Source organism: Lathyrus oleraceus, chromosome 5, assembly GCF_024323335.1.
Source record: "Lathyrus oleraceus cultivar Zhongwan6 chromosome 5, CAAS_Psat_ZW6_1.0, whole genome shotgun sequence".
NCBI classification, from domain to species: domain Eukaryota; kingdom Viridiplantae; phylum Streptophyta; class Magnoliopsida; order Fabales; family Fabaceae; genus Lathyrus; species Lathyrus oleraceus.
The window spans coordinates 302,293,477-302,365,565 of NC_066583.1; the positions used below are offsets into that span (position 1 = coordinate 302,293,477).

The following is a 72,089-nucleotide window of genomic DNA, read 5'->3' on the forward strand; positions in this document are numbered from 1 at the left end:
AGGATCAATTTTCACTAGTTGAAAAGTTAAGGAGTTTGCTAAAGAAATGAGTTCAAGCTATTGACATCTAAACCTTATTATGCTCAGACAAATGGTCAAGTCGAAGCAGCAAATAAGGTAGTTATTGGATTGATTAAGAAACACGTGGGGAAGAAGCCAAGGAATTGGCATAAGACATTGGGTCAGATTTTATGGGCATGTCGAATCTCCCCTAAAAAGGCTACCAATACTATGCCTTTTCGACTGACGTATGGTCACGATGCAGTATTACCAGTCGAAATCTATCTTCAATCAACTAGAGTCCAAAGGCAAAATGAGATTCCATCTGAATCCTATTGGAACATGATGTTGGACGAGTTAGTTGACTTATACGAAGAAAGGTTAAAAGTCTTCGAGCTATTTAAGAGGCATAAAAAGAAAGTATAGAAATCTTACAATAAAAAGGTTAAACTTTAAACTTTTTTGCCTGAAGACTTAGTTTGGAAAGTAATCCTACCCATCGATAGAAAGGATAGAGCATTGGGTAAGTGGTCCCCTAAGTGGGAAGACCTTTTTCAAGTTATTCAAGTCTTTTATAATGGCGCCTAAGAGATCAAAGAATTAAATGAAGAGCGAAGAGTCCTAAGAGTAAATGGGAAATATTTGAAACAATATAGGTCGTTGCTTCAGGAAGTAAAAATAATGACAGAATAATTCACACGCAACAATCGAAGCCAAAATGGAAAGTAGAAATGAATAATGCAAAGATGTCTAAGTCATTATGTAAATGCCACGAATGGCTTAAATTCATTACATGAAAAACAAAAATCCTTCGAAGTCAAAGTTCAACAATTACAACAAAACTAAAAGGGAAGAAAAGCATTCATTTTATGGTACTTCAACTTTTGAAGTCTCAAGCGTCGTTCATAAACAGATTTGTTTGAAATAAGGCTATAAATTTCCTTTTCTAGTTTCTGAGCCCTTTCAACATGATGCATGCCAACTTGGATTTCCTTGGCCAATTCGTCTTGATCATGTTTTATGAGTTCATCTTTGTGCTATTTGGCTTTGGTAATTTTGGCTTGTAATTCTTTTATCTATTGCTCCCAAGCCTGAATGTTTTTGTCATAAGCTTCGACCTCCTTTTTGTTCTTCTCAGAGCCCTTCTCCAATTCTGCCACTTTTGCAATAGATTCAGCGGTGGCGTCCCATTCCGCTGCTTGGGTCTCTAGTTTGTCGTGGATTTTGTTCGAAGCTTCCCTTATACGATTAAGTTCAGCAACAACTTGATCGATCATCAATCCCAGATCCATGATTATGTCTGCAACTTCTAGGGAAGCATTCAAGATGTCAGCTTGTTTCAGAAGATCTTTGATCCCAAAGCAGGTAGTGGTGTCGTTCTCCAAGAGTTGGAGAAGATCAACATCGAAGGAATTTTCTTTGATTTTCAGGAGCAATTCATCACCAGATTTGATGGTAGATTGGCCACCTGACACTGTCGAAGTACTAGGGCTTTTCTCAATTGAACTACCCCTTGCAATGATAATGGCCTTCAGGTATTTCACTGGTTTGCTCTTTTTCAGCGCCTCAAGTTCTTCTGAAGATAGGGCATCAGTATTTTCGGTCGAAGGAACTGTAGTCCTTTTGGCACCATCAGAAGTTATTTTGGTCATGGGTATGTCTTTGATTTGCTCGTTCTTTGGTTCATGATCCTGTTTCTCATCCTCGTCCTCAATAGGCTCTATGAGAAGGTAGGACATAGACTGATCCTCTTCTTCTTTGTCATCTAGACTATCAGTGTTTGGATTTGTAATTTTTGGAGAGCCATCATCAGATATGTCTTCGACGATGTCGTCAGCATCCTGCATCTCCTTATCCACTTCCCCCTCAACAGGGGCATTTTTCTCTTCTTCGTCCTCATGCTCTGAATAGTTGGTATGACCCTTTTGCATTTCCTCAATAGGATTGTCCACTTCTGTAGATTATTTTGTCGAATCTTTGAGAGATGTGGGATGATAAGAGGGAGTGTTGGTGGGGTGATAAGAGGGAGTGTTGGTATGATGATAAGAAGGATCACTGTTGCTTACTAGGATTATTTGTTTGATGATTTGTTGCTTCGTGCTATCTGCAATCCCCTGGAAAAGACAAATCAAACATGGATGAGTCGAAAACCAAGAGACGAATTTAATAACTTGAGAAATGAAGGTAAAGTTTTTGTTTAGCTTAGGACCTTCAGCCCCAGGGCTGGAATTGTCGCTTTCAAGTTGTTTTGGAGTCCTTTTTTATTGTGGCTCAGGGTCAACGGAAGGTACCCTTGGGGTAGAAGTTTTCTTTGTTGGGACCTTCGTAGCCTTTATTTTTGGGTGAGAGAAAGCACCAGAGGTATTTATTTGCTTCTTTTTCTTCTTCAATGGTTTTGTGGTATTCGGTGAGAGATCACCATCTTCTGAATCGGTTATTTGAACTTGGGGTTCCTTTTGCTTTCGTTTTTTGGGCTTTGGTAGTGGCTTTTGAATTGAATGTAAGAAAAGACGTTTCAAAATAATAAAAAGACATGAAGGCAATACATAAAATAAATAATAACAATATTGAAGTATACCTTTGTTATTGTTGTTTTGTTGGTATTTCCTTCATCTTTCTCTTTGATGACATCTTTGTTCGTGGAAATAGCTTTCTTGGCAGATATTTTTACAACTAAAATAAAACCAAGATGATTATCACAAATAAGATAAAATTAAGGAATTGAGAAATGAAGTCGAAAAACCTCCCATTCCGCACCTTCGTATATTGGAGACTCTATGCGAACATGTTACATGCCAATATGAAGATGACCTTTGAAACTGTCCAAAGTATGCTTAGTCAGAACCACCCACTGGGCACGTTTTTGTGATTCTTGTCGAGCAATTTTTACAAATTATCCATAAATGAACAAGTCTAGAAGCGGAGGGCTAAAAGCCACATATAACTCAGCACTGGGAAGTCGAGGAAATTTTGGGGGATGCATGTTAAAAGCTAGTTCGTACTTTTGTTCAAGTTTAACAAATGAAGGCAGTTTCAAATCCTCCATTTTCTTTGAAAAATTCTCTTTTAGACTAATTGTTGCTTCATTGATGGTTCGACTAAGATCATCAGGTCTGTAGGTGGTTTCAAAGAACTTTTGGAATGCTTAGATTTCTTTGACATGAGTTGAAATACCTTTCTTGGATTTGTCATGTACAAAGTGTCGCATCTCGAAAAATACGATTCCTCGCGATGGTCGCGGAAAAAATTACGTTCGAACAGAGTGGCCACCGAACTTTATTTATCCCAATGAAGGGATAGGAAAATATCGATAAAACCTTTAGGAAATGGAATAATGGTCGTCGCAACCATATTCGGGTTCGGGAGTTGATTACACAAGGGGAAGGTATTATCACCCCTCACGTCCGTTGTACTCAATGGGAACCTTTTAGTTCTAATTTGAGATTGAATGTTAGTTAATGTTGTTTGTTATCTTCAGGTTAAAAAATATTGAAAATAGAAATGGATGAGAACCTCAGAAAGGGAAAGGGGAGGTTTTTTATTAGTGTGCTCGCGAAGATACAACAATCTCCTGCCTACGTATCCTTATGGTATAATAAGGAAATCAGAGCATTCGTAGTTCGGGGAACTACGGTTGGTTGGTGTCTTTTAGTGAACGTCTATTTTAAATCGCGTTCTAATGGCTAAACGTTGGCTTGTCTACTCTCGACGGAGGCTTAAGCATTGGTTTATTGTGCGCATTAGAAAGGATTGGATGGTGTTCTGTTTTGAAAAGAGTTTTAGTCATACAGAAGTGACAAGTTGGATTAATATGTTGAATGTTTTGATTGGTTGAGATTTTTGGTTGGAAGATGATTACTCGGATACTCGAGTAAGATAACTCGTATCCTAACAGTCGGGAAAGGGAATAGAAGACTCTAGACCACTTTCTTTTTCATCCTTAATTATAGAAAGGATTTGATAATAGCTAAGGTGTTTTGAACGGATGACGAATACTCGGATAATCGAGTAAGACAACTCGTATCCTAATAATCGAGAAAGGGAATAGAAGACTCTAGACCGCTTTCTGTTTCATCTGAATATTTATGAAGATAAGATTGTATATGGTTGACGTATTTTATAATAAACGACAGGTACTTGAATGACTGAGTAAGATAACTCATATCCAAGCATTTGAGAAGAAGAGTTGAAAGCTCAAAACCATCTCCTTTTTCGTATAGTTTGTTAAGAAAATGATTTGGTTAAGTTGTATGTTTGCCGAGAAATGACAATTGTTCGACTGACCGAGTAAGAGAACTCGTATTCGACCAATTGAGGAGTGAAGTTGAAAACTCAAAGTCAAATCCCTTTTCATTTAGCTTACTGTGAAAATATTTTGATTTAATCGGGGTTTGGAGGTTTGTAGAGGAACGACAATTATTTGACTAACCAAGTAAGAGAACTTGTATTCAAATAGTCGGGGAGAAAAATTGAAGACTTAAAGTCATCTCCCTTTTTATTTCTTAATGTAAAAGAATTTGATATATTTGTCCTTAAATGGATTAGAAATGATGATTATTTGATTAATCGAGTAAAAGAGTTCGTGTTTAAATAATCGAGGAGAGGAATTGAAAACTCAAAACCATTTCCTCTTTTATTCCTAAATGAAATAACGTTTAACTGTGACCAGGTATTTTAATTCTTAATAAAGAATACTCGATGTCGGATCGAGGTTTTAAATTTGTATTTTTGTGAATGAATTGAATTTATTTAGTGAATAGTTCATCTAATCGATTAATTAAAACCAAATAGGTCTCATTGTAAGAAGGCCCAAGAGTAAGCCATGTGAGATTGATGGCGATGCTTTTACAAGCGATCGACTTACAAAGGGTGTTTTGAAAAATGGGCTCGACTTTGAATCGAGAAATATGTGATTTATTTTTGAAATTGGTTCGAATGATTTTAAATCGGTGAAAACGACATAATCTTGTCACAATTGTAACACCCCATACATACGCATTCAAGGCTTGGTATAAATAAGTAAATAATAATGCACACACATTCCACAAAAATAAGTAATTATTTGAATTATAAATGATAGTAGTAATAATATAATTAATCAATTATATAATTAATGGACTATTTGATTAAATAATAAGTAATTAAAAATAATAATAATATAACCAAATAATTGAATATTTACCATTAAGTATTAATAATAATAATAAGACCAATATATAATTATATAATTTTGAAAGAAAGTAAATAATAAAATATTGTTTTTTTTATAACCATAATATTCTAATGTATATATTTTATATGTATATACATAAAAGATAATAAAGAAAATAAGTGAACAAATTAAAAAAATAAAAGAAAATGGGCTGATGGTGGTGGAAGCCCAAATCTGGGCGTTTTGCCTTAAACAGAGGGGGTGTGAAGAGCCAAAAATGGTCTTTGGGCCAAAACTGAAGGCCCAAAACAAAATCAGTAAGGCCCTTAAGGCCTGGTCAACTATTGACCTCCTATGGAGGCTCTTGACCGTCAGATTCACTGATCTGACCTGGTCAAATAGATGAGTGGAAGCTGATTGCAATGCACGGTAAGGAAACATGGGGGTGCTCACACATGATCGCCTGGTTGACCAAAGTCAACCCAGGCATGGCCTCTCCACACGGCGCCACTTGACACCCATGCATCTACCTCTCAGCACCATTTAAAAACAAAATAGAGAGAGAAATCCTCATTCTCTTACTTTCTTTCTCTCTCTTCACCCACGCTCTGTAACTCTCGCTTCTCTTTTCCGTCTTCAACACGGTCAGCACCTGCCGGAGAAGACGGCGGCGACCGGCCAACCGTGGCGGCGCCACCTTCTTCTCCGGCGAACCCCACCTTAAAACCAAAATCTTTGAACACAAACCCTACTTGTTATTTCAAAAATCTCTCTCAAATGGCCGGATCGAGGCCTCCCTCAAAAAGGAGATTCAAATCTCCGTTCGTTTCTCAATGTTAAGCAAGCGTAGCAACCACTAATGGGTTCGACACGACGCGGTAAGAAAGCTTTCAAGAAAAACCCTAACCCTAATTTTAATTTAAAACCAACAATTACTTATGATTTTGAGAAATTAAAGGAAAGGTTTTGTGTTTTATTTACAGTAAGATGTGAATTTCAAGCAAAGAAAGGAAAGAAGAGGCTACTTGGTTTGCGTTGCCGGCGATGATAAGCTCTTCCACCGTGCTTCAAATAAGTCTATTTCTTCCTCTTAATGCTCTTCGTCTCCCTCTATTTCTTTGCCTTTGGATGTTTATGTTGTTCTTTTGAGTGTTATGTGTTTACTGTTAAAAATATTTTTTTTGATTTCTTCTCTTTTAATTCCAAAAAATCGCCCCCTACTGTTAATGTGTTCTGGGTACTTATATGATGAATTTTAGGTCTTAAGATAACTTTGTTAAGTTATCTCTTCCAGATTTTATGGGATGATTGTTCTGTGGATTTAAGGTTGTTTGGATTAGTGTTCATTATGGCCTCTTGTGCAAAGCTTTAATCTGGCATTTTATTAATTATCTTTCAGTTTTCCATAAGCGCTTATTTGATAAGCCTTTTTAATCTCTGAGTTGGTTTTGCAGGTTTGTAAAAAGGTGAAGAGACGTTGATTGAAAGGGAAGTTTTGCGCCTGCTTTGGAGGTGGGAATTGGGGGCGCTATGAGTTTCAAATGGGGTTTTTGGCAATGTCTTTGAAGAGTTTGTACTCAACCTGCTGGATTTACAGCAGTTTCTACTTTTTTAAATTTCTTCTGATGTACTTAGAATTCTTTGGATAATGTATAAGTGGATTATGTGTTGGCTTTTGGATTAATCATGTAAAATTTCGGAATTATCATATGAACTTTTGGATTATTATGTGAATTTTTGGATTATTATGTGAATTTTTGGATTATTTGTAACATTTTTAGACTTTAAAATTTAATTGTGCAATTAATCTCTTTTTTTAAACACTTAAACTTTGTCTTAATTATTTTACTTGTGTTAAACAAAAATTCTTAAACTTTAACTCAAACTGAAAATGGATTGGGCCATATTAATCAAATTGGACTTTCAACTTGGCCACCTTTAGCACATTACTATTAACCAAAATAAAATGTGACAAAAGGTCTAAAATAAAACATGCCACAAATATTGCAATATCAACCTTAATCACAAAACAAACACATACACATACATATGGTGACTTGATCTAAACCAACACACACATACTTAAAAAAGATGCAAATTTAGTTTAAGGTTTTTATGAATGGTTTAGAGATTTGGAATATATATTTGAGATGTGCAAATGAGATTAATGACAAGTGATCATAAAAATAATCATGTCTCTTAATACTTACTGATAATCAAATGGACTTTGGATCAGTGATGTAAAAAGATTTGAACCACACTTTGCAATATTAATTATGGACATGTCTATGTGAATGGGCCTTTTGAAACAAAGAGATCTCATGGATAAACCAAAATGGGCCTTGTTAACCAAAAATGCACATACCATCCCATGCTTCAGTAATAGCAGTAAGAGACAAATGCAACAGATGTCTTCTTAAGGATCTCAACAGATGAAAATGTCATTGAAGATTTGATGTCACCAAGGGCTGAGAAACCCTAAGATAGAAGTTATGCCTTAAGATAGAGTTCATGCCTTATGACATCTGGTAGTGAATGCCGGTGAAAGATTTTTCCTTACCCGGACAAAATTGGGGTATGACAGCTGCCCCTATTTAATTACCTCAAACCAGAAAGTAAGAATGACAGTAATCTTCGTGCATTCGCGGTGGGAGATAATTAAAAATAAAAAGATCCAAATTTTGTCCTCGATAACGCAAAGAAGAAAATACAGGAAGAAAATGCAATGAGAAATAGTAAGAGAAATTATCCTAAAGGTAAAATGAAACAGCCAAGACTTTCTGGGAGTCATCAGAACAATATCTTGGACGTCATAGTCAAAATATGTTAGTAATGGAATGATATCCCTAGCTAGATCTCAAGATTTTTCCAGGATGCTAGCATAGTATAAACAAAATCTGGCATGAGACTCTTCATTTTGATGAAGCAGCATCTCTAACAGTAAAAGTGAGATTCTCTGTATCGAGTCGAAACAACATCTTATCTGATAGAATTAAGATATTCCAACAAGGGAAAAATACCTTAATCGAATATAAGACTCTCTCCGAGGATATTAGAGCAGTATCTCTAAAAAAATAAAATGAGACTCTTCATATTGATGAAGCAGCATCCCAAACAGTAAAAATGAGATTCTCTGTATCGAGTCGAAACAACATCTTATATGATAGAATTAAGATAATCCAGCGAGGGAAAAATACCTTAATTGAATATGAAACTTTCCGAGGATATTAGAGCAGTATCTCTAAAAAAATGAAATGAGACTCTTCATATTGATGAAGCAGCATCCCAAACAGTAAAAAATGAGATTCTCTGTATCGGGTCGAAACAACATCTTATATGATAGAATTAAGATATTCCAACAAGGGAAAAATACCTTAATTGAATCTAAGACTCTATGAGGATATTAGAGCAGTATCTCTAAAAAAATATCTGAAATGAGACTCTTCATATTGATGAAGCAACATCTCAAATAGTAGAAATGAGATTCTCTGTAGCGAGTCAGAACATCATCTTATATGATAGAATTAAGATATTCCCGCAAGGGAAAAATACCTTAATTGAATCTAAGACTCTCTGAGGATATTAGAGCAGTATCTCTAAAAAAATATCTGAAATGAGACTCTTCATATCGATGAAGCAGCAACTCAAATAGTAAAAATGAGATTCTCTGTATCGGGTCGAAACAACATCTTATATGATAAAATTAAGATATTCCAGCAAGGGAAAAATACTTTAATTGAATCTAAGACTCTCCGAGGATATTAGAGCAGTATCTCTAAAAAAATCTGAAATGAGACTCTTCATATTGATGAAGCATCATCTCAAACAGTAGAAATGAGATTCTCTGTATCGAGTCGGAACAGCATCTTATATGATAGAATTAAGATATTTCCACAAGGGAAAAAATACCTTAATTGAATCTAAGACTCTCCGAGGATATTAGAGAAGTATCTCTAAAAAAACTCTGAAATGAGACTCTTCGTATTTGTTAATTCCTTAGGATTGACATTAATTTTAGAAAACAAATAATGTAATCATCTCTGCTGTTTTAATATGTTGGGTTGAAGAAATTCAACATCTGGACCAACATGTCATGTACGATGTCACGACATCAGGTCTGTGACATCGCACATGTGTAGAGAACTGAATTAATTAATTCAGTATATATTCTGGGATCAGCAAGGATATCTGGTGAATATCCTAACTCCCATGTGGAGGTCTTGAAGACTCAATCAGAAGATATATAGGCTCAAAATATGGAGATATATATGGAGAGATTCTAGGATTAAAGACCTTGTTTGTAGCAGAATTTTTCTGCTGAAGTTGTAACAGCAAAGAACAAGTCTGCTGCGATTTCTGAAGGCCCAAATCCAGTTGGGTGATTAGGTTATAAATAGCTGATTGTAATCTAGTCTTTGTAAGCCTCCTAGAATGAAAATTTAGGGGTGTGTGTAAGGTAAACCTCCCAACCTGTGGGATGGTTACCATGTGTTTCTCAGTGGTAAAAGCTGAGAGTAATTGTAACTCAAAGCCTGTAGGCAAGAGTGATTTTGTTCTTGAATGAAGTTGTGAAGCAAGTTCAAGGTGTGTTAACATTACATTGTATTTGTAGTGATAGGAATGGAAACTGGAGGTTTCTATCTAGGAGTTCCTAGGTATAGATTGCATTGGGTAGGGATTAAGTGAAGAGTTGTAAACGGGTGAGTTTAACTCTGAATTAATACTGCTAATAGTGGATCTTCTTCCTGGCTTGGTAGCCCCCAGATGTAGGTCATGTTGGACTGAACTGGGTTAACAATTTCCTGTGTTTGTTTTCCTTCTGCATGTGTTTATTACTGCCATAACTCAGCAGGTATTCCAGTCAGCTTATCAAGATGATAACTGACCTGGCATATAGCCTTCTGTTTGAATGTCAATCAGAAAGTTGTAACATTCATCAGGGACTGTGCATACTGAATGATAAGTAGGTTAACTTTAGTTCAGTATTTATTTAAGTCTGTTCTTTTCAAGGATAACAGACCTGGCTGAAGGATCATAGTGAAGCTGTCAAACTGGATGTTTTGACAGTTGATTCTGAAGGTTGATACTGAAGTAGAGACTAGTTAGTCTTTTACAGTATTGCAAACTTAGCACAACACGTTTCCAGGAACATAACAGACTCAGCATATGTTCTGGATGTCGAACTGAATGTTGTGAAATTCATTCCCAACAGGAGGTGCTAAAGTGTAGGATGATTGGTTTTTCTGGTTCAGTATTTTTCTCAGGCTATTCTTCAGGGATTCAATAGCGTAGAGAAAAACCAGGAAACCAACTACTAACCTACAATTAATGAACCTAACAAATAGCCTAGTTGTTAGCAATCTAATAAGTGAAAATTAGATTAACGTGTTCAACCTTTAATCCAGGAAAAACAAGTAAAAGATATACACACTGGAACAATGTAACAGATGATGTCCACAAACAACAGTAAGACATCATGCTGATAACTGTGGAAGAAAACAACAGAAGTGAGTGCTAGGTTTGATTTCTGTTGAGTCTTTCTTCCTGATGCATAGAACCAGGTGTTCATACATTCTAGGGTGACATAGAATGAGATGTCGTGACATCTGTGAACCTGTGCATATTAGTACAGTGGTGAATAACTATCTTGCTGTATTAGTTACAATGTTAGATCAGATGTCATGACGTGGAGTATAACATCTGAATTCTGACTACACCAGAATTTCAATATTGATGAAGCAACATCTCAAACAGTAGAAATGAGATTCTCTATATCGAGTCGGAACAACATCTTATATGATAGAATTAAGATATTCCCGCAAGGGAAAAATACCTTAATTGAATCTAAGACTCTCCGAGGATATTAGAGCAGTATCTCTAAAAAAATCTAAAATGAGACTCTTCATATTGATGAAGCAGCATCCCAAACAGTAAAAATGAGATTCTCTGTATTGGGTAGAAACAACATCTTATATGATAGAATTAAGATATTACAGCAAGGGAAAAATACCTTAATCGAATCTAAGACTCTTCGAGGATACTTAGAGCGGTATCTCAAACAGATAAGTGAGATTCTTCAGATAAATGAAGCAGTATTTCAAACAAACAAATGAGATTCTTCAGATAAATGAAGCAGTATCTCAAATATTCATCTGTTGGGGGAAATTTTTAAGAAAAGACTCCTTTCGAGGGAGATTTACTAGAAATGCTCTGCGGGGGAAAAGCTCATGAGAGGCTTTTTAGGGTAACCTTTGCTTGGGGAGCAATGATAGTAAAGATGCTGGGGATATCGTTATTAATCATAAAGTTGAAAAATGGCTTATTGGAAAATGATTCCACGAGCACATGCATGGTAATAACTTTATTTGGAAATGAGGAATGTCTAAGATATACATGAATGACCTTGGATCCTGATATTTTATATTTTATTTTTGTATGATGTTCCACTTTAGGTGGGAATTCCATGTATGGGATGGTGCATGGGATGTATGCAAGTATGTAATTTGCTGGGGATATTTGGCTGTGCATGTAGGAATGCGAATGATTTTTATCTTATTGAAATTCCCATTTTGTGGGAGTATTATGCATGAGTATGTTGATGACTGGTACGACTATGTTTTTTTTTAATTTTCTGTTTGGTAGGAAAACCATTTATGAATGATTTATATGATGTATGTTAGAATGCAAATGGGTAATTGGATATGCCCCGGTTAAGACGTTTTTTGCTTTGGGGTATGATGCCAATAGTGTGGACTTTTGTTATTGGGGTGACCAATGAAGATCAAGCTTTGATGCCACTACTAGGTGATTTTGGGAATATATTTGGGTTGCTCCAAGTTACTGAAGGGTTCATACTTCTCAACACGCGATACCCCATCCATGATTTATTAATGTTTCTGTTGGAAATGTGATGGAGCCTTGCCCCGGTTTGGCTATACCATGAGTACATTTATGAGAGGCGCAAATTAGTGGTTGAAAGGAACATTGGTGTCGGCAAATAGTCCTACACCTCTATAAGAGCGAAGTTGGAGACTAAGGGATTTGTCCATTTACTGTTTCAAAAGCAATTTTATCACTTTGTTCAAACATGTGTTTTATTTTCTCCAAGATTTTAAGAGTGATGTTTATAAAAAATAAAGGTGTTTTGCAAACAAACAGATAAAATACAAAAATGATTTGGGCACAACTTTTGTTGAGAAAATTTCTCTTTTATTGATTTGACCCTTAAATGGGCGATTGTACATAAAGATGCAATTCCTTAATGAGGTAATTGTTGTGCATAGAAACAAAATGGAAATGAAAATAAAGTTCTTATTGAGTTTCCACACTGCTATGATCCTTATGTCTTTGATAATCCGAGCACTTTGCTTTTGAAAAGTGAGGTAGATTGATTATTTGTCTTCGAGGGGTATGTCAGATGTCTGTAAATACAGCTTTTTGCCTTGGAATTAATCCCTAACTTTTGCTTGGACCGCCCTTTCGGGTTCTCGATCCACCGGGATACCCTTTTTTGCCTGAATCGCCCTTTCAGGTTTTCAGCTCAGCTGGTCAATTCTTTTATTTTTATCCCTAATTTTTGCATGGATCTCCCTTTCGGGTTTTCAATCCACCGGGATAGCCATTTTTGCCTAAATCGCCCTTTCAGGTTTTCAATTTAGCGGCTTTTATTATTCCACTTTTTAGGCGAAGTAATTTTTAACAGCACCAGTATTGGTGGGAAGCGGCAACTCGTCACCGTCCATAGTTGCTAGGATCATAGCGCCTCCGATAAAGGCTCTAAACACCACAAACGGGCCTTCATAATTTGGTGTCCATTTCCCTTTGGAGTCCTTATGTATGGGCAAGATTTTCTTTAGCACCAGATCTCCTTCTTGAAACACCCTGGGACGAACTTTCTTGTCGAATGCCTTCTTAAGACGCCTCTGATAGAGTTGACCGTGACCCAACTCCTTCAAGTGTTTCTCCTCAATAAGGTTGAGCTCGTTGTACCTTGATTGAACCCATTCCGCCTCTTCTAGCTTAGCCTCCATCAAGACTCTCATCGAGGGGATCTCCACTTCTATAGGGAGAACTGCTTCTATACCGTATACCAAGGAATAAGGGGTTGCCCCTATTGAAGTTCGTACTGACGTGCGATAGCCATGTAACGCAAAAGGTAACATCTCATGCCAATCCTTGTACGTGACAACCATCTTCTGGATGATTTTCTTGATATTTTTATTTGCAGCTTCAACAGCCCCATTCATCTTAGGTCGATAGGGTGACGAGTTGTGATGCTCGACCTTGAACGTTGCGCATAACTCATCCATGGTCTTGTTGTTGAGATTGGACCCATTATCGATGATAATTTTGTTGGGGATCCCATATCGACATATGATGTTATTTTTTAAGAAACGGGCGACTACGTGCTTTGTGACATTCGCATAAGATGCGACTTCCACCCATTTGGTAAAGTAATCTATGGCCACCAAGATAAATCTGTGTCCATTTGATGCTTTGGGTTCTATCATTCCAATCATGTCGATGCCCCACATAGAGAAAGGCCAAGGTGATGCTATGACATTCAGCGGGGTAGGTGGCACATGTATTTTGTCAGCATAGATTTGGCATTTGTAGCATACTCTGGTGTAATGGTAACAGTCGGCTTCCATCGTCAGCCAGTAGTAACTTGCCCTTAGGATTTTCTTTGCCATGGCATGCCCATTGGCGTGCATAATGAAAGACCCTTCGTGTATGTCCTTCATAAGATGATCAACTTCGTGGTTGTCCACACACCGAAACAAAACCATATCGTAGTTTTGCTTGTACAATACCTCTCCATTCAAGAGGAACTTTGATGCCAACCTCCGGAGGGTCCTTTTGTCAAGGCTGGAAGCCTCTGCCGAATATTCCCGCTTCTCCAGATACTATTTGATATCAAAGAACCAAGGTTTACCATCTGGTTCCTCTACTATCGTCAGGCAATGAGCAGGTTCGTCAAAACGCCTAATTTCAATGTGAGGCTGATGGTTGGGCCATATTAATTTGTACATGGAAGCCAAAGTTGCTAAGGCATCTTCCATCTGATTCTCTTGTCGAGGAATATGAGAGAAAGTGATTTCATCGAATTTTGGGAGTAGCTTCAGCGTGTAATCCCGGTATGGAATTAGGTTAGCATGTCTTGTTTCCCAATCACCTCTAATCTGATGTATGACTAGAGCGGAGTCTCCGAATACTTCTAGTACCTTGATCTTCAACTCAATAGCTTCTTCCAACCCTAATATGCATGCTTCATACTCGGCCATGTTATTTGTGCAGGTAAAACAGAGCTTTGCGGTGAATGGTAGATGGAAATTCTTGGGAGACATCAACACTGCCCCAATTCCATGGCCTATTGCATTTGAGGCGCCATCGAACATGAGGGTCCAGCCTGCATTTGGCTCAAGACTTTCCTCTAATTCAGAGTCCTCAACATCCTTAACCGCCATGATGTTCTAATCTGGGAAGTCGAACTTCAAAGATTGGTAATCCTCCAGTGGTTGGTGAGCAAGATGGTCTGCTAATATGCTTCCTTTGATTGCCTTTTGCACAAAATATTGGATATCTTATTCTGACAATATCTGCCACCGGGCAATTCTACCAGCGAGAGCTGGTTTCTTGAATATGTACTTGATGGGATCCATTTTAGATACCAACCAAGTCGTGTGAGTTAGCATGTACTGCCTGAGACGCTTAGCGGCCCATGCGAGTGCACAATAAGTCTTCTCGAGTAGTGAATATCTGGTCTCGCATTCATTAAACTTTTTGCTCAGATAATATATGGCATGCTTTTTTCTACCAGTCTCATCTTGTTGTCCTAATACAAAACCCATGGATTCGTCGAGCACGGTTAAATACATGATGAGAGGTCTCCCTTCTACAGGGGGCATCAGAATCAGTGGCTCTTGCAAGTACTCTTTGATTTTGTCGAAGGCTATTTGGCAGTCATCGTTCCACTCCACGCCTTGATTCTTCCTCAGAAGCTTGAATATTGGTTTACATGTTGCAGTAAGGCGAGAGATAAACCTGGCGATGTAATTTAGTCTCCCGAAGAAACCACGAACCTCCTTTTCAGTCCTCGATGCAGGCATGTTTTGAATGGCTCGAACCTTGTCAGGATCTACTTCAATTCCTTTTTGGCTTACAATAAAGCCTAAAAGCTCCCCAGATCGAACCCCAAATGTGCATTTGTTAGGATTAAGTCTCAACCTAAACTTCCTCAAACGAGCAAATAGTTTCCCTAGGTTAGTGATGTGTTCTTCTTCTGTCTGGGATTTGGCAATCATGTCGTCGACATACACCTCAATCTCTTCATGAATCATGTCGTGAAAGAGAGTCACCATGGCACGTTGATATGTTGCCCCAACGTTCTTTAATCCAAACGGCATTACTTTGTAACAAAAGGTGCCCCAAGGGGTAATGAATGTGGTCTTCTCCATATCCTCGGGATCCATTTTAATTTGGTTGTATCCAGAGAAACCATCCATAAAGGAGAACACGGAGAACTGAGTTGTGTTATCCACCAATACATCAATGTGAGGTAATGGGAAATCGTCTTTGGGACTGGCTCTGTTTAAGTCTCGGTAGTCTACGCACATGCGGACTTTTCCATCTTTCTTCGGTACCGGTACAATGTTGGTAACCCATTGTGGGTACTTGGCAACTTCCAGGAAACCAGCATCAAACTGCTTTCTCACCTCTTCTCTGATCTTGAGAGCCATATCTGGTCGAGTTCTTCTTAGCTTTTGTTTGATGGCAGAGAATTCTTCTTTGAGGGGAAGCTTATGGGTCACGATATCAGTATCTAATCCGGGCATGTCTTGGTATGACCAAGCAAACACGTCGTGATATTCGTGGAGGAGCTCTATCAATCTTGTCTTCACTGTATCTTGAAGTGCGGCGCCTACCCTCACTTCTCTCTTATCTTCTTTTGTTCCCAGATTGATAACTTCAACGTCTTCTTGGTGTGGTTGAATGACCTTCTCTTCTTGTCTGAGTAATCTGGCCAACTCTTCAGGGAGTTCGCAATCTTCCCCTACTTCGTCTTCAGCTTGGTAGATTGGACAATCAAAATCATATTGGACCTTAGTAGTGTCGTTATCAATGGTCTCGGTGGTATTTCTGCATGTTATAATTTATGCAGTTTATTTAGAAAGTGCGTGCATAAAAATGGATGCCATTTTTGTTAAAATAAAAAACGAAAGGAAAGGAACAAAAATTTGGATGCAAAACGTCATTCATTAATGATAAAAACTCTTGAAAAAGATAAAGGAGACCCTACAACACGCCACTGTGCCTTGGGCAGAGCACAGGGTTTTGTCTAAAATAATAAAATTACTTTTGAAATATTTGGGGAGCTTCCACATCCTTCCAGTTTGTCATTTCTTCATTAGGTGCGGCTTGTCGCATCCAGCTAGACACCCCCTCTTCGCGATCTTCTTCACTGATCATCACCACCTGTTTGCCAAAGATGTGGCCAACAATAGTGAACGTTTTCTTTACAGAAGGAATCTGTTCTTTGTCATGTTGGTTACCGGCTTTATTTGATGACGGGTTATACCTTAGGCCAAACTTGTTTCGTTTCTCTTTCACTTCCACCACTTTGCCCCAGTCTTGAGTATTTTCACTTTCCATAACAGCCTTAGCTCCTTGCCACGAGGCCATGGATGGTCCTGATTTCGGGGTCTCCAATGTCTGTTGGATGGCCATCATATATACCACTTCTAAGGATTGGAATGGTGTCTCAGTGATCTCGCCATCCACCTCGATATATCGGAAAGATGTCAAGTGGCTAACCAAGATATCTTCCTCTCCTCCAATCACAATCATCTTGTCATTTGTAATGAATTTTAGCTTTTGATGCAGAGTGGAGGTGACAGCGCATGCGGAATGAATCCATGGTCTCCCAAGTAGGCAACTATAACCGGGATGTATGTCCATGACCTGGAACGTGATATTAAAAATAGTTGGACCTATCTTGGTCGGTAAGTCAATCTCTCCTATCACTGCTCGCCTTGAGCCATCAAATGCCTTTACGATTAGGGTGCTGGGCTTCATACTTATCCCTTCCATTGGAAGCTTTATCAAAGTTATCTTCGGCATGACATTCAGTGAGGAACCTGTGTCTACTAACACCCTTAATAGTATAGTGTCTATGCATTTCAAAGAGATATGTAGGGATTTGTTATGGTTCTTTCCCTCGATCGGCAGTTCATCATCATTAAAACCCAAAAAGTTCCCAGTGGTCACACAAGCTATCACATCGTCAAACTGTTCTATCGTTATGTATTTCGTGATGTGAGCGGCGCTCAATACTTTCAACAACGAGTTCCTGTGTGCTTCTGAGTTGAGCAATAGAGATAACATGGAGATTTTTGAAGGTGTTTGATTCAGTTGGTCCACCACTTTATAATCACTCTTCTTGATTATCCACAGAAATTCCTCAGCCTCTTCACGAGTGACTGCAGCTTTAGGAGACAGGTGCATGTCTTGCATTTCTTGATTAGGGACCGGGATATGGATAACGGCTTCCTTCCCTTTGGCTTTTGCAGAAGTATCAGCAGTTCTTGGCACGAACACTCGGCCACTACGTGTCATTCTTGCCGACCCCACAATTGAAGTGACATTTGGTTCGTTGATCATCAAAGGTTGGTCTTCCTGCCCATGCTTAAAAGCTATGGGCTGATATATCCACGAGACTGCCTTCTCATCTTCATATGCGAACGGTGCTGGAAACTCTATCACCAATGGGATTATAGGTATTTCCACTTTAACCTCATCATAAGGGATGTCCACCACGGCTATCTCTTCCTGGCGCTTGCTCTTGACACGGTAATTTATCTGTAACTCGCCTCGATCCAGCATTTGTTGTATAAAATTCCTTAACTCTTTATTGTTCTCTTCAGCAACTAGCTCCTCCAGGATTAGACCATTCTTCAGCAATTGTGCTCCTGTCCTAGTGATAGGGGTTTGAATCTCTTCAACCTTACGGATCAATTTGCCTTGACCACTCTCCTCAATGGCATGACGGAAGCATCCTTATGTGTTGGCATAGGATTGGTGTTCACGTTCGGGCGTCTCGGAGTGAAAGAGACGGCCTTTGCTTTGATCAAGTCTTGTACTCGATTTTGAAATGCGAAACAATTCTCCAAGGTATGACCAGGTGCTCCCATGTGAAACTCTCAATGGGCGTTAGCATCATATCCGGGTGGATATGGAAAAACAACTGGCTTTAACTCCCTCAATGTCAGGAGGCCTTCCTTTTGCAGATACGGGAATATCTGGCTATAAGATACTGGTAGAGGGTCGAGTTGCCTTCTTGGAGGCCTTGGCTTAAATTGTCTTGGTGGTGCAGTATTTTGCTGATGATGATGTTGTTGATGTTGTGGTTGATACACTTGTTGTTGTTGCATTGGCTGTTGATACGGTATGGGTACCACAGCAGTGACTTGGCCATATGAAGCTTGTTGCTTCCCTTTATAGCCTCTGGATATAACGTTTGTCTCACCTTCTCTTTTCTTCGGGAAGCCTCCAGAATACTTTTTTGGTGCGCTAGGGGCTGCCACAGCTCCTGGAATTTTTCCATCCCTTAACCCTTTCTCTATGCGATCTCCAATTGTGACTAGATGTGCAAAGTCGGACGCTACACTACTCACCAATCTATTAAAGAATGGGTCCTTCAAGGTGTCTACAAATATTCCAGTCATTTCCTTTTCAGACAATGGTGGCTCTACCTGAGCAGCCAACTCTCTCCATCGCTGGGCGTATTCTTTAAATGACTCACTTTCTTTCATAGCCATCCCTTGCAACTGCATTCGGTCGGGTGCCATATCTAAGTTATATTTGTACTGATGGAGAAATGCGTCAGCCAAATCCTCCCAGCTTTGAATCCGCCCCTGTTCTAAGCTCATGTACCATCTCAGAGATGCTCCACTTAGACTGTCTTGGAAACAGTGTACAAGTAGTTTGTCGTTTTCGGTATGAGCAGCCATTTTCCTGAAGTACATTACCAGGTGACTTCTTGGACAAGCCTGTCCTTTGTATTTCTCGAAATCAGGAGTTTTAAATTTAGCCGGGATGACTAAATTTGATACCAAACGCATGTTCATGGCAGAGACACCGAAGATATTGTTTCCTTCTATGGCTTTGATCTTCTTTTCCAGGGTACGAAGCCTATCTGCAGCAGGATCTGGAAGTATCTTAGGCCTCGGTTGATCAGGCACATAAAAAGCATCGTACTGGTCATCTCCAATTTTGGATCCATGGTGAGTAGACGTATCAGAAGGCTCTGCATGATCCCCATCTCCTTTGCCTCCTACCGGTATCTGAACCAATCTCTTCTTGGTGGGGACGAAACCCTCGTCTTGGGGGTTCAAACCTGGTGTGCTATCATTCCTTTTTGCCCTAGCTTCTTCTTCCTCAATCCTCTCTCTTTGAGCAATTGCGAGCATTGTCTCCAACAGTTGATCCATTTTCTCTTGGATCGTATTGATGTCTGTTCTCATGGTAATTTGGTTAGCCTTAACTTGCTCTAACGTCATCTTGTAGTTGCTTCGTGTCTCGTATCGGTTTTGATTAGTCAGTGTGGCTGGATAAAGGGTAAAAAGGTTGGGTAAGTTTTTTGAATTTTATGAAGCGTGATGCATAATGAAGATGCGAATGTCATGCATATTTTATTTTCAGGGAATCGTTCGAGTTTCATTAGTTGTTAGTAATTCGAAGAAACAAGAAATACTTAGAATAGAAATAATGGAGTAATTCTTAAACGTCATTCATTCAAGTACATAACATAGGGGTCCAAAAAGGCCATAGTTCAAAATACATTTGTTTAAAGGAACAAAATATAAGATATAAGAAAATTAAACTGCAGGCTTTCTGCTTGAAGCTCTTCTAATTCCTCCTTGAATCTCTTCAGCAACCCTCTATAGAGTAGAATGAAACTGATTATGCCTGGAGGAGTGCTATCTTCCTTCAATTCTTCGACTGCGTCTCTTAACTTCCATGGTAATTCTTTAGCTGCCCAATTACAAAACCCCACTAGCCCATCGAGCTTTGCACGGAACTTATCCCTATCTCCTTGCAAGAAGTCTATGGTCTTCTTAAAGGATTCATAATCTTCAATCACATAGTCTCGCTCCTTCAACCATATGGAGTTGTCTTGGTGTAATGACTCTAGCTTGTTCTTTCAATAGCTAGCAGACTCTTTTGCATCTCTTACTTCTCGACACTTCTCCTCCCATATCATGGGTGAAACCCTAAAAGCTTCGGTGGCTATATTCTTGAGTCGGTGTTCCTGATCTACTTCAGCCTTTGCATGACAAACAGAATCGGTGAGTTCTTTAATCTGAGCCCCAAGTGTATCTCTTATCGTCTTGTTTTCCTTCGTGGCTAGATGCCACCAACGTTCATTGTCTTGACATTCTTTCTGAGTTCGTCGTAGTTGACCCTTAAGAGTATCTAAACAATGGTCAGCTTGTTCTAATCCCACTTTGATCTTTTTCCTCTTATGCTCCTCCTTGTTAAACTTTTCCATATGTGCTTGAAATTGTGAATCCTTTCTCTCAAGCTCCCATTTCATGGTGTTTTTCTCATTAATGGTTTACTGGAGTTTTATCTACAACTCTTCATTCTCTTTTTCTAGCTTTGCCATGGTGGTCTTGAGTCCCTCCACTTCTTCAATAGGGACATGGGTGAGCTTAGGTTCAGGAAGAGGTATAGGTGCCCGAATGACGAATGGCATTTTGATCATCTCCACCCTTTCCTTTACCCACTGAAAATATGGTTCTTTTGTAATCACATTTGCTCTCCCTAAATCAACTTTCCCTTTTCGATTGACATTCTTCCAAGCCTCTTTGATTCGTTGGAACAAGCTAGGATTCTCAATCCCAAAGTCAAGTAACAAGAAAGATTCCAAAGACCTCGCCTCTGGAGGGCCTTCCATTAGGTAGCCGAGTTGTCTGGGTGATAAAATCGGGTTAGCATTCACACATCCTTGAGTTTCAATAAGTGGTAGATTAGGGAAGTCCCCACAGCTGAATATGATGTCCATGTTGATGTATTCTTTGGAATACCAAGAAAGATCTTCAGATCGGAGTGATCCCAATCTCTGAGGCCAACTAACATCTGTCTGTTCAACCCAAGCACCTGTCTTCAGAAGATGTTCTAGAAACCACTGATTTAATAAAGGAGCACAACAAGCAATCATTCCCTTCTTCTTAATGTACCTATGGCTTATGTAATAGTAAACATCAGCTAACAAGGTAGGTACTGGGTTTCCAGTAAGGAAAACACAAATAGCAGCCATGTCTACAAAACCATCCATATTCGGGAACAGGACGGCGCCATAGATGGTCAATGCAATAGTAGAGTAACAAGCATCCCAACTTTTTGCTTTTAGTAGGGTATGAGCTCCCTCCAAGAGAAAACTTAGCGAAAATCCTTTGGTATTCCCTTTAGTCTCTAGGTTAGCCTCTGCTTCCTTTTCATCCATGTGAAGCGTGCTAGAAATGATCTCAAGGGGCAAAGATTCATCTATCCCTTCAAATTGTGGTTTGCTCTTCATAGGAATCCTAACAAGATGCTCGAATTCTTCCAATGTTGGTGCTAGCTGGAAGTCTTGGAATGTGAAGCATCTTAAAGGTAGGTCATAGAATTGGGCCAAAGTGATTAAAGCTATATAGTCTACTCGTTGGTTGAGGATGCTGAGCAGATTGCCATAATTCTTCCCAAAGTTGATTCTGTATACTGGGTGCATCTGAGAGACCAAATCACGTAAGCTCCTTAGATCGGGATCTTTGAACTTGAAAGAGTAAATGTTTCTTTTGCTTGATTTCATGTTTCTTGAATTCCTGCAACTCATGATACTCAGATTCCTTGGAAATAAAATAATATGAATGTTATGTTATGAATGATGTTATGCGTGCCACAGGTAGGTCAATATACAGGTCGTGAGAGCGGGTATCCTTGGTTACTAAACAAAACCCTTTTGAGAGGATGCTAAAGTTAAGAGGTACCCGAAGTCATCAATCACTATTTAGGAAAGTTATTGTCATGACGAAAACTCATCTGCAAATAACATCCCAAACTGAGTCTCGTTTGGGTGAGGCCTTCGTACGGTCCCAAAGAGGAAGACTCCTAGTGGGTCCATACTACACAACTCTCGACTCCAAGGTTCTAATAAGGTTCTCAGAGTCATAGATCGAGGTTGGAAGTACTACTGTAAGGTAGTAATACGCCCAAGGGATCTCATCTGATTGGGGCTTTCGTTTTAACCCAATAAGTCTGGGACTTTTCAGGTAGATACTACATAACCATCAGATATAATGGGTTAAAAGGTCCCTAGAGCCATTGGTCCAACTTGAGAATACCATCGTCATGACGAAAACTCGTCGGGCAATAATATCTCAAGAGAATCTCCTCTAGGCGGGGTCTTCGTATCTTCCCAACAATGAAGACTCCTTGTGGGCGCCCACTATGAAACCACCAACTTAATCTTATGGTTTTTCTCAGACTCGGGTGGAGAGCCTATCTCACAAAGTATCACCAACCAGAGAACCCCAATAATACATTGCCAATAAAAACTCCAACAGATGACATCAAAATAATAACAGAATAAATAGCAAACAAGTAAACAAAATTAACACACAATACATCAACTAAACTAAATTAGGCTTCACTCTCTTTTGCTTGGAGCTAGTCCCCAACAGAGTCGCCATCTGTCGCATCTCGAAAAATATGATTCCTCACGATGGTCGCGGAAAAAATTACGTTCGAACAGAGTGGCCGCCGAACTTTATTTATCCCAATGAAGGGATAGGAAAATATCGATAAAACCTTTAGGAAATGGAATAATGGTCGTCGCAACCATATTCGAGTTCGGGAGTTGATTGCGCAAGGGGAAGGTATTAGCACCCCTCACGTCCGTTGTACTCAACGGGAACCTTTTAGTTCTAATTTGAGATTGAATGTTAGTTAATATTGTTTTTTATCTTCGGGTTATAAAATATTGAAAATAGAAATGGATAAGAACCTCAGAAAGGGAAAGGGGAGGTTTTTAATTAGTGTGCTCGCGAAGATACAACAATCTCCTGCCTACGTATCCTTATGGTATAATAAGGAAATTAGAGCATTCGTAGTTCGGGGAACTACGGTTGGTTGGTGTCTTTTAGTGAACGTCTGTTTTAAATCGCGTTCTAATGGCTAAACGTTGGCTTGTCTACTCTCGGCGGAGGCTTAACCATTGGTTTGTTGTGCGCATTAGAAAGGATTAAATGGTGTTCTTTTTTGAAAAGAGTTTTGGTCATTCGGAAGTGACAAGTTGGATTAATATGTTGGATGTTTTGATTGGTTGAGATTTTTGGTTGGATGACTATTACTCGGATACTCGAGTAAGACAACTCGTATCCTAACAGTCGGGAAAGGGGATAGAAGACTCTAGACCACTTTCTTTTTCATCCTTAATTATAGAAAGGATTTGATAATATCTAAGGTGTTTTGAACGGATGACGAATACTCGGATAATCGAGTAAGACAACTCGTATCCTAATAATCGATAAAGGGAATAGAAGACTCTAGACGACTTTCTGTTTCATCATAATATTTATGAAGATAAGATTGTATATGGTTGACGTATTTTATAATGAACGACAGGTAGTTGAATGACTGAGTAAGACAACTCATATCCAAGCATTTGAGAAGAAGAGTTGCAAGCTCAAAACCATCTCCTTTTTTCGTATAGTTTTTCAATAAAATGATTTGGTTAAGTTTATGTTTGCGGTGAAATGACAATTGTTCGACTGACCGAGTAAGAGAACTCGTATTCGACCAACTGAGGAGTAAAGTTGAAAACTCAAAGTCAACTCCCTTTTCATTTAGCATACTGTGAAAATATTTTGATTTAATTGGGGTTTGGAGGTTTGTAGAGGAACGATAATTATTTGACTAACCAAGTAAGAGAACTTGTATTCAAATAGCCGGGGAGAAAAATTGAAGACTTAAAGTCATCTCCCTTTTTATTTCTTAATGTAAAAGAATTTGATATATTTGTCCTTAAATGGATTAGAAATGATGATTATTCGATTAATCGAGTAAAAGAGTTCGTGTTTAAATAATCGAGGAGAGGAGTTGAAAACTCAAAACCATTTCCTCTTTTATTCCTAAATGAAATAACGTTTAACTGTGACCAGGTATTTTAATTCTTAATAAAGAATACTCGATGTCGGGTCGAGGTTTTAAATTTGTATTTTTGTGAATGAATTGAATTTATTTAGTGAATAGTTCATCTAATCGATTAATTAAAACCAAATAGGTCTCATTGTAAGAAGGCCCAAGAGTAAGCCATGTGAGGTTGATGACGATGCTTTTACAAGCGATCGACTTACAAAGGGTGTTTTGAAAAATGGGCTCGACTTTGAATCGAGAAATATGTGATTTATTTTTGAAATTGGTTCGAATGATTTTAAATCGGTGAAAACGACCTAATCTTGTCACAATTGTAACACCCCATACATATGCATTCAAGGCTTGGTATAAATAAGTAAATAATAATGCACACACATTCCACAAAAATAAGTAATTATTTGGATTATAAATGATAGTAGTAATAATATAATTAATCAATTAAATAATTAATGGACTATCTGATTAAATAATAAGTAATAAAAAAAAATAATGATATAACCAAATAATTGAATATTTACCATTAAGTATTAATAATAATAATAACAATATATAATTATATAATTTTGAAAGAAAGTAAATAATAAAATATTTATTTTTTGATAGCCATAATATTCTAATGTATATATTTTATATGTATATACATAAAAGATAATAAAGAAAATAAGTGAACAAATTAAAAAAAAATAAAAGAAAATGGGTTGATGGTGGTGGAAGCCCAAATCTGGGCGTTTTGCCTGAAACAGAGGGGGTGTGAAGAGCCAAAAATGGTCTTTGGGCCCAAACTGAAGGCTCAAAACGAAATCAGTAAGGCCCTTAAGGCCTGGTCAACTGTTGACCTCCTATGGAGGCTCTTGACCGTCAGATCCACTGATCTGACCTGGTCAAATAGACGAGTGGAAGCTGATTGCAATGCATGGTAAGGAAACATGGGGGTGCTCACACTAGATCGCCTGGTTGACCAAAGTCAACCCAGGCGTGGCCTCTCCACACGACGCCACTTGGCACCCATGCATCTACGTCTCAGCACCATTTAAAACCAAAATAGAGAGAGAAATCCTCATTCTCTTACTTTCTTTCTCTCTGTTCACCCACGTTCTACAACTCTCTCTTCTCTTTTCCGTCTTCATCACAACCAGCACCTGCCGGAGAAGACGGCGGCGACCGGCCAACCGTGGCGGCACCACCTTCTTCTTCGGCGACCCCCACCCTAAAACCTAAATCTCTGAACACAAACCCAACTTGTTTTTTGCTTTTGAACCCAAATCCGGCCTTATTTTTTCAAAAATCTCTCTCAAATGGCCGGATCGAGGCCTCCCTCAAAACGGAGATTCAAATCTCCGTTCGTTTCTCAATGTTAAGCAAGCGTAGCAACCACTAATGGGTTCGACACGGCGCGGTAAGAAAGCTTTCATGAAAAATCCTAACCCTAATTTTAATTTAAAACCAACAGTTACTTATGATTTTGAGAAATTAAAAGAAAGGTTTTGTGTTTTATTTACCGTAAGATGTGAATTTCAAGCGAAGAAAGGAAAGAAGAGGCTACTTGGTTTGCGTTGCCGACGATGATAAGCTCTTCCACCATGCTTTAGATAAGTCTATTTCTTCCTCTTAATGCTTTCCGTCTCCCTCTATTTCTTTGCCTTTGGATGTTGTTTTTGTTCTTTTGAGTGTTATGTGTTTACTGTTAAATTTTTTTTATTTTTATTTCTTCTCTTTTGATTCCAAAAAATCGTCCCCTACTATTAATGTGTGTTGGGTACTTATATGATGAATTTTAGGTCTTAAGATAACTTTGTTAAGTTATCTCTTCCAGATTTTATGGGATGATTGTTCTGTGGATTTAAGGTTGTTTGGATTAGTGTTCATTATGACCTCTTGTGCAAAGCTTTAATCTGGCGTTTTATTAATTATCTTTCAGTTTTCTATAAGCGCTTATTAGATAAGCCTTTTTAATCTCTGAGTTGGTTCTGCAGCTTTATAAAAAGGTGAAGAGATGTTGATTGAAAGGGAAGTTTTGCGCCTGCTTTGGAGGTTGGAATTGGAGGCGCTGTGAGTTTCAAAAGGGGTTTTTGGCAATGTCTTTGAAGAGTTTGTACTCAACCTGCTGGATATACAACAGTTTCTATTTTTTCAAATTTCTTCTGATGTACTTAGAATTATTTGGATAATGTATAAGTGGATTATGTGTTGGCTTTTGGATTAATCATGTAAATTTTCGGAATTATTATATGAACTTTTGGATTATTATGTGAATTTTTGGATTATTATGTGAATTTTTGGATTATTTGTAACATTTTTAGAATTTAAAATTTAATTGTGCAATTAATCTCTTTTTTAAACACTTAAACTTTGTCTTAATTATTTTACTTGTGTTAAACAAAAATTCTTAAACTTTAACTCAAACTGAAAATGGATTGGGCCATATTAATCAAATTGGACTTTCAACTTGGCCACCTTTAGCACATTACTATTAACCAAAATAAAATGTGACAAAAGGTCTAAAATAAAACATGCCACAAATATTGCAATATCAACCTTAATCACAAAACCAACACATACATATACATATGGTGACTTGATCTAAACCAACACACGCATACCTAAAAAAGATGCAAATTTAGTTTAAGGTTTTTATGAATGGTTTAGAGATTTGGCATATATATTTGAGATGTGCAAATGAGCTTAATGACAAGTGATCATAAAAATAATCATGTCTCTTAATACTTACTGATAATCAAATGGACTTTGGATCAGTGATGTAAAAAGATTTGAACCATACTTTGCAATATTAATTATGGACATGTCTATGTGAATGGGCCTTTTGAAACAAAGAGATCTCATGGATAAACCAAAATGGGCCTTGTTAACCAAAAATGCACATACCATCCCATGCTTCAGTAATAGCAGTAAGAGACAAATGGAGCAGATGTCTTCTTAAGGATCTCAACAGATGAAAATGTCATTGAAGATTTGATGTCACCAAGGGATGAAAAACCCTAAGATAGAACTTATGCCTTAAGATAGACTTCATGCCTTATGACATCTGGTAGTGAATGCTGGTGAAAGATTTTTCCTTACCCGAACAAAATTGGGGTATGACACAAAGGTGAAAGCTTTGGTTAGATGTTGAGTAAAAGAGGGAACATCGAAGACTTCTTCAGCATAATAATTTCTCCACCAAGTATCAAACTCTTGGGTACAAAGAAAATATGGTTTGAATGCAACGAGAGTGAATTGTGTTCTGCCGGAGTATCGGGTTGTTGATTTGTCACTTTAGAATTTTGTGTGTATCATATTATAGAGGATGAAAGATTTATTTTTGTCAAAGAGTGGTTTTGGCATGATTTAAATAAGTCCAAACTATCGAGAAACAAGATTAGGATGATAGCTCAGGAGGGTAAACTAGTTCCTCGATTGCCTGAGCCTATTTAGCAGTAGCATGAGGGTAAGAAATGCCTTCCATATGGAACAGGATTCTGCTTCTTAATCTTTCGATGGAGCATGGAATTTTCTTGTGAACCACTCAGGGCCATGCATCCTGTGGGCGAAGGGAGCCATGGATGGGGTGAAGTTATAGCATTTGGCGAACATCATCACATATCCAATGAAGGTTTGTTGTAGATTCATTCCTTCATCACTAGGAGTTAGCAAAGCGAGGCACGTTCCTTCGACCCTCCTAATTTTAATCTCTTCAGCCTCTTCAAAGGTAGCATTCAACCATAGTTGTAGTAACCAGAAAGTAGCGAGTTTCCTTTGGGTTGAATATTATTGAAAGTTGTGACACCTTCCCCTAGGGACTCATAAAGGCTAGCCAAAATCATTTCACTGACACAAAGGTTATGTCCAACATGAAGTTGGTTCGCCATAGTCAAGAATTTCTTCGTTACTTGTAGGGATTTTGAACAGAAGACGCAACGAGACAACCAAAGAGCAATGAAAGAAATATGTTCCTGATCGGAAACTTCGACAGAACTCTTGTCATAATAGTACACTATATAGGTGGTAAAGACAACTTTAGTGGTGTCGAAAAAGATGGTGTCCTCAGCCATAACGTTTGGGTCGTAAGTTCCCCCAATCGGTTTGAGCCCAGTAATGAAAGTGTAGCGGTAAATTCATGATCGTCAAGCTATGGATAAGCTAGAGATCAAATAACAAGAGTTGCCACCGCGCTTTTATTCTTTCCAAGGGAAAAGGGAAAAAGTACGAACAAAACCCAAAAGTAAGAAGTTTTCAAATCACAACTAGTAAAATGTCAGAGATTACAGGTAAGGGGGTTGGTTACACAGAGGGAAGGTGTTAGCACCCAAAGTGTCCTACCTAGGGAGCCCTTTTTGTGTGCATATGTATTTGGTACAAAAATGATGTTTACAAACAAATAGAATGGGGGGATGAGAAAAGAATTCATTAATTATATTTTTTATGTTTGACAAGACCTTCGGACTTGTGCCTACGTACCAACATAAAAATGAGGCACTACAACAAACAAGACCTTAGACAGCGCTTTTTTTAGCCTTAGACAGCGCTTTAAAGCGCTGTCTAAACCTCCGCTGCTAAAGGTTTAGACAGCGCTTTTTTAAATCTTAAAAGCGCTGTCTAAGCCCCCCCCCCCCCATTAGACAGCGCTTTGGCCAAAAGCGCTTTATAAGACCCTCTTATTTTAAATTTTTTAGGTATACCTTAGACAGCGCTTTTGAAAAGCGCTGTCTAAGCCCCACCCCCTTAGACAGCGCTTTGGCCAAAAGCGCTTTCTAAGACCCTCCTATTTTAATTTTTTTAGGTATACCTTAGACAGCGCTTTTCAAAAAGCGCTGTCTAAGCCCCCCCCCCCCCCCCCCCCCCTTAGACAGCGCTTTTGCCTAAAGCGCTTTCTAATCCCCCCCTTAGACAACGCTTTTTACAAAAGCGCTGTCTAAGGTATACGAAAATTTTTGAAGCTTTTGTTTTAAACCACATTTTTTCCAGGTTTATAAACCAGAATTTCTACCTGTTTTCAACCAGATTTTGACAGACAATTATCACATTTTATATATGCCATTTTGGCCTTTTTTCTACCAATTTTTGGCTAACAAATATATATATATACCAATTCAAACCAATTTTTCCTTAAATGTATCAAAATATATACAAATTTATGTACACATTTACAAGTCATAACATATACTACAAATGTACACATTAATTACACAAATTTATGAACAAACATTGAGCTTTATCATGAATTGACACCACTCCTCTTTGATTTCGTCCACTTGATCCTTTGTATAAAATGCACACTTGAATTCATCAAAGCATTAGAGTGATTTAGAAGCATGTCACCAAATGCCCAATAAACTGCTGCTGCTGATGGAAGGGTCAGTGTCAGAACATAAAGGGTAGCCATTAAATATATGGCTTTGAACTTTTGTGGCTTCCACATAGCGTGCATGATTTCCCTGTACCAATCAATACTATTTATTAGCATTAATTAATTTCCTTCATTTTCTAAGACTATAGCTACCATGAATAATGGTTCTCATGAAAATAAATATCACTATTTAGTGTGAAAAGGTGGATGCATGTATCTACGAGGGTATGAGGGTCTTCCTCATGATAAAAGGCATAAAAGCATAAAAGCATGATAGAACCATTTGAAAGAAAGAACCTTGGCTTTCTAGCTAAATGCTAAAAGAAAACTCATGGATTCTCTAGAAAAGAGACACTTTTTGCCTCCCACGCCTAACAAGGGTACTTTGGGGTTAAAAAGTTACTATATTTTTCAGTAAATATTTTGTCACTGTTTTTTCCATCATATGCGAAATAGAATTACAATTTATATTCAAAAAGAAAGTGAGAGAATTAAAATGAAGTACATATGTAATGTGATTAGATCCATGTTCAGATTATGTCTATAGAAGTTAAGGTGGAGTCACAATCAAAATGACTTTTAAGTCCAAATTGTTATTTTGATATTGTTCTAATAGTACTATCTTAATTAATGACTTAGTTAATTACTAACTAATCAATTAACCTCTACCAACTATAGTACTACTCTGAGGGGTGAAAACGTAAAGGACACGAATCTAAATAAATGTCTGAGATTGTCTTACACAGTAACGGCATGGCCCCCAAATGTGTAGAGAATGTTTGTGGCCCCAGTAAAATATAGCACCATTTTATTTGGACCCGAGTGCTTAACTCCTTCCATCTAAATAATAACAACAACATATAATCCAAAACCTTGTCATTAGTTAATTAACATTGCTAATGTTACTCTTAAAATATTGTACATAATTAAGATTCTGATAATTATATATGAATTAATTAATTACCTGACCGTGAAGGATTGCAGCAATTGTTAGATACCAAGCAGTGTAAGTGGTCATAACAAGACCCAAAAAGGACCAGATTCTGTAGTTGTGAAATGAGGGAATAAAGACAGTGGTTGCACAACATGCTCCGAATATGTATGTCCAAGTCCTCTTGTCCAGATTATCATTTATGTAATATATATTGCTGAAATAAACAGACAACATTACTTAATCCATTAAGATAATATTCATATTCATTACTTAAACCCAATGAATCACATAGATGCATGTGATGTGTTGTTTACTTGCTTCAACAAGTAATTTAATTTCCATAACACCGACCTTAGAATAAAAGTCTATCAAATGCTGAAATTGTGTAAGTCTTAGGTAAGTTATTATCAATGTCTACGTATCAGTGTTAGTGTCGTGTCTCGTGTATGTAGCAAATAATAATAAAAAGTAAGGATAGATACCTTGCACAAGCTATAAGTTGGATAACAGATCCAAACAGAAGAAATATGCAGTTAAAGGCCAAGCCGACGTTTCTCCAGTGTTTCCCTACTAAAAAAAGAGAAAATCAACACATAAGCTTAATTTCATAGATACAGAAAAGTATTCCCTACTAAAAAATTTTAATATCACTGATAACAACATGTGTTCTTCTATAGATATCAGATTATGGCCTCCTTGAAGGTTGTAATGTAATTCATCATATCTTTTGCTCTATAAGAGAAAAAAACTTCACAAGTTGTATAATGAGTTTAACATCTTAGTCCAGCGTCGCCACTGTATGTTCAATCAACGTTTCTTCAACTTAGTCATGTATTAGATCTAGGATGTTTATTCAACTTCGTAGCTTATAAGCAACGTTAAAAATGCCAAGTGTTGGCTGGTTGCATACAATTTTGCTATGCGTTGACAGAACATGTGAAGTATAACAATAGGGAGGGAGAACATTAAGAGGTTAGTGACATATTATCTGCGTTCAAAACAAAAAACATCTACATATCTAATGGTGGTTCACTAAGTGCAGTATTTTCAGCTGAAGATGGTTCAGTGGCTGCATACTCATCATCATTAGCAAACATATCAAAATCATCAGCACCAGCCAAAGGTGGATTTGTAGTGTCCATGGGTGTGCCTTCTCTTCTTGCTCTGGCTAATTTTTCATATCCTTCTGAAAAAGAGAGACTGTAAAAGGCATAAGCATTAGCAATTAGTACTCCTACAAAAAGAGGTGTCGTTCCTTGTAAAGCTATATGTCGATATCATAATTAATGAACATGCCCATAATATGAACATATGTAGAAACATGGTTCAAAAAATAGTTATATTGTTATCATAAACTATAATGATATGGCATCATATTTCATTTCAAAACATGGCCATAATATGAACATATGTAGAAAATATATTAGTATAAGTAACAGTATACCTTACCACCTTTAATATCTTACACTTTACGATCTTCCTTTTTCTCAAGAACTATCAGTATTCTTACATACTTCATCAGAAGAAGTAAGACAAAAGTAGTACCAAATATGCGATCAAAACAAACCCTAAATTCAGTACCAATCCTGAAACAAAACAAACCCTAAACTCAAGATTATATCTTTCGTCTCGTGAATTACTTTTCTCTTTCTCATAAAACTGGACGCAAATACCATACGGCTTTGCGCGACACATCTAAATTTAAAGATCGGAAAGTGGAGCGTCGATTTTGGTTTCAGCAAGTGTTTCATTGGTTTTCTTATTGTTCGCATCTTTGTCGTTGGAGATTGAATCTGATAGGGGTTTGGGTGAGGTGGTATCTAGGGTTTCGAGAGGGTTTTCCTCAGTTGGTTTGGCGATGGTAGTGGTAGATCGATTGGAAAGATAAACATCGGTGGAGGTGATAAGAGAAGATAATATGGAGGTGATAATATGGCCTAATATTAGAAGGAGAATAGAGAAAGAAAAAAGGAGATGAAGGGGTTTAATCGCAGGAGGGAAAACAAAAAGAACTGAGAACGAAAATAGAAGTCTGAAATATAATTTTAATTAGACCTTAGACAGCGCTTTTGTGGAAAGCGCTTTCTAAGATATGCCTTAGACAGCGCTTTCCAAAAGCGCTTTCTAAACCCCCACCTTAGACAGCGCTTTTGGTTTTGATTTTTTTTTAATTGAAAGACTTTAAACAGCGCTTTCTCAAAAGCGCTGACTAAGGTCTATATTTAAAAGCGCTTTCTAAAAGCGCTGTCTAAGGGGGGGTCTTAGACAGCGCTTTCTAAAAGCGCTATCTAAGACCCCCCCTTAGACAGCGCTTTCATTATTTTTTTAGAACATTTTCCGTGTTTTATTTTTATTTTAACCTTAGACAGCGCTTTCTTTTAAAAGCGCTGTCTAAGATGCGCTGTTAAAAAACCTTTTTGGCGTAGTGAGGGATCAAAACCTCGTAGTTCTTGATACAAATTTCAAAATGGATGCATTAATTCAACAAAAATTAAGTTTGAAAGGCACAAAGGGCCTAAAAATTGGTTTGAATGGGTTAGTTCTTTTTGGCTTTTTGAAAGTTTAAGTCAAGCATAGTTAAGTTTATTTACAAGTTTGATTTAAGAAAAGAAGTTTGAAAATGCAATGGCATAAGTCCAAGGTTTCTATCTTTTTGCAAAATGGTCAAAGTTTTAGAACAAAATAAGTTCAATCAAAGAAGATTTTAAAAAGGGAGGGAGAGATTTTGAAATTAAATATATAGGGAGAAGATGATGAGACTAATCCTATGCACAAAATTAAAAGTTAAGAGTTGAAATGATCTGACCAAATGGGTAGCAATCCAATAGACAAGAATGTCAATAGAAACCCAAAATTCCCTTGGACAATTAGAATCAAGCAACACACAAATGCACAATTATATTATCTTGAAGAGCAAAGGCATCAAATAAAGATAGCCACATCCAAGCTTTAGCCACTCCAATGATCTTCTTTCAAATTAGCCCATGTAACAGATGGATTCCACAAGTCACAGGTTCAAAATGACAACTTCATAAGGATCATGTTGCAGATGAACTCATAGGGATCTTGAATGATGTATTAGATGAAGTTTCAAATTACAAGCACTTGGTTTCTCAATAAGTTAGGATTGGCCAAGTCCTTTAGCATAAGAATGTTGCCTAAATTCTAAGTCTATTTGTCCAAGATCAAGCCAACAGTCCACACAAAAGTTTTCTAGGGTTTTTGTTGTTATTATGTACATTAATGGTCAAAGACCACACAAACAAGCAAAGTATACACAAACAAGATACATCACACAATATGGTCCAAATGGACAAAGTGAAAATTGCATTAACATAAAAAATTAGAATGATATGAACAATGGCAAATGAATAAAGGCTAAAATTAAATGACATTAAAGTAAATGGCTTGAAATTGAAAATTAATTTTTAATGAGTTAGAAGTTAGTATTGCTTTGCTTTTGCTTTTCATTTTAAGACATTCTTTGGAGAACACTCAACCCACTTATCACAAGCATGGATCCTTAAGCCAAGACATCTTCCAAAGGAAGGAAAAAAGGCCAAGTTTCCACACAATACCATGAAAGAGGGGAGACTTACAATCTCACTAACTAGAATGATATGCCTTTTGTATCACAAATTTAGCGCCATGTTAAGCAATCGTAATTGGACTTATGTAGAAGTCGCAACTATTTGAGATCGGCAATATAATTTTGGTATTAATGCATGGTAGAGACATAGTATAATGGACTATGCTCATGAAACATACCACACACAAAAAGAATATGCAAAAGAGGTAGCCTAATCTCATCCATACTCATGTTAATTTTTCAATCAACTAGCTTTAGGACTTTGAGATATCATAGGCCAAATGAAATGGATGCATAAAGAAGGGGAATGAGATGAAGAGGGAGGGGAATGGATCAAAACTCAAATTGATCAAAGGAGGACCTTTACCAAATTAATATCATCCATTCATTTTGGGAGATGGAATGTACATTCCATCAATCCCCTAAATCCAATGATATTAACTTGACAAAGTCAAATCAACCTTTACCAAGGCCCAACAACAAGAGTCAAACTCAAACAAGTCATCACAAATGGTCAACAAAATTATTTGGCATTTATTCAAATTAAAAATACTAAAATAAGGCATTTAAATTAAATAAGGTTTGTCAAATTCCTAATACCTCATTAAAACACCAAAGAAATGGCCATGAGATTTATCATAGGTCAAACAAGGTCAAAGGACCTTGGAGAATTTTTTTTGAATTTTTAAAGACTTAAAAGTATTTTTAAACAATTAAAAACAAATGCAAAATCAATTAAATTATGAAAAATATTAATAATGATCCAAAAAATAATTTTAATTCAGAATGGTAATCAGAACCAACGCGTGAGATTAGATCATTTTAAATGGACTCTATGGTTGGAGACGTGCCAACACACGGCCGGAGCTGTAGCTCTAGTCTTCTTCTCCGGTGGACCTCACCGGACTGGTCCACCTTCAACCATCACCAAAATAAAAAAGGAGGACATGATCTGAAAGAAAAATTAGCGTAGAGCACGAATCTGACCTCAATTTCAAATAAATCTAAATATATAAAAAGATATGAGGAGTTGAATTTTAAGGTGTGTCAACTGAGTTGCTTCGATTTGACCTCTAAGCAACTCAATCTTCTTGCTACATTGGTAGGACTTCAGACAACCAAAGATCCAAGAGAATTGAGTGGAATTGAGAGGGAATCGAAGAGATGAAATTTTCTGGAAAATACCTTCAATGCAGGTCTGGATTCACTTGTTCTTGCTTTGGCTCGTGGTTGATCTTATTCAGGATGCTTGCAGAAGTAGATTAGAATGCACAAAAGGTCTTGGATCCCTGGAGTTTTGAATCTCAAAACAGTGAGATTCAAAGTCAATTTCCAAAGGAAATTCTTAGGATCATCCTCTTAAATTGAAGGGATTGGTGTTTGGGATCAAAGCTGGCACGAAGGTCTCTTGAATTCTGAGCACATGGAGCTCTATTTATAGCTGGATCATGTGATATTTGCACCTTACAAATGAGTTTCCAAAATTGGCAATGAGTGATGCATGTGTGCATGGGCGTGTACAGGATCATGAGATCATTCCATTTGATCCATGATTGAGTGTGAAAAAGTTCGAAATCAAATTGGAGTGCTAGGCAATTGTACATGGAAGCTTGAAGTTTGATTTTTGCCAAATGATAATGCAATGTTTAAGCCATGTGCAGCCCATCCAAATCTTGTCCAAAATGGATGAAATTCGACTTTTTGGAAAGGTTAGATCAAGAGGAACAAATTTCATGTTCAACACTTTTTCATTTGGATCTTGGATCATGAAGAATTTTGAGGTGGAAGTTTGGTAATTTTAACATATCAAAAATTTTACTAAGTGTCAAGCTATATATCTCAATATTCCACCTTGCTTAACTTTTTATGTGAGCTTCTAATGAGAAAAATGTCTTCATCAAAGTTGTATATATTTCAAATACCTTCAAAATGGTCACCAATTTCATGTCATTTGTGTTAGTACCTTAAGATTGGCATTAATTTTGTAAAACAAATAATGTAATCACCTCTGTTGTTTTAATATGTTGGGTTGAAGAAGTTCAACATCTGGACCAACATGTCATGTAAGATGTCACGACATCGGGACTGTGACATCTCACATGTGTATAAAACTGAATCAGTTAATTCTGATTTGGTTTGTGATTAATTAGGAGATCTGGTGAATATCCTAACTCCTGTGTAGAGATCTTGAAGATTCAATCAGAAGATTTGGTAAATATATTTGGTGAATATACAGTTCCCAAATATGGAGATCTTTTAGGAAATAAAAGATTGAAGACCTTGATTGTAGTAGAAGAATTCTGCCAGCTCTGTAACAGCAAAGGAAAGATTTGCTGCGATTTCTGAAGGCCCAAATCCAGTTGGGTGGTTAGGTTATAAATAGTAGATTATAACCTAGGTTTTGTAAGCCTTAAACAATGTAAAAATTAGAGGTGTGTGTGAGGTAAACCTCCCAACCTGTGGGAAGGTTACCAGGTGTTTCTCAGTGCTTGAAAGCATGAGATTAGTTGTAACTCAAAGCCTGTAGGCAAGAGTGATTATGTTCTTGAACGAAGCTGTGAAGCATGTTCAAGTTGTTTAAACATTACATGGTAATTGTAGTGATAGGAATGGAAACTGGAGGTTTCTATCTAGGAGTGCCTAGGTATAGATTGCATTGGGTAGGGATTAAGTGAGGAGTTGTAAATGGGAGAGTTTAACTCTGAATTAATACTGCTAATAGTGGATCTTCTTTCTGGCTTGGTATGCCCCTAGAGTAGGTAATGTTGTACCGAACTGGGTTAACAATTACTGGTGTTTTTACCTTCTGCACACTATATTTTGTCTATTATAACTTAGTCTGTTTCTAGTCTGTTTATGAAGAGAATAACAGACTTGACACATAGCCTGCAGTCTGATTGCAAAACAGAATGTTATGACATTCATTATTGACTGCTGTTATTGATAGACTGGTTGGTCTGTTACAGTTCATCCTTTTGTAATGTTGGAACAGGTGATGTTCAAATCAATGTTGAGACATCATGCTGATAACTTGGCAGGATCAATAAACATAAGTGCCATGTTTGATCTCTACTGTGTCTTTGTACTAGATGGACAAAACTGGATGTACTTCTGTCCATGGTGGTAGAGTAGCAGATGTCGTGACATCTGGTACTGTGTGCATATGAGTACTGGGTTTTATTTTTTCTAACTGTCTTGTTGTATTAGTGTCATACGGTGAACTGGACTTTTGTGTGTTTTTGCTTTGGAAAGCAAATGTCGCGGATAGCAAGAGTCGCCACCGACTTTTCTTTTATCCAATAAGGAAAGGTGGAAAAGAACAGGAAAGACCTTAATTAGATTTTGGGTTCGGGAGGTACATTATACAAAGGGAAGGTGTTAGCACCCTTTGTATCCATGGTTATCCATGGGCTCTTAATTGCTTGATCACTTATGTTATTTTTCTTGTCTAAAAAAAGTGTTTGTGAACTGCTTAGAAAATGTTTTGAAAAGAGAGTTTAACTTTGTAATGATTCTTGTACGAATGTATACAAAGTATTTATCTCGTTTAATTTTGAAAGCTGTTTAGAAAAATATAACTTGGGAATGATTCTAGTATGAATGTATACCAAGTGGTGATTTTCTAAAAGATGTTTTCAAAGGTGTGAGGTGTGAAAAAGTATTTTGAGTCGTGATTCAGCAATTAAGAGTTATACCTACCCAAGGTCTTTATGGGCATTTCCTATCCTTATGAGGGTAGAACTGTCCTTACTATTGAGAAGTAAGTAGTTTCATCCTTTGGATGTAAAAGGGACATCGTAGGGTCATCGATTAGTCATTGAAGGCAACATTTGTAAGGATACCTTAGCATTCTAAGGGACAATCATTATTTAACCGTAGGCTACAACGAAGGGTCGTCGAGGGACAAAATCATATATTCGCTGACAACATCCGAGGGACTATGATTTATTTTATAGGGACATGATGATTTAATCAAAGGGTCTTTGCTAAGTGTATCCCCACATTCGCGGGACATGACCATAATACCGTAATACCGTAAGGCAACAAAGAGAGGGCCAAGATCACTTATTCAAAGGCAATATTTTATGATCAATTAGGTAATTAGGATGAATCTCCACATTAAAATCAATTAAGTAATTAGGATGAATCTCCACAAGGGTATCCCACAAATAAAGTGGAATACCTAGCAAGCTACCTTTTCCGGGAATATGGGAACCCTTACAAAATTCAGCAAACAGGTCAGAATACCAAATCAGGGTGCAATCGAGAATTGCACCAAACAAAAGGAGTCACAACAGTAATAGGGTCAGGTAAACAATGCATGGCTATGATAAAACATGTCAGATGAGCAAAAATCAGAACAGAAAAGTCAGCGACTGTCACGTTCGCTGCTGCCTCGCCTAGCGAGGGCTTAGCGAACACTCGCTACAGGTTCGCTTAGCGATGTGCTAGCGAACGACTGCGGGTTTTGAATTTCAGAACAATACGATTTCAGCAAGCTTCACACCCTATGGCATCCATTACATAAATTACATGGTTAAACATTCAAGATATTCAGACATATTTAAATCCACAGGCAGAACCTCAAATATATTTATGAATTCAATTATGATATCACATGTAAATTAAGAACATAAAGCGGTAATAGTAATGCAAACCTGTTGGCAATTGAATTGCAACCTTGAATTGGCAAGTCACTCTTCGGGTTGGCGCCGGATTGAGCTGGGCGGAAGTAACCTTTGTGCAGATGAGTTTCCCTCAGGGTTTCCTTCAGGGTTGCTCTGAATTCTCTGGGTTAGCCTCCAGGGTTTGCTGTCTGTGGGTGTTTGCCTTTTTCCTCTGTTTTTCCCTTTTTTTTTACTGAAGTTCTGCTATTTATAATGCTTTTTTGTAACCTAATGGGCTCAGAATGAAGCCCAAAATTTCTGATGTTCGCAAGCTTCGCTAGGCGAGTGGTGTAGTGAAGGGTTCGCTAGGCGAAGGATTCTGCTCGCCTAGCGAGCAAGCCAGTTTAGGCCATTTTCTGGATTTGGCCATCTGTGTGCTGGGTCTTAGTTCTTTTAAGATCAATGCCTTGAAAAATAAGTTGGAGTGCCTTAAAAATGCCTTGTAATATTAACGGGAAAATTTTGGGGTATGACAATTAGTAACAATGTTGGATCAGATGTCATGAATTCGTGTAGAACATTTGAACTCTGACTATACCAGAATTTCAATTTGGATTTGAAATGATAGAGTTATGCATTTTTGAAGTTTGGAAGAATCACTTGTGCAATGGTATAGGTCAAGAATGACCTATAATGTAACCTCATATCACATGCTCAAAAATGTTGAATTAGCTATCACTCCAAACATAAACGTTGAAGTAGACATCTTGAATTTGATTTTGCAACTTGGAAATCTTTCATCTCATAAAAATTGAGCAAGTTATGGCCTTGGGAAATTGACTTTCAAATTAGGGTTTAGACAAAATGACCTATAATGTTTCCATATAGAAAATGATTTTCCAAGCAAAACTATCTCTAGGTCTCAACATTAAAGTTGTTTGTAATGTCATTTAGAGTAACTGTTATCTTGGAATCATTTTCATATGGTGAAAATTGTAGGAGATAGGGTCTAGGGAGACCTAGTTTTGATCAGATGAATTCATCTGGCCAACCACCATCAACCAACTTGCTAACCTTCAATTCTTTTGACTTTCTTGGCTCATGGTAGATCATATATGCATAAGATGACGAATTTTGAAGTGTCCCTTGAGAAATTTGATCAATTGGTAAGATAGCTTGTTGGAGAAGTTACTCAAGATACCTAGTCAAACTAGGGTTTCCAAGGCAAATCACCTCCAAAATCTTGAAGAAAACTTAATCAATATAACATATAGGAATCAATGGAACTCATATATGATGCTTATAACCATCCTTGGATCAATTCATGGTTGTGCTCTTTGTCATGAGGGTCTTAAACCCTATATATGAACTTGATAGATCAATGGGATCATGCCCTACCTGCAAAAGAGTTAGGCAAAATGCAAAGACATATTTTTTGTATTTTGGTTAGTAAAATGATAATATACAAGTATGATACAATCACATAGTGCTTGGTGATCTCTCCCAAAACAAACCCAATGAAGGAGGGGTAAGTAGAATGCCAAGGTATGATCCCAATGCTAATGCTTATGATGAAATTGCATGAGGGATCTTAGGGTCAAAATTGGGGTCTTAAAGCTGCCCCTATTTAAGGTCATTCTAACTGAGGAGGTGAAGGTTAAAATCTTCATGTCGACTCAGTAGAATGGGCTTAAATAACAACATATAGAAACAAATTTTTGTCCCTAAGAGACCTCATGATGCATATGATATGAATGTAAAAGTTAATTCCCTGTGGGGAAACATTGCCACAAATGAAAAGAAATCAGAGAGACCGAAAGTCCGCAGGAGTACAATATATTTCATATGGAAAACTCACTGGGGAGACAAAGACTCTAGGGAAAAAAAGGAGTTATGCGTAGGCCAGGCTACGACTTAAAACTGCTGGGGGACTCGAGGAATTCCATACGAAAATGGAAAAGACTCATCCGGGGAAACAACAACACCTGCAGGGGATTCAAATAGGTCAGGATAACACTGAAGTACTTGAATCATGCAGGAAAAGCGATTTCACTAAGGAAACGTGCACTCAACTCGACTGGGGAAGAAATAAACTTCAACACAGGAGGGGCATAAATCTATTATCTACTACCTGCTACTGGGTAAGGAGATAATAAAGATCTGACAGAGAGGACATCCGTCATCGATTAGGATGAACATATCAAGGATGACTCGCTGAGAAAAGCCAGGAGGGAGTATTCATTACTGGTTACTGGGTAAGAATAACCTTGCTGGGGAAAAACTGCATAAGAGAAGGAAACCTGTCATCGGTTAGGATGAACATATCAAGGATTAACTCTATGGGGAATAAGAATAGGGATTACAACTACCTTTTTTTTTGGTAGAATACCAAGAGTGAGAATATCTGTCATCGGTTAGGATGAACATATCAAGGATAGACTCAGACAGTGGAAAGAAATATATCTGTCACCGGTTAGGATGAACATATCAAGGATATACTTCCTGGGGAATCAGATCCACTGGGGATTCTACTGAGGAGAAAATAGGGATACTTTTGCCATGTATTGGGCAAGAAGTAACAAACCATAAACTATGGAGAATATTACCAGTTACTGGGTAATAAACTCTTAGGAGACTCGAAGCATCTATCTAGGTAGGAGCTAGAAAGAAACAGTCAATCAAGACTTAACCCAATAAGGACATAACTCAAGGGGAGTGGTTCCATCCAGATGAACAACTGGGGAGGAACTGAAGTAATAATCATCCACGAGGAAACAAACTCAGTGGGGAAGAGGAGAAAGGTTAAAGTCTTTCTGCCTAAGGGGCTGACACTCTACAATTGAGGGATGACAGACACCGAAATTTGTATGGGGCATAAAGTACCGTCATATAGAGAATGAGAATTTCAAATCAACAAGTTAATCAGATATGCAAATATGTAATTTATGAAATTATATGAATGTATATATATATGATGATTATGCTGACAAAACGATCACAAAGGATACAAAGGTGTCGTAGAGAATTTGAATCATCGGTACAATTCTTGGTCAATCCACAAAAAGAGGGAGACAACTGCTGGAGAACAGAGAAATCAACAAACCAAAGGCTCAAAATCAGCCGAGGGAGGAGATTTGCTGAGGAGATGTGAAGTTATCGAGTCTGTAGGGAATTTTAGGTCAACACCATATCAAATGGGAGACAACCATGCCGAAGATAAACACAAATAGCTGCTCAAAAACCAGGAGGAAACTCTGACTGAGAGCGGGTCGGATGGCGACTGGTGGAGAAACCAATGTGATCTACTGAGGAAAATATCATACTCTGCTGAAGATCAACCATGTTGGGAAATACAGAAACACTGCTGAGGAAATAACACGCCGCAAGGTACTGAATCAACCAACTTAGCTAGGGAAAGTAATCAGCACTCTGCTAGGGTATAAACACTTTGCAGTGGAACCGGATTAACACAAACAACTAGGGATACCCGATGGTTTAACTGCTTGGGGAACCTCTGATGCTTAACACTTAAGGACTTGCTGCTCTTGAAGTGCTGTTGATACTTCCTTTTAATTGCTTTGAAAAATTCTTGCTTTTATATGTTTTAAGAAAAAGATTTTGATTAAAATTTAAATTTTCAAAATGATCATAATAAAATTTAAACTATTGGCTGAAGTAAATAAGAGTAGAAACAATTGGATAAAAGCTCAACTTTATTTAATGGGATACTAGTCTGTAAATGACAAGACTCCATAGATTTTTACAAAGTTGAAAATGGTAATTTACATGGAAAAGGGTTACATTAAATACAAATGATCCTTAATCCTTCTACCAATCCTTTGATATCCACTGTGCTCTTGACCGCTGATGGGTTGATGAATTAATGTCAATCTTGTGCTCAACAAAATCTTCCCCAAAATTGGACGATCAGTAGACTGCAGTTACTTGCCATAATCCCTAATTTTTGCATAAGTTGCCCCAAGGTGGGGTACTCAACTTATCGGGAATTGTTCTATTTTTATGTCTCTAATTTTTGCCTGGATCGCCCTTTCAGGTTTTCAATCCACCGAGACGCTCATTTTTTCCTAAGTCGCCCTTTCAGGTTTTCAACTTAGCGAGCTGTTCTTTTCGTTTTTTAGGCGAAGTATTTCTTGACTGCATCTGCGTTCACAGGACGAGTGAACTCTTCATCATCCATAGTTGTAAGAATCAAAGCACCGTCTGAAAAGGCTCTCTTAATAACATATGGGCCTTCATAATTAGGAGTCCATTTTCCTCTAGAATCTGGTTTGAATGACAAAATCTTCTTAAGCACAAGGTCACCTTCTCTAAACACACGAGGTCTGACCTTCTTATCAAAAGCTTTCTTCATCCTCTGCTGATATAACTGACCATGACACATGGTAGTTAATCTCTTCTCTTCAATCAAATTCAACTGATCAAACCTGGTCTGACACCATTCAGCCTCAGTCAACTTGGCTTCCATGAGCACACGCAATGAAGGAATCTCAACCTCTACGGGGAGCCCTGCTTCCATACCATATACAAGAGAAAAAGGGGTTGCCCCTGTTGAAGTACGGATGGACGTACGATACCCATGCAAAGGAAACGGGAGAATCTCATGCCAATCCTTATACGTGACAACCATCTTCTGAATAATCTTCTTATTGTTCTTATTTGCAGCTTCAACAACCCCATTCATCTTGGGTATGTAGGGAGAAGAATTATGATGTGCAATCTTGAAGTCTTTGCAAAGAGCTTCCACCATATTGTTATTCAAGTTTGATCCATTATCAGAATGATCTTACTTGGCACACCATAATGGTATATGATCTGATTCTTGATAAACCTCACAACCACTTGCTTGGTTACATTTGCATACGATGCCTCTTCAACCCATTTTGTGAAGTAGTCAATTGCCACCAAAATGAAACGATGTCCATTCGAAGCTTTGGGCTCAATCATATCAATTCCCCACATGGAGAAAGGCCATGGGGAAAAAATAACATTCAATAGTGTCGGAGGAACATGAATCTTATCCGCATAAATTTGACACTTGTGGCACTTCTTCACAAACTTGCAACAGTCAGATTCCATTGTCGGCCAATAGTAACCTGCTCGCAACATCTTCTTTGCCATTGCATGTCCATTGGAATGAGTACCAAAGAAACCTTTATGCACTTCAGTCATCAACAAGTTTGCTTCGTGTCTATCCACACATCTGAGCAAAACCATGTCGAAGTTTCTCTTGTACAGTACATCACCATTCAAGTAGAAATTATCGGCTAATCTTCTCAAAGTCTTCTTATCTTTCAAAGATGTCCCAGGTGGGTAAATCTAACTTTGGAGGAAACATTTGATGTCATAATACCACGACTTCTCGTCTTTGATCTCTTCAACAACAAACACATGAGTTGGCCTATCAAGACGTATCACAAACAAATTGGGAACTTCATTCTAATACTTCATTACAATCATTGACGCCAACGTTGCAAGAGCATCTGCCATCCGGGTTTCATCTCGAGGGATATGATGAAACTCAACCTTTGTAAATAAAGTTGAAATCCTCCTTGCATAATCTCTATATGGTATCAAACCAGGTTGATTCGTCTCCCATTCACCTTTCATTTGATTTACGACCAAAGCGGAGTCTCCGAAGACATCCAAATACTTGATTCTGAGATTCATGGCCTCTTCAAGCCCCATAATGCAAGCTTTATATTCTGCCATGTTGTTTGTACACTTGAAAGTCAATCTGGCTGTAAATGGTAGATGCGTACCTTGAGGAGTAATAATCACTGCCCCAAGGCCATTACATACTGATTAACAGCTCCATCAAATACCATGCCCCAACGGGAACCAGGCTCTGGCCCTTCTTCAAGCAATGGTTCATCACAATCTTTCATTTTCAAGTACAAAATCTCTTCGTCAGGAAAGTCATACTGCATTGACTGGTAATCTTCAATTGGTTGGTGAGCCAAATTGTCAGCCAAGATACTACCTTTGATCACTTTCTGAGATCGGTATTCGATATCATACTCTGGTAACAACATCTGCCAACGGGCAATCCTCCCAGTTAGAGCATGCTTCTCAAATATATACTTAATTGGATCCATTTTGGATATCAACCAAGTGGTATGATTCAACATATACTGGCGCAGATGCTTAGCGGCCCAACTCAATGCGTAACAAGTTTTCTCAAGCATAGAATACCGAGTTTCACAGTCGGTGAACTTCTTACTGAGGTAGTAAATTGCAAATTCTTTCTTTCCAGTCTCATCTTGCTGACCAAGAACACAACCCATACTATCTTCAAGCACAGTCAAATACATGATCAACGGTCTTCCTTTAATAGGTGGAGACAAAATCAGAGGCTCAAGCAGATACTCTTTGATACTATCAAAAGCTTTCTGGCAGTCTTCGGTCCAATCACAAGACTGATCTTTCTGAAGAAGCTTGAATATAGGCGCACATGTGGCAGTCATATGTAAAATGAATCTTGAAATGTAATTCAAGCGGCCGAGAAAACCTCTAACTTGCTTCTCAGTTTTGGGCGCAGGCATCTCTTGTATTGCTTTGACATTGGAAGGATCAACTTTAATACCCCTATCGCTGACAATAAAGCCCAACAACTTACCAGAACGAACACCAAAAGTACATTTATTGGGATTCAAGTGGAGTTTATACTTCCTCAAACGCTAGAATAGCTTCAACAAATGCTCAACATGTTCCTCTTTATCAATCGATTTAGCAATCATGTCATCGACATAAACCTCAATCTCTTTATGCATCATATCATGAAAAAGAGTGGTAATTGCACTCTGGTATGTTGCACCAGCATTCTTCAAACCGTAAGGCATCACTCTATAACTGAATGTTCCCAAAGGTGAAATGAATGTGGTCTTCTCCATATATTCAGGTGCCATCTTGATCTGATTATATCCAGAAAATCCATCCATAAACGAAAAGACTTTGAATTTAGAAGTATTGTCTACCATCATATCAAAGTGTGGCAGAGATAAATCATCTTTTGGACTGGCTTTATTCGAATCTCGATAGTCGACACACATGCGGACCTTTCCATCTTTCTTTGGCACAGGCACAATATTGGCCACCCATTACGGATACTCAGCGGTTACAAGGAAAACGGCATCAATCTGCTTCTGCACTTCCTCCTTGATCTTCACAGCCATATCAGGATGCGTTCTTCTCAACTTCTGCTTGACTGGCGGGCATTCTGGCTTCAACGGCATTCTATGCTCCACAATCTCAGAATCTAAACCAGGAATGTCTTGATAGGACCAAGTAAACACATCTGAATATTCTCGAAGAAGATCAATCAACCCTTTCTTGACATCTAGACACAGTCGAGACCCAATCTTGACTTCCTTCACATCATCCTCAGAACCCAAGTTGACTAACTCAATCTGCTCTTCGAACGACTGAATGGTCTTTTCATCTTGATCAAGAAGACGAGATAATTCATCACTCACTTCTATATCACTTTCCTCCTCGGCTTCAAACACATGAAATTCAAAATTTCGAGAAGGAGAAGGATCATTGTATTCAATGGGTTTAGGAACCAACCTGCATAATGATTTGATATTTTGATTTTAGTGAAGTGAATTTGTGACCAAATATTATGCAGATGGACAATTATATTGTTTATTTATGTTTTTTGTGATTACCATTTTCAGAATAAAAGAAAAAGTAAAAACAAAACATCATAGATGTGGACGAATAAAATTAATTTTATTAATGATCAATTTGGAAATGCCCAAAAAATGTTCACTTCTCCCTTAGGCATAGGAGAAGGATTTTAAAACATATAAAAGCAGTTACTTAGATCGATGCAAAATAATAGGAACATCAACAGCAGTCCAATTGTTGCAAGCCTTTCCATGCGTCACAAAATTGGTGCAGTCTTCCTCTTCATCATCTTCTAGCACAACAGCTAAGTGTTGTTTATTGCCATGAATGAACCCTCCGCTACGAAAGCTAAGTTGCATATCTTCAATCCTTGCAGTTGATGAACCTCTCTGGAACCCCAAACCGGTTCTGCCTTTGTTGTCGGAGACCTCTACCATGCGCCCCCACTGATCAACATTGCCTTCTTCCACAATCTTCTTAGCACCTTTTAATGAGGACATAGGTGCCCAAATTCTCTTTTCAGCAACAATAGATAAGGCTTGGAATGGAGTTCCAACCTCATCCTCAGCTTCAACGTAAGAGAAAGATGACAAGTGGCTAACCAATAGCACCTTCTCTCCACCAACAATCACGAGCTTTCCATTCTTCACAAATTTGAGCTTCTGGTGCAAAGTTGAAGTAACAGCTCCTGCCTCATGGATCCATGGCCTTCCCAACAAGCAACTGTAGGCTGGGTGGATATCCATTACTTGGAAAGTAATTTGAAAATCACTCAGACCTATTTTAACTAGAAGGTCCTTGGTAAGATAGCTTTGACAGGGTTGACTTTGGCAGCACATTCAGTGACGAACCGGTGTCAACAAGAACATTTGACAAAGCATCCTCTTTGCAGTTCATAGAAATGTGCAAAGCCAAATTATGATTTATGCCCTCCTTAGGGAGTTCTTCATCACAGAAGCTAAGATTATTGCAAGAAGTGATGTTAGCCACGGTATGATCGAATTGATCCACTGTAACATCATGTTCTACAAAAGCTTGTTCCAGAACTCTCTGCAGTGCTTCTCTGTGCGCTTCAGAATTCATGAGCAGAGACAACACTGAGATCTTTGAGGGGGTTTGGAGCAACTGCTCCACCATATTAAACTCACTTTTCTTAATTAACCGAAGTACCTCATCATCATCGTTGGCCTTCACATCGCTGGATTCACCAGACTTACCCTTTGAAGCACCAACTTTATCTACAACAGGCACTTCCACCTTCTTACTCATAATTGATTCTTCCTTATCCTTTGGGAACACCGGCCCAAACACACGACCACTGCGGGTCACCTTGGTAACATCAGCACTGCTCACCACAAAGCTAGTCGTAGGCAATGGGACCTCTTGACCACCTTTTATCATTGTAGCATTATACTGATATGGTACAGCTTTATCAGATGAATACAGGATTGGGCCCGCTAACCGTATAACCAACGAAGATACTGATTTATTGCTGACATGGCTACTGTTGCTGCTGTCGTACTGAATTATCAATCTCTTTGGCTGCTTGAAAATGGGTACTATGACATTCACGCCGTCATCCACATGACGAGTTTGAACAATTTGAATCATGCCTTCATCCATCAGTCGTTGGATGTCCCCTTTTCACAACTTCACAACCCCTCGGGTTAACATTACAAACAACACAACCATCATGGTCATGCTCACACTCACTTACCAAACAAACATCCTTATGCATCTGCACCAAGGATCTTCGGATAAACTGCACATCAAAAACATTAAACTCACTAGGACAACCATCCACCATATTCACAGAAGAGTCCCCATGAGCGGGCAACGAATTTGCTTTCACATTCGACGCACGATCCTGGAAGGACACCATTCCACTCTTCATCAGCTTTTGAACCTCATACTTGAGCGGATAACAGTTCTCGATATCATGTCCGAGTGCTCCTTGATAAAAAGCACAATGGAGCTCAGGCTTGTACCACCATGGAAGTGGTTCTGGAATCTACAACGGGTTTCTCTGTTGGATTAGGTTCTTGAGAACCAAGGATGGATACAATTCTGCATAAGACATAGGAATCAGGTTGAAAGAGACCTTCGTCCTCTCGAAGTTTTGTTGATGATGATTGTTGTTGGTATTGTTGTTGTTGTAGGTGTTTGTTCGTTGTTGGGTTGTTGTTGTTGATGTTGTGGTTGTTGAACTGGTGTTGATTGTTGATTAGAAAATATCGGGATAATGGAAGATACTTGATGATGATGTTAACAGGATGATTGATTCCTTCTGATCTGAGGCCTCATCAGCCTCCCGATGCTTACTGCATTCGCTTCATTATCCTTTTTCTTGCTGAAACTGCTGTCATACCTCTTGCTTGACGATGCCTCATCTTTCGAAAAACATCCCTCTCGAACTCCTTCCTCAAGCCTCATCCCCATGTTTACCATCTCGGTAAAGTCACTGGGGGCACTAGCAATCATTCGTTCATAATAAAATGAACTCAGAGTTTTCAAAAAGATTTTTGTCATCTCTTTTTCCTCCAAAGGAGGAGTGATCTGGGCAGCCAATTCCCTCAATCTCTGCGCATACTCTTTAAACGTCTCTTTATCCCTTTGAGACATAGACCTCAGCTGGTCTCTATCAGGCGTCATGTCCATGTTGTACTTATACTGTTTGACGAAAGCCTCCCCCAAGTCATTGAAAGTGTGAATGCTAGCATTATCCAACCCCATATACCAACATAGCACAGCACCAGTCAAACTGTCCTGGAAATAATGAATCAACAGTTGATCATTATCGGTCTGAGTAGACATATTACGAGCATACATCACTAGATGACTGAGCAGAGAAGTATTCCCCTTATACTTTTCAAAGTTAGGCGCTTTAAACTTCACCAGGATCTTCACATTGGGCACTAAACACAACTCAACAACACTCTTTCCAAACAAGTTTTTACCTTTTAGCATTTTTAATTCCTTGCGCAGCTGAAGAAACTGATCTTTCATTTCGTCCATTTTCTCATAAACATCCCGACCCTCAGACGGATCAGAATGATAGATGGTGTCCTCTACATGAGGTAAGATGTGCACAACAGGAGGTGGCATGGACATGACCGGGCTAGATACCGGCATGGAAGCAAAAGTAGGCGTAAAGCCTTCAGGCATAAAGTTGGACAGCATTCCCCACGGGAATCCGGCAGGCATAATGGGCACAAAATGAGCGGTAGCAGCTGGCATGGTAGAGGTAGCCACCTCTGAAATAATTATCCTCGCAGAAGGAGGAGTTGCAGGTGTTAGAGAAACTTGACTCTGAGCAGCAAGAACTGACTCCATCATGGCAGTCAGGCGAGCGATCTCGTCCTTCAGCTCTCTGTTTTCTTGCTCTAGATGCTCCATAATTCTGAGATGATTGGCGCGGGTGTTGTACCGGTGAGTCAGCTTGGCTTCAGCACAGAAGAAACACCAATGACACATCTGGCGAAAGAGAAACCTACTTATGCAAATGATGTATGAAATGCAATGCTGGATTATTTATTTTTGTTTTCAAGGAACTTACTTATACCATTTGCAAATATATATATCAACAATTTCAATTTTTATATGACCAACAAATCTCTTTTCATTTATATAATTGGAAGGATTAGACTGAGTACAATTTCAGAAACCAAAATAAAAATACAAGAGAAAAGGAGACTAATCATCCTAAGGATCCCTAACAACAACGTCAAAAGCCCTAGTTGAAGGAGCATACTTCCTTCGAATGCGACGGATCTCAGTCTCAAAAGAAGCCTTCATCTGAGTCTTCTCGAGGACAAGCTGATCAACAATCTTCTTCCAAGCAACGGAAGGCTGAGGCGTGCTAGAAGATGAAACCTCTGGCTCTCTCTGTCTCTTCGTCACTCGGTCTTCAAGTAACTCAATAAGTGCATCTTTGTCCTTAGACTCCAACTGCAACTCTTCATGCTTCTTTCTCAAAGCATGGAAACGCTCTTCCCACATGTCTTTCTCTTGCTTCATCTTGACGAGCGCGTCTTCCAACTCCTCTATATCCTGGTTAGGGAGAGTTAATGGCTCAACCACAACCATAGACATAGGTCTTTCACAAGGATAAGGCATCTTCAACTCCAAAGCTCTCTTCTTCACCCAAAGAGTGTAAGCTTCCAAAGCTACACAATTGCGCAGACCAAGCTCGGATCTTCCTTTCCTATGCACATTATGTCAAGCATGCACAATCTTCTACTTCAAATGTTGGGGATCTTTACCCTCTTGATAGAAAAGACCTTCTAACAAAGTGTTATTAGGTTTATCTCTCAAGGGGAACCTAAGTTGACGACGAGCCAAAGCAGGGTTGTAGTTAATTCCTCCTTGTGTACCAATGAGAGGCACATTTGAGAATTCACCACAACTATCAATAATCTCCAAACTACTCAAAGAAGGATCATACCAAACTATATCATCATTAGTGAGAGACATAAGTCTCTGAGACCACCTTAGACATTGTTTGTTCTCCACAAAATCAGGTGTTTGAGGCAAGTGCGAAATAAACCACTTGTATAGAAGAGGAATGTAATAGACAATCGCTTCACCACCTTTAGAATTCCTTAAATGCAAAGAGAAATACATATCACCCAATAAAGTAGGCACAAGATTCCCAATCAAGAAAAGTCTAATGGCGTTAACATCAACAAAACCATCAATGTTAGGGAACAAAGTTAATCCATAAATGAGCAATACGAAGATAGCTTCAAAAGCATCCACACTACTGGCTTGAGCAAAAGTAGTAGCATCCTTGATGAGGAAATCAGATGGCAACCCAAATAATCCTCCTTTCTTCACCCAATGAGCCTCTATCTCAGACTTCTTCAAGTGAAGAGCTTCAGCAATAATACTAGATCGGGGAATCTCCTCCAATCCATTAAAAGGAACTCTAGTAGAAACATGTATCCCCAAAAGATGAGAATACTCTTCCAAGGTAGGCACAAGCTGAAAATCTGGGAAAGTGAAACAATGGTAGAGAGGATCATAGAACTGCACTAACACACTCAGAAGTCCTTCAACCACATCGGCAGACAAGGTGGACAGAAGCTTCCTATGGCGTTGTTTGAAGTCCAAGGGATCTAATACAAAAGATGCTAGCTTCCTTAACTCTTTCAAGTTGGGACATCTGAAACTGTACTTCTTAGTGTTCCTTCGTCCATAATCCATGGTCTGAAAATATTTGCAAATAATACCTCTGTTCCTTGAAATTTTTGTGTGATGAATGTTATGATGTGCATGAATGCATGAATGCAACAATCACAAATAAGGGATCACACACAAGGAAAACAAAGGTCAAGGGATGAATCAAGTCATTGTCAAGATCAATAATCCATTTTGGTGGATTATGGTTTTCACCTTATCAACACCCAAGTTCCATTGATATTGACAAAACTTGATTGGATCAACCAAGAATCAAGGGTTTGTTATAAATCACGAGCATGGAGTCTGGGTAAGAACCATCCCAAAGGAGTGAACTAAGGATAAAACCTATAGATCATGTTCTAAAAAGTTCCCAGAGTCTTAATTCCATCCATCGGATATTACAAGTTAAGATGACTGACTCATCGACCCATAATATTCTCAGGAGAAACTCGTCGGGGTGTAGTATCGTGTAATAACTGTTATCAAGTCTACACTTGAACAGTTTCCGCACTACGTCCTAAATAGGCCAAGAGGGGTAAATGTTCTACGGTCCTTAGCTTCTCAGACCCAAATTAGAGATAGTAATGCCTAACCATAAATACTTGTGTGACATTTCCAAATCCAAAAGAGTCTCCACTGAGCAGATGGATCTCAAGCCAACTTGTTAAGGACTACTCTACACAAGTCGAACATGACTATACCATCCTCTTATCTTAATTGCACTCAAGTTCGGGTTAGAACCTATCTCACCACTCAGAGATCACCAAGCACAACAAGCAGATTATATCACACATACATATATACAAACATAACATATATACAGATATATACACACAAAAAGTAGGCTAAACCCACTGGAGACTACTCCCCAGCAGAGTCGCCACTTAATTTCTATAGCGGTAAACTCATGATCGTCAAGCTATGGATAAGCTAGAGATCAAATAACAAGAGTCGCCACCGCGTTTTTATTGTTTCCAAGGGAAAAGGGAAAAAGTACGAACAAAACCCAAAAGTAAGAAATTTTCAAATCAAAATTAGTAAAATGTCAGAGATTACAGGTAAGGGGGTAGGTTACATTGAGGGAAAGTGTTAGCATCCAAAGTGTCATAGGTACTCCAAGGGACAATTTTTTAAGTGCATATGTATTTGGTACAAAAATGATATTTACAAACAAATAGAATGGGGGGATGAGAAAAGAATTCATTAATTATATTTTTTGTGTTTGACAAGACCTTCGGACTTGTGCCTACGTACCAACATAAAAATGACGGATCAAAACCTCGTAGTTCGTGATACAAATTTCAAAATGGATGCATTGCTTTTAACAAAAATTAAGTTTGAAAGGCACAAAGGTCCTAAAAATTGGTTTGAATGAGTTAGTTTTTTTTGGCTTTTTGAAAGTTTAAGTCAAGCATAGTTAAGTTTATTTACAAGTTTGATTTAAGAAAAGAAGTTTGAAAATGCAATGGCATAAGGCCAAAGTTTCTATCTTTTTGAAAAATGGTCAAAGTTTTAGAACAAAATAAGTTCAATCAAAGAAGATTTTGAAAAGGGAGGGAGATATTTTGAAATTAAAGAAATGGGGAGAAGATGAAGAGACTAATCCTATGCACAAAATTAAAAGTTAAGAGTTGAAAAGATCTGACAAAATGGGTAGCAATCCAAAAGACAAGAATGTCACTAGAAACCCAGAATTCCCTTGGACAATTAGAATCAAGCAACACACAAATGCACAATTATATTATCTTGAAGAGCAAAGGAATCAAATAAAGATAGCCACATCCAAGCTTTAGCCACTCCAATGATCTTCTTTCAAATTAGCCCATGTAACAGATGGATTCCACAAGTCATAGGTTCAAAATGACAGCTTCACAATGATCATGTTGCAGATGAACTCAGAGGGATCTTGAATGATGTATCAGATGAAGTTTCAAATTGCAAGCACTTGGTTTCTCAATAAGTTGGCATTGGCTAAGTCCTTTAGCATATGAATGTTACCTAAATTCTAAGTCCATTTGTCCAAGATCAAGCCAACAGTCCACACAAAAGTTTTTTAGGGTTTTTGTTGTTATTATGTACATTAATGGTCAAAGACCACACAAACAAGCAAAGTATACATAAACAAGATATATCACACAATATGGTCCAAATGGACAAAGTGAAAATTGCATTAACATAAACAATCAGAATGATATGAACAATGGCAAATGAATAAAGGCTAAAATTAAATGACATTAAAGTAAATGACTTGAAATTGAAAATTAATTGTTAATGAGTTAGAAGTTAGTATTGTTTTGCTTTTGCTTTTCATTTTAAGACATTCTTTGGAGAACACTCAACCCACTTATCACAAGCATGGATCCTTAAGCCAAGACATCTTCCAAAGGAAGGAAAAAATGCCAAGTTTCCACACAATACCATGAAAGAGGGGAGACTTACAATCTCACTAACTAGAATGCTATGCCTTTTGTATCACAAATTTAGCGTTATGTTAAGCAATCGTAATTGAACTTATGTAGAAGTCACAACTATTTGAAGTCGGGCAATAGAATTTTGGTGTTAATGCATGTTAGAGACATAATATAATGGACTATGCTCATGAAATATACCACACACAAAAAGAATATGCAAAAGAGATGGCCTAATCTCATCCATACTCATGTAAATTTTTCAATCAACTAGCTTTAGGACTTTGAGATATCATAGGCCAAATGAAATGGATGCATAAAGAAGGGGAATGAGATGAAGAGGGAGGGGAATGGATCAAAACTCAAATTGATCAAAGGAGGACTTTTACCAAATTAATATCATCCATTCATTTTGGGAGATGGAATGTACATTCCATCAATCCCCTAACTCCAATGATATTAACTTGAGAAAGTCAAATCAACCTTAACCATGGCTCAACAACAAGAGTCAAACTCAAACAAGTCATCACAAATGGTCAACAAAATTATTTGGCATTTATTCAAATTAAAAATACTAAAATAAGGCATTTAAATTAAATATGGTTTGTCAAATTCCTAAAACCTCATCAAAACACCAAAGAAATGGCCATGAGATTTATCATAGGTCAAACAAGGTCAAAGGACCTTTGAGAAAAAATTTCAGAATTTTTAAAGACTTAAAAGTATTTTTAAACAATTAAAAACAAATGCAAAATCAATTAAATCATGAAAAATATTAATAATGATCCAAAAAATAATTTTAATTCAGAATATGGAAGAGGAAATTATTTGAAATTTTTGGTGAAACTCTCATATTTTTTGGATCAATATTAAAATTAATATGAATTAATGAAAATAAAAGGAATAAAAGAAAGAAAAAAAGCAAAAAAACGTGGACCACTTGATCTCCCTCATTAATTGAGGTGGCAGATCAAGTGGTCCTCAGTGCGCTTTCCACCGTGGACTTGAGTCAATGCGCCACAGGAATGGTAATCAGAACCAACGCGTGAGATTAGATCATTTTAAATGGATCATATGGTTGGAGACGTGCCAACACACGGCCGGAGCTGTAGCACCGGTCTTTTTCTCCGGTGGACCTCACCGGACTGGTCCACCTTCAACCATCACCAAAATAAAAAAGGAGGACATGATCTGAAAGAAAAAATGGCGTAGAGAACGAATCTGACCTCAATTTCAAATAACTCCAAATATATAAAAAAGATAAGAGGAGTTGAATTTTGAGGTGTGTCAACCGAGTTGCTTTGATTTGACCTCTAAGCAACTCAATCTTCTTGCCTACATTGGTAGGACTTCAAACAACCAAAGATCCAAGAGAATTGAGTGGAATTGAGAGAGAATCGAAGAGATGAAATTTTCTGGAAAATACCTTCAATGTAGGTCTGGATTCAGTTGTTCTTGCTTTGGCTCGTGCTTGATCTTGTTCAGGATGCTTGCAGAAGTAGATTAGAATGCACAAAAGGTCTTGGATCCCTGGAGTTTTAAATCTCAAAATAGTGAGATTCAAACTCAATTTACAAAGGAAATTCTCAGGATTATCCTCTCAAATGGAAGGGTTTGGTGTTTGGGATCAAAGTTGGCGCGAAGGTCTCTTGAATTCTAAGCATAGGGAGCTCTATTTATAGCTGGATCATGTGATATTTGCACCTTACAAATGAGTTTCCAAAATTGGCAATGAGTGATGCATGTGTGCATGGGTGTGTACAGGCCCATGAGATCATTCCATTTGATCCATAATTGAGTGTGAACAAGTCTGAAATCAAATTGGAGTGCTAGGCAATTGTACATGGAAGCTTGAAGTTTGATTTTTGCCAAATGGTAATGCAATGTTCAAGCCATGCGCAACCCATTCAAATCTTGTCCAAAATGGATGAAATTGGACTTTTTGGAAAGGCTAGATCAAGAGTAACAACTTTAATGTTCAACACTTTTTCATTTGGATCTTGGATCATGAAGAATTTTGAGGTGTAAGTTTGGAAATTTTAACATATCAAAATGTTTTCTAAGTGTCAAGCTATATATCTCAATATTCCTCCTTGCTTAAATTTTTATGTGAGCTTCAAATGAGAAAAATGTCTTTATCAAAGTTGTAGATATTTAAAAGACCTTCAAAATGGTCACCAATTGCATGTCATTTGGATTTGAAATGATAGAGTTATGCATTTTTAAAGTTTGGAAGAATCACTTGTGCAATGGTATAGGTCAAAAATGACCTATAATGTAACCTCATATCACATGCTCAAAAAAGTTGAATTAGATCTCACTACAAACATAAAAGTTAAGTAGACATCTTGAATTTTATTTTTCAACTTGGAAATATTTCATCTCATAAAAATTGAGCAAGTTATGGCCTTGGGAAGTTGACTTTCAAATTAGGGTTTAGACAAAATGACCTATAATGTTTCCACATAGAAAATGATTTTCCAAGAAAACCTAGATCTAGGTATCAACATGAAAGTTGTTTGGAATGTTATTTAGAGTAACTTTTCTCTTGTAATCATTTTCATATGGTTAAAATTGTAGGAGATAGGGTCTAGGGAGACCCGGTTTTGATCAGATGAATTCATCTGGCCAACCACCATCAACCAACTTGCTAACCTTCAATTATTTTGACTTTCTTGGCTCATGGTAGATTATATATGAATAATATGATGAATTTTGAAGTTTCCATTGAGAAATTTGATCAATTGGTAAGATAGCTTGTTGGAGAAGTTACTCAAGATACCTAGTCAAACTAGGGTTTCCAAGGCAAATCACCTCCAAACTCTTGAAGAAAACTTGATCAATATAACATGTAGGAATCAATGGAACTCATATATGATGCTTATAGCCATCCTTGGGTCAATTCATGGTTGTGCTCTTTGTCATGAGGGTCTCAAACCCTAGATATGAACTTGATAGATCAATGGGATCATGCCCTACCTGCAAAAGAGTTAGGCAAAATGCAAAGACATATTTTTGGTATTTTGGTTAGTAAAATGAGAATATACAAGTATGATACAATCACATAGTGCTTGGTGATCTCTCCCAAAACAAACCCAATGAAGGAGGGGTTAGGAGAATGCCAAGGTATGATCCCAATGCTAATGCTTATGATGAAATTGCATGAGGAATCTTAGGGTCAAAATTAGGGTCTTACAGGAAGCAATATCGAATAGTGTGGGTGTCATGATACCACCGGGAAAATGAAAATTGTTATGGGTGTTATCCCAGAAATATAGAGAAGAAACTAACATAGAATAGCAATATCCTGGTCCAACCTTCGACAATTGAATCATGTCGAAGATACCCATGTTTTTCCAAACTTGGGATTTCTTATTTTCTATCTTTTTTAACCAGCCTAGATAATCAGAGGGATCCTTGAATAAAGGACACGATTGAAACACCCTAAAACCATTAATCATATAATCTAGGTCAATGGGTTTTTCTATTAAGGGTGTGCTTTGGTTGTCATGGCCTGGGTTTTTAGCAGTTTCATTGCTAGCCCTAGGCTTCTTCCTATTAGCTATGGGTTTGTAAGGATGGTATGCTGGGAAAAAATCCCTAAGACTATAAGGATTAACTGTTGTGTCTGGTAGATGTCCTAACATATCGTGTGTTTTTCCATAAACAGAAATGGGAATTAATACATGTGATTGGTAGATTCTTCTTTTTTCTTCAGCGAGTGGAGGTTCAGGTACGTATTGTTGATTATCCATAGTAGTTGGACCTAATACCTTGTGAACTGGAGCGAGACCAGATGATTTCCTGGATTCTTTGGTGGCCTTTGATGAATCTTTAGTATTTTTAGTAGAAGACGCCATTGATGCATTAGGATTGAAGAATAAAAAACTGGAGTTTTTTGTGTGAAAGATGAAGAGTTTTTAGGAAGAACTTTTTCTATGGTAGGAGAAGTTTTCATGATGGAAAAAGGTGAAGAAAGGTAGTATTCATTGTTTATAGATGATTGAAGTGGAAGCGGTTCATTTCAAGCATTAATGGTTGAAGAGATGGTGGGACACGTGTTAGTTGGAGAACAAGTGATGGAACAGTGGCAGTTGAGGCTAGCCCACGATTTCTTAAGGGCTAGAAACGTTATGATTGCAAAAAAGATTTGCGCAATGCTTTTGAGAAGACATTTAAGAAAAGTTGTCATGATGGTTCTGACGTCATAGCAGATAGAAAGTTTATGGCGTCAAAAAATACTTTCAAAAAATGCCTTTATCTCTTTTTGGTCGAAAATGACATTTTTGGGGGGCAATTTGTTACATGATATTTTGACGCCAAGGTTGAATTAAATACGGTAGGAAAAAGAAGTGTTGCTTGTTTCAACTTTGACAAGAAAAATAAATTAATTTTGAATAAGGATATCTTATCGAAGAGGTTTTTGATGTACGGGAAATGTTGGTTTTAAGACTTAGAAGTATTTCTGCGTTTAGACCGCAATTTCGACAGAAGCAATACTGACGTTACCTTCGACGAAAGATTTTGAATTTTGAATAAGGATGATAATTATCTTTTGTTCTTATCCACTTATCTAAGAAATACGCGTGTAAAGTTACGACAAAATGAGGACATGCAAGTAAAACGTGTCATTTTCTAGAGGAAAGACCATTGATAGCGATTCTTTTCGACTTAGTATAAATGGGGGTCTTAGTGTATAGGATTTCCGTATGTTCAATTATTGTACAAATACTCATAAATTACTCCAAGTATCTAAGTGCATCTGAGAAACGAGATTATTGAGAATGTAAGTGTGAATCCCCGTCTTTTCATTTTAATTGAAATTGTTCGCAATTTATCCATTATTCCTACTTACTGCAATTTACTTTAGAGTTCTTTTATTGCAATTCCTTTACGCATTCTGCATTCTACTTTTTAAACTTTAAAACAACATTCTTAAATCATGAGCATTGTTAAAGTGTTCATAGACTTTCAAAAAAAAATTTAAGAAAAACACATGCCCTAGGGTTCACTAGTTGATCCTGTAAAGTAAACTATATTTTGGAGACCAAAGATTGTTTACCAATTTTCACGGTAAACATAACCATATAATGTGGAGATTTGTTGACCATATTTAAGGGAATGTCGTGAGAATGGTAATGACGAAGGTGTAGCCTAACTTAGTTTTACCGGGGCCCCCAAGGTGGGCACCACTGTACTTGTCAAAAAGTACAAGAGTGGGTGGTACTCCTAAGCTAGTACGGATAACTAAAGACCTTAGTAGTTTTCTACTAATTAGGACTTGGCTGTAGCGGCGGGAGACCTTATTTGGTGGTGTTTATATAGTGAGGGAGGGCCAACTCACCTAAGGTGAAAGGTTTTGTGTTTATGATGGGTAAATTATGATACATTCTTATCTCCCTCTAGGGAAGATGTATTTATAAATATAATTTGCGCCTAGGGTTTCTTTGAGAATGATAATCGCCCCCTCAATGAATAATAGACCGTTGAATATCCATTTTTTAGGAAAACATGGGTTAAATTGTTGACCATAAATTTTCTCTGTCTGAGGAACATCTTTTCCCCTGTTTCCCACGACTGGGCGAGTATGGAGTATTTAGGGTGAAATGGTCCCTAATGGAGGGTGGCAAATCGAACTCGCCCTTTAAGGGAAATCAATAGTCATCCCACGCCTAATACTTATTTCTAAAAATATATCACTACAAGATCAGTGTATAGGAGTAGACCTATTATGAAACCTTGCATAATTTCAAACCAACCAGATTGAGGAAACAATGCATGCAATAATTATTTTGATAACAAGTAGACCTTAAAAGGACTTACTCTTATTGTAAAGGGACCAAACATTATCTTTTGAAGCTATGAGGACTGAAGCATTAAGGGTCCCACCAAGCCAATTACGAATTCTAATAGCATAAGGACAAAGGAAGAAAACATGATTAGTTATTTCTTGAATAGACCCGTAAATGCTGCACATTGAAGCCAAGATACAACCTTTTATTGCCTGAGATCATCAGTGGGTACCTTCTCATTCTTCAATCTCCAAGTCATAAAGGATTTAGCAGGAGGAAGATCCTCATTCCATATACACTTAGTACAGTCCACATTGATGGAAAGAGAGGATAAAATGTTGGCGCACAAGGTGAAGAACATGAAGATGGAAGAAGAGAGAGAAGAGATAAATTAAAAAACTTTCAATACTCTTAAAAAAACTGTTACAACAAATGGTTATGCACATCCACTATACACAATGCAAACATTCAGTACCGTGCTATACGGTATGCTGCTGTTGACAACTACATTATTTATATATACAAACAATAATGCCACATAGGCAAAAGTGTTAACCTACACTAGCTAGGTTAAGCTTGACAAAAAACTAATACTATTACTACTGAATATGAATTACTTCTAACATCATCCCTTAATTCATATTCAACTAATCAAAACTAAAAACACCAATTCCATCCCTCAAGTGGAGAAATTGATTAGTCTTGATTGCTTTCGTCAGAACATCTGCGAACTACTTCTGGGTGCTACAGTGCATAACTTCTAGCACTCCATTATGAACCTGACTTCTCAGAAAGTGATACTTAGTCTCAATATGCTTTCTTTTCCCATGCAACACTGGGTTTTTTTGGCAAGATTGATTGTAAACTTGTTATCAATCACCAGCTTCAGAGGTTTGTTTACCTTGATCTTCAGATCCTGCAGTAAATTCAGAAGCCAAATAGCTTGACATGCAACCATAACATCTATAATGTATTCAGCTTCACAGGTTAACAAAGAAAAAACTGGTTGTTTCTTGGAGCACCAATAAATATAACCTCTCATATACTTAAACAAATATCCAAAAGTACTTCTTCTATCAACTTTGTCTCCACACCAATCAGAGTCTGAGTAACACATCGGCTATGAATTGGCCTTTTCACTAGAAGGGAACAAAACCACATACTTCAGTTTCACCTTAGAAGCTCATTCAACTCCTAAGTCTTGTTTCTTTCTATATCCTTAAGTTCTTCTTGGTTGGACACCTGTTGAGCACATATGTTGCAATGATAACAGCTTCTCCCCACAATGTGTGAGGGAGCTTCTACTCCTTCAACATGCTCATTTTCATATTAAGCAAAGTATGTTTTCTTCTTTCAGCAAGACCATTGTGTTGAGGAATGTATGGAGCAGTCACCCCATGCTCAATCCCATTCTCCTCACATAACTTTATGAAATCTGTAGAGTTATACTCACCTCCACCATCAGTTCTGATAATTTTCAACTTCTAACCGCTCTGATTCTCGGCCTTGATTCTGAATTTCTTAAATCCATCAAACACCTTGTGTTAGAACTTTATAAGAGATACACATGTCATCCTTGTGAACTCATCAAAAAATGACATAAAGTATTTATTCCCTCCAAGTTAAGGTACTGGAAATGGTCTACACACATCATAATGCACCACACCTAGAACATGCTTTTCTCTTGGAGGCATTTCAGATGCAAATGACACTCTTGGTTGCTTCCCTTTCATGCACACATTGCATGACTTCTTTGGCTTCTTGATTGCAGAAATTCTATGTACCAACTTCTTTGAATTCAGATGCCCTAAGCTTTTGAAGTTCAGATGACCAAATCTTTTTGCCACACCTCACTTTCCTTCACAACGCTTGTTACACTAAGGAATTCAGAGTCGACAGTTTTAACATTCACTTTGAATGTTCTATTTCTTCCTTATTCTGAATTCATAATAAGCTTATGATTACAATCATACAGCTTCAAAAAATTATCCTTCATGGTAACTGAAAATCCTTTCTTAATTAATTGACTTACACTCATTAGATTGTTTTTCATGTCAGGAACATACCGCACATTTTGAATCAATGTTGTTTTACCATTATTCAGAACTACTCTAACATTTCCCATACCTCCAGTATTAAGGTATTTATCATTAGCACATATGATCTTTGTCCTATTTCTAGAGTCAAAATCAATCAGCCATTTCTTATTTCCAGTAAGATGTTTTGAGCAACCAATGTCCATATTGAAGGTAGAGAAAAATAAGAAATTGGGGGTTGAATTATTTTCATTGATAATAAAAACTTTTGGAAATGCCACACACACAAAACTGAATAAACAACGCATAAGTTTATCCTGGTTCGCTTGAAGTTCAAAGCTACTCAAGTCCACCCGGCTAAGGTGATTTCGCCTTCAATAAGGACTTAATCCAAAAATCTAGAAAGATTACAACAAACGTCTAAGAGTACGGTGATATCTTAGCCCTCTCAAGTCTACAGACTTCACAAGTCACTTGAGGAAAGTTACAACAACTATTTTGGAAATACAAGAAAGTGTTTAGTGCTTCTAGATAAGCAATATGAACACAGTAAGAACAAAGGTAAAAAATCACACTTAGAGCAACAACTCGTGTGATAACTTAAAAGCAAGAATTTAGTGTATGACTTGATTTTGATGTGCATAATTCTTGTGTTATATCTTCGTGTCTTGGTATGATGATAGTTGGGCCTTTTTATAGTGCTTGGAGATGATAACGTTGAGTGGAGCATTGATGTTGATATCTTGCTAATGATGGGACTTAAATGACATTAATGACATTAATTTTATTGTCCTTTCCATAGCAGTTTATGAGAGTATTTAATTTTCTCCATATAGAGATTCATACCAAATTTGGAATACTTCGTTGTTAAGTTCTTGATCTGATCAGAGTGTGCGGAATTCAGATTCTTCTCTTAGATCTTGTATTCTTAATATAGTTGTATGTTATGCTTTCTTCAGAAGTTCTTGATTGATCTCTAATTAGACGTTCTTATGATGTAAGGATCATTAGAGTATTCATGTGTGGGAACCTTCAAATGCAGAGTTTCAGAATCTTCAGATGACAGATATTGTGGACATTGTTGTCTTCGGTGTTAGAGCATATAACTTTGACTCTAAGTCAGTTGTTCTGGACTTTTATGGCGTCAGATGTTATTTCATCAGATTCATTTATCGTTAGAGTCCTGCACACTTAGAGAATTTCATTAGGGTACCAAAATGTTTCATCCTTTGTTATCATCAAAACTTAGAGATAAATTGCAGACCCAAAATCTTGTTCTAACACATATACCACCGTCTTCCAAATACGCATCATCATATTCAAGAGCCATCAATAGCACAAATTCATCATCAAAATCTCCTCCGATAGAATGTTCAATTGCTACCACAATGTAATTAAATTGAGGAGTAAGAAATCTAAGTACCTTCTCAATGATCCTTTCATCAGAGAGTTTCTCCACACGATTTCATCTCATTTGTGATCAGAATCACTCAGGAGATATAGTCAGGTACTTTCTCATTGTTCGTCATGTTGAGATTCTCATACTGCTTACATGGAGACTGAAGTTTTACCTTCTTCACTGATGCATCACCGTCATAGCACTGTATCTGTGTGTCTCACTCAGCCTTTGTCGTCGTCGAATCAACGATTTTCTCAAACACGTTCACATCCACACACTGATGGATGTAGAACAACACCTTTTGATCCTTCTTCCTCAGATCACGCTTAGCATTCCTCTACGTATCCGTTGCATTTTCTAGAAGTGAAACCGGAACGTAACCGTCGTTGGCGAGATCAAAAACATCTTCAGCGCCAAACAACATACGCATCTGAATCATCCACCGATTCCAATTCTTGTCATCGAACACTGGAAGCTTAGTACTCATATTACTGTTTTCGTTCATCTTCAATCTTGTGCAAATCACTAAGATCTCACAAAACACTAGTGTTTCCCAATCCCGCAGAATCAAGAAACGTGATTATATTACGATTCCGGTCAGAAATTCAACACGAATTCAAGAAACGAAATCAATCACACAATGTCTCACCGTTCACTCATGTTTCCATGTGGATCTGAACCAGAGTTCTAATAGCAATTGTTGGTGCACAAGGTGAAGAAGATGAAGATGGAAGAAGAGAGAAGGGAGAAAATAAATTTTTTTCACTACTCTTACAAAACGATTACAGCAAATGGTTACGCACCTCCACTGTACACAATACACACGCAGTATACTGCTCTGTTGTATGTTGCTGTTGACATCTACCTTGTTTATATATACAAACAATAATGTCACGTAAATAAAAATGCTAAACTATCTTAACGGAAAAACTAATACTATTATTTCAAAATATGAATTACTCCAAACATATAAGATACATATATTCGATGGGTATTAAGGGCCTGTTTGTTTTAGCTTTAAAAAAATGGTTTTTTTCTTTATATTTTTGAAAATGGATTCTACAAAAATATTTTTTAAAATATTATAAGTTTTTCTAAATTTGTTTTTTATAAATTAAAAGATTGAATTATCCATTCTATAACATAAATATACATTATTGAAGATCAAAACATAGTCAAAACCATAATTTTTTCAAAAAATTGTATTTTGAAACTGATTTTTATGAAAAACTATTTGAAATAGCTTCAAAATTAAATGATTTTTTGAAAATTTGATATCCAAAAAAAGTTTCGATAAAATGATGAAATACCTAAAATAACATTTTAAGAATAACTATTCAAACCAAATTTTCATTTGAAACTTTTATGAAAAGTTTCTTTGTAAAATTTTTTTATACTAAAATATGCAATACTATAAAAATCATTTTTAAAAAAAGTCAAAACAAACGGGCCCTAAGTTGCCTTCGGAAATGATGCTAGATGAATGGTTAGCTAATCAAGGTAAAAACATATATAAAAGTAGTATACTAAAAACATTTGCAATTCCTTGAAATAATATTACATGATGGAATTTTCTTAATATACAATATATTAAACACACGTGTAATTATTTAACTAAATGCAACAAAGTATATACAACTATTCATAAATACAGCCTATATATCAACGATTTAATCCTCATCAGTACCCTAAAACACAAGCAAGTTGTTCTTGATATCATAGCCCAATTTCTCCAAATGTGATTGCACCCCATGAATCATGGGTGGTGGTCCACATGCGAATGCCACTGTATCCTCTGATGCATCTGGAACATGCTTCTTCAATATACTTTCAGAAATAAACCCCACACTATATTCCCAATCTTCTCTTTTACTTTCTTGTACCACGTACCACACTTTGAACCGTTCATATTTCTCAGCCCAAGCATCCAACTCTTTTCTTAGCAATATATCATCCTCACTTTGATTACCATACACAACATGCATTTCAGTGAGATCTTCTGGATCTTTTACTATCGCTTGAACCACTTGGTAAATCGGTGTTATCCCAGTTCCACCTGCCAACATTGCTAACTTCTTTGCAAACTTATGTTTTCCACGAACAAGAAAATTTCCTTTACCAGTATACTCAATATGTCCCAATGGACCCTTTATATCCAAAACTGAACCAATAGGCAATGAATCCAAATGTTGAGACATAATGCCACCATTTGGAAACTTTGGATGCACTCCTTTGAAATATATCTTAACCAATAGATCAAAATATCCCTTTTCATCTACACAGCTGGTAGGAGTGAAAGCTCGCATGCATAACTTATCTTCAATAGTGTCACATAAAAATAAGTGCTTCCCAACTGGTAAACCCAATGGTTGGTCCTCATAAGGTAAAGCAAACCGGAAGATCCTAACATTGTGGGAGATTGATGTTTTTGACACAAGCTTGCATGGAATTTTCTCACGCGGGTTTGTTAAAGCCACATTAGTAGGAATTTGTGTAACAATAACTTCGCTGGTGCCATTTCCGTCCGTGGTTACGAGCTCGCCGATTAAGTAATCGTCAAGCATTTTCTTTGCTTTATCAGAATGGATGGCTTGAAACTCTTCTGTACAATCAGTGCCGGCGTTGATGAGGATGCTATCGGCACCTCCGGGGTGGTCTTTGAGGTAGTGAGTGCAATCATAAACGTGACCATCTATGATGATCCAAGCTGAATCAGAGTTATTATGTTTTTTCACCTCAGAGATAGTGAACATTTTTGAGCTAGTAGTGCTAGTACTGTTTGTGTTCAGTGATGAGGAAACATTGATCTTCTTGGTTGGGTCAGAGTTTGATGATTTCTGAAATGCTTGTTCTTTTTCTTTGACCATCCAACCACCAGATTGGTTTCCTGGTTGGGTTGGGTGCTCAAACATTATCCCAAATATTTCTCCCTTATTCTCAGGCTTGTACATGTTTGTTTTGACTTTAAACCAGCAGTTGTTCATCATGCCCTATACATTTCAAAGTTAAAATGCATCAACATAATTAGTAATAAGTCATTCAATCAAATAAAATCAATAATAATCACTCTTTTTTTAATGATTGTAGTTTAGCTTTTCTATACCATTAACGAATTGTCATTTTATAAATCTAAAAAATATTAATTGTTTTCTCTCTTTTATTATATTATTAATGGTAAGGATAATTAGATAAAAGTAACATATAATTTTTTTATATTTACTATTACAACAACTTTTTTTTTCAATTTTATTATATTTATTATTACAACAATTTTTTTTCTTCAATTTTTATAAACTTTTTAGGGAGTATTAGGAACTATGTAATCAAATTTATAAGTCAAGTTTTTTTTATGGGGCAAGTAAATGATAGAAATCTGTTATATAGTGATTTATTTTAAATGTTTTTCACCACATCCTTCTAATTGCGAGTTGGGAGAGAGGATGAAGAAGGACTTAAAAAAAAAATTATATTTTAAAGAATAATTTGTATAAAATAGTAGATGAATGTTGATCATTAATATATTTTTAATTTTTATAATATTACGCAAATATAAATTATATTTGAATAATTTATGTAAATCCTTTAAAATACTTCAAACAACTCTTCAGAACAATTTTTTAGTTTGCAAAATTAGAGAAATTTTATATTAAAAATTAAAGTAAAGAAAATTTCTTATTTACCCACTTCAAAAAATCGGGTAGAGTTATTCATACAGTAAATTACATTTAAATACTCTAAAATTTAAACCATTAAATAAATATTTAAATATAATAAGATGATAAGTAATTGGTTGAATTAATCGAAGATATAACTTTTTGTGATGAGTAAAAAAGTTGTCCCAAAAAAAAAAAAATCTCAAAAACCTTCTCTACATAAATCTCTATTTTTTCATTTGATCTTTCTTCTTTTCTCAAAATTCTACCCTCTTTTTTCTTCCAATCCCTCTGAAAAAACTATGTTTTCCCAAAATTGAAGAGGTGTAGTTTTCTTCTTCTTTTTCTTTGAATTTAGTCAAATAATAAGTTTTTTTTTTTCATTTGAATTTGTCCATATGCATTAAAAGTATTTAGTACCGTTAGAGTTTTTTTTTAAGGTGGAGCATTTAGTTGGTATCTAGTAAATTATAAACAATTCTCGTTAAGGTAACCAATAAAAAATCAACTATATATTATAACTTGTCACATCAGCATATGATCTTTTGTCATTGATGGATATCATATTGGCATTTATCGTGGAAAGGTAAGAGGTATGAGATAATTTTCTAAAATAATTAAGAACTTAGTATAAGTTAGATTCGCAAATCATTAGAAATAATATATTGCCAAGTCAATTTATACTTTCATTGAAAAAGTCAACTGTTACTTATACAGCAACCCTAACTTGTAGTATATCAGATTCCAAATGAGGTATGGCGAATCTTACCATAAGATTCCAATTGAGATTCTCCGGCTGGGTGTTGTTAGCCAGATCCCATGCACGCACAGCAATCTCTTTCCCTCCAAAGAACTCCAACACTTCAACCTCCAACGACCAAAAACACCAACACCAATACTTACCATGTTTGTTTGGTTTCTCTGGATGCTCCAATCGGCATACTTTCCACGTTTCACCACCGTCCATCGTCACCTCAACTCGTGTCACCTTTCTCCCACCACCTTTGCATGACACACTAATCAATTTCTCTACTTAAAGTATTTATATGATGAAACTAATCATGCATTAGAATAAAACTCACCGGAATATGCATAGCCTCTAAGTAAATAAGGCATCTGAGTAGTGTCTGAGTTAACCGCCAATATCTCACCGTGATACGGCGTTGTTATCACTGAGTTTATGTTCAACTCGTTTATAATATACTCCGGTTTATAGAACCACGCTGGTACAATTTTGAAATATATTAGAAATCAACAAAAATTATTTCCCTAAACTATGTCTATATTTATATCTATACCTTCTGTATTGGCAAGCTCGGCGTCAACGTGAGAGGGAAGTAATCGGTTATCATGGTAATGATAATAGCTATCAGATTCTTTGGTTGTTACAACGATGCGCTTCAACCATTTCACCATTCTCCCTGCAGTGAAACCAGGCACGATAACACGTACAGGAAACCCATGATCAGGAAGCAAAACGTCGCCGTTTTGCATATACGCGAGAATGATATCACGGGTACGATCCAGTGCAACCTCGCACAAGATACTAGTTCCATATTTACACCCACCGCCACCCGGCAATTCCTCAGCGCCTTCAAAGCAAACATAGAGCTCCCCACTGTTGCGGTTATAGATTCCACAACGCTTGAGGATGGTTCTCAACGGTACACCGCGCCACACCGAAGTGGAGGTAGCAGAGGGGCCCCAGTTAAAGCCAATAGTTTGTTTCACCATGTTTTGTTCCTTGCGACGGTTCGCGGAACAAACGAGTGTCACAGGGAATTCGCGGCTTGGGAAATCGTTGACCAGTTGGTCCATTGTGAAGTTGGCTGGGTTTTTTACTAGGCCTGTTACTTCGATGGTCCAGTCGGCCCAACGGGCTTTGGGAACGGGCCCGTGGTTGCGGACATAGTGGAGCGGAACCGGTGTTATGAAGCCGTGGTGCATGAGCGTTTGGAGTGGTGGCTCTGAGTTGAAAGGGTGTTTGCCAGTGAGACGGATCAAGGAAGTGTTTCTATGAATCCAGTGATCTGAAGTTCCTTCATCACGAGGGTCTAGCACTGAGGGTTCTATTTCGGATCTTCCCTTTATAATCATGTTTAAATACTTATCATCTTCATCTTTGTTTTTGTTTGAAGAATTTGACAGCAATGGGGTGATGGAGTTGTGGTGTTTAGCGACGCAGTATTCAAGGGTAGTGTTGGTTGGACGATTTTCAATGCAAGTAGACATTTTGGGGTATTTTTAGCAAGAAAATAGTAAATGGAATACTCTTGTTGGGATGAAAAATGAAAGGAGTGAAGAGAGTTTATATAGAAGCATGGTGGTGGACTATGGTGAATCAAATCCATCACGTTTTTATTTCCTCTCCTTGAAATGTGGGTTTCGAAAATGATTTTGTTTGCGTCAAACACTCTATACAATTATTTATACGAAATTCTTGAGTACACATTTAAAATTTTAATTCATTTTAAAATGATTTTTATAAAAAATGACATAAGATTGAATGATTTTGTACACCTCAAAAAACTATAATGATTGAAATTAGAGAATGGGGTAATATGGTTTAAGTTACGCGGACGACTTTGCTCTTTAAGTATTTTATTTCTATAGGTCTTATGTTTTAGAGAAGGTCAATATTTTGAAAATTGGCAATTAAGATTTTCCAACTATGGGGAAATTAGTCACGTTTATTTAAAAAAATTTAAATCAAAATTAAATTACATTTCACCACGATTATATTTTCCAATCATAGAGAAATGTCTCACCTAAGGACACGCTTCGAATCTCAACGCATATAGTTTAAGTTTCATTTATTTTAAGACACTTTTATGTTGCGATATCTTCATTCATTTTTACTATCTTGAAAATTTTGGTATTGAAATTAATGTCAAGTTTCAAACATATCCTTTATTTGATAAAGTGAAATCTGATATTAATCTTAAAACCAAGTTTTTCACTATACTATTTTAGTATCTTCAAAGCCTAAACCTTCAGGGCCAGTGATACAACAATGCAATAAGAATGGAAGATGAAATTTGGAGGAAGAAAGAGTTATGTTTAGTGGAAAAAATGGACGTGTTAGCCTTTATATAGACACATATGTAGAACATTTCCCCACGGTTGATAAAAGTAGCTGTGGTGAAATGTGTTACGTTATCACCACAGTTGTCAATAGTAACTTTGATGAAAAGTATTCATTTTTAATTAAAACATAACAAGTTGAAGTTTATTTCTCTCATAACAGAACACCACCCTAGCGAAAATCCTTCAGAATATAACAATTTCCTAGAGAAAACCCATTTTCACTCAACTCATTTCTTCATTAACCTCCATCATATATAGTATGAATCAAGGAAAGGAAAGTCGAAACTCACAAGAAGGGATCACAAAACTCATTTCTTTGACTCCTCTCTTCACCTTTATGGTATGTAAAATATTTCACCACTAATCATGTGACATTAATGTTGTTGTTGTTGTTCTTGAGACCCTAAATCCTAGAGTTTTAGTGTTGAATGTTGTTGTTTTTTGTTATTGTTGTTTAATATTATATGATGTTATGATTGAGATTGTTTTTTATTGTTGAGAATATTATATGGTATTGTTGTAGTTGGTGTATTATTTTTATGACTTAACCATGTTTTGTTTTTAAAATGTGACTTAGTAAATTTGGTGTATTGAGATTGCTATTCTTTTGTTGTGAATGTTGTTGTTGTATTGTTAAATGACTTTAAAAGTATTTGATATAAATTTCAGAATATATTATGGATTATAGTTGGATAAAAGCTAATAGATTAAGTCTAGTGTATGAGAAATGACTTATTGAATTTCTTGAATTCGCAGAAAGAAAATTTCCTAAAAACAAATGAATCTTTTATTATCTTTGTGTTATATGCTGAAGTATCGAAAAATTTGAGAAGAAAGTTCAATCACCTATGTTGTGACGGGATTAGTCAAAATTTAACAATATGGAAGATATGAAGGTAGAAGTACTCAGGATTTAAATGTTAAGTCAATGACTCAGGATGCAGTTCTTCAAACACATTTTTATATTTTGAATAATGTTGATGAAGTCCAACCTCACGTGTCTACTCACAAAAGAATTATCAAGGAAAAATTTCTCAGAATGAGTAACAAGTGGTTGTTGAAATAACGTAACAAGAGTTTCATAAATTGGTTTATTGAAAGTATTTTTGATGATAGCAGTTTATTCGAGAAAATTAAATGGATATCATAGATTCCTAAATTCTAAGTAGTAACTTGGACTGCATACGACAATAGTAAAATTTCCTTTTATACCAAATCAAAGGATGACAATAGTACAATACAAAATAATATCTTAATGGTTGAGGCTGAAGTCATGTACATCTCTAATTCCAAAGATAAGAATCATATAATGACATTTAGACCGTACTTTGGGGTCATTGAGGACATTGGGACACTAATTATGTTCTAATCAATGTGTCTTTATTTAAATGCAAGTAGATTGACTAGAGCACTGGTGTACAAACTAATGAGTTATGATTCACATGGGTTGACCTTGATAAGGCAGCTTATATGAACTAGCAATTCATTATGGCATCCCAAGTAAAACAACTATTTTATATCACTGTTATGATCATGAAGAAGGCACATGGGAAACCTAACAAGTGAAATTTTTTTATTGTTTATTCATATTAACTGTTTATCATAATTTTTAAGAGTTTATATATGTGTGTTAACAAGTGTTATACTAACAAGTATTATAATTTCAAATTGTAGGTGTTTAGAGACAAGACACCAAAAGACGTTCAATCATATTTTATATCTTGTTTCCTTCAGAATAATGAATAAAGTGCATAATAATTTTGTATCTTGGTTGTTTAGTTGTTTGATGTAATGATATATAAAATGTATGTTATTTTGGTGCCTTTTGGTTTTGATGTAATAATACATTATTTAGTTCATAGTAGTTTCCATTTTGGTTTTGGTTCAAAAATGTATTGTTAATATGTTTTGATCTGATATGATCCACAAAAATACAAGTTATATCAATGAGATTTATGTAAAATAAAAAATTATATATTTTAAAAAAATACATATTTCACGACAGTTGAATCTTTCATTTTTCACTAGGACTGGATATTCCATGTGGTGTAAAGTAGTGC

General features: G+C 37.1%; 4 protein-coding genes across 4 annotated transcripts; all 4 read right to left on the reverse strand.

The window, feature by feature from the left end:
* Window positions 1-1,076: 1,076 nt before the first annotated feature.
* On the reverse strand, window positions 1,077-1,931 carry LOC127080326 (uncharacterized). The gene has a single exon (XM_051020656.1). It carries the CDS (start codon window positions 1,929-1,931, stop codon window positions 1,077-1,079), a length of 855 nt encoding a protein of 284 aa, XP_050876613.1.
* Window positions 1,932-19,997: 18,066 nt separating this feature from the next.
* On the reverse strand, window positions 19,998-22,004 carry LOC127080327 (uncharacterized). The gene is made up of 2 exons (XM_051020658.1): window positions 20,937-22,004; window positions 19,998-20,306 (listed from the first exon to the last, which is right to left on the reverse strand). Exons 1-2 carry the CDS (start codon window positions 22,002-22,004, stop codon window positions 19,998-20,000), a joined length of 1,377 nt encoding a protein of 458 aa, XP_050876615.1.
* A 6,058-nt stretch (window positions 22,005-28,062) lies between these two features.
* On the reverse strand, window positions 28,063-31,211 carry LOC127080329 (auxin transporter-like protein 5). Its single transcript, XM_051020660.1, has 5 exons — window positions 31,110-31,211; window positions 30,658-30,841; window positions 30,436-30,533; window positions 29,624-29,781; window positions 28,063-28,340 (listed from the first exon to the last, which is right to left on the reverse strand). Exons 2-5 carry the CDS (start codon window positions 30,709-30,711, stop codon window positions 28,063-28,065), a joined length of 588 nt encoding a protein of 195 aa, XP_050876617.1. The 5' UTR covers window positions 30,712-30,841; window positions 31,110-31,211.
* A 33,687-nt stretch (window positions 31,212-64,898) lies between these two features.
* LOC127088207 (inducible nitrate reductase [NADH] 2) lies at window positions 64,899-69,205 on the reverse strand. Its single transcript, XM_051029123.1, has 4 exons — window positions 68,241-69,205; window positions 68,025-68,165; window positions 67,712-67,944; window positions 64,899-66,279 (listed from the first exon to the last, which is right to left on the reverse strand). Exons 1-4 carry the CDS (start codon window positions 69,172-69,174, stop codon window positions 64,978-64,980), a joined length of 2,610 nt encoding a protein of 869 aa, XP_050885080.1. The 5' UTR covers window positions 69,175-69,205; the 3' UTR covers window positions 64,899-64,977.
* Window positions 69,206-72,089: the final 2,884 nt, after the last annotated feature.

Bases quoted from the DNA above. Each gene is read 5' to 3' on its own strand.
- LOC127088207 (XM_051029123.1), bottom strand. From the start codon at position 69,174: ATGTCTACTTGCATTGAAAATCGTCCAACCAACACTACCCTTGAATAC. The intron at 68,166-68,240 runs GTATAGATATAA...AAATTGTACCAG, and splicing joins CGAGCTTGCCAATACAGAAG to CGTGGTTCTATAAACCGGAG. The intron at 66,280-67,711 runs GTAAGATTCGCC...TGAAATGTATAG, and splicing joins ATCTCAATTGGAATCTTATG to GGCATGATGAACAACTGCTG.
- LOC127080329 (XM_051020660.1), bottom strand. From the start codon at position 30,711: ATGACCACTTACACTGCTTGGTATCTAACAATTGCTGCAATCCTTCAC. The intron at 29,782-30,435 runs GTAAGACAATCT...TGATTGGTACAG, and splicing joins GGGGGCCATGCCGTTACTGT to GGAAATCATGCACGCTATGT. The intron at 28,341-29,623 runs GTGTGCATTTTA...CCACCTATATAG, and splicing joins TAATGCTTTGATGAATTCAA to TGTACTATTATGACAAGAGT.
- LOC127080327 (XM_051020658.1), bottom strand. From the start codon at position 22,004: ATGAAATCAAGCAAAAGAAACATTTACTCTTTCAAGTTCAAAGATCCC. The intron at 20,307-20,936 runs GTAAAGGAAAGG...ATATGGTTGAAG, and splicing joins AAGAACCATATTTTCAGTGG to GAGCGAGACTATGTGATTGA.
- LOC127080326 (XM_051020656.1), bottom strand. From the start codon at position 1,931: ATGCAAAAGGGTCATACCAACTATTCAGAGCATGAGGACGAAGAAGAG.